The following is a 71,457-nucleotide window of genomic DNA, read 5'->3' as shown; positions in this document are numbered from 1 at the left end:
AATAAAGAAGATGAACAGGAAAACAATCGGTCAAATCCAACAATAGATTGATCACAGTGTCTTCCATCATGTTGCACAGGAGACAGACGCATACACCCTCTGGAAGAAGTTAGAGGACATGTATCAAGCCAAGAATGCTTGGAATAAAGCTTTTTTGATGAGACATTTGGTGAATTTGAAGTTGAAGAATGGAACTTTTATAGCCGAACACACCAGTATGTTTCAGAACTTGGTAGATCAATTGTCTGTGGTAGAGTTACAACTAGGGGATAAGGAACAGGCACTTTTACTTCTTAGCTCTCTTCTAGACGGCTGGGAGACACTAGTCATCTCTCTCAGCAATTTGGCTCCAAATGGCAAACTTACCATGGCTATGGTAACAGATGCCTTATTTAATGAGAAGGCCAGGAGAGAGGACATTGGCAATGATCAATCACATGCCCTTGTCATAGAGAAATGGGGGAGACAACAAGAAGATACTCGTGACAAAGGGGGATGTAGGAGCCATAGCAGAGGTAGATCTACAGATGGAAGGAGGCCAACATATAAGTGTCATTATTATAGCCGAGAAGGTCACTTGAAGAAGTATTGCAGGAAGATGTTGCGAGAGCAAGGACAAAAAAGCAATCAGCCGAAGAAGGATGGTGAAACTTTAGTCACTGTCAGAGGAGAAGTGGCATATTGTTCTACACATGAAGAATCATGCCTTCACACTTCAAGCAAAAAGGCCGAGTGAGTTGTTGATACTATAGCATTCTACCACGTTACTCCACACATAGAGTTTTTCAAAACATACAAAGCATGGGACTTTGGCACAGTGAAGATGGAAAATAATAGTTTTGCCAAGATTATTGGAACTGGAGATGTTCAGATAAAGACTAACATTGGACACATAATTACTTTGAAGGATATCCAACATGTTCCAGACCTTCGACTCAATTTGCTCTCAGGAGTAGCCTTTGACAAGGAACGCTTTGGCAACCACTTTTACAATGGCATATGAAAAATGGCAAAAGGTGATATGGTTATCGCTTGAGGAAACATTTGTTCAACACTTTACAAGACTCATGTGAAGATTTATGCAGACGGCCTCAACATTACAGAAGGAGAGGTATCTCAAAATCTATGGCATCAAAAACTCGGTCACATGAGTGAGAAAGGATTGTCTATTTTGATGAAAAAAGGGCTTATCATAATTTCCAAGGATGCTGTGCTAGATCATTGTAATCATTGTTTGTATGGTAAATAAAATAGAGTCTCATTTAAGTCCTTTTCAAAAAACAGATCGGAATTGCTTAGTCTAGCGCACTCTGATGTTTGTGGTCCTTTAAAGGAGGAATCACTACATGGTAATAAATATTTCCTAACCTTTATATATGATGCTTTTTGGAAGGTGTGGGTTTATTTCCTGAAGATGAAGAATCAAGTTTTAGATCACTTCAAAAAGTTCCATTCCATGATAGTGTGTGAGATAAGAAAGAAGCTAAGTCTTCGCTCAGACAATGGAGATTAGTATACTTTCCGAGAGTTTGATGCCTACTATAGAGGATAGGGCATTCAGCATAAGAAGACGGTCCCTCGCACCCCACAACATAATGGTGTAGCTGAGAGAATGAACCGGACAATTATGGATAAGGTCAGAAGTATGATCAGTATGGTTAAGCTGACAAAGTCATTTTGGGATGAAACTATTCGTGCCACCTACTATTTGATTAATGGATCGCCATCAGTACCATTAAATTTTAAAATTTCAAAGAAAGTGTGGTCTAGTAAGAATCCCTCATACTATCATTGAAGAGTATTTGGATGTTTAGCCTTTGCACATGTATCCAAGGAGCTTAGACAAAAACTTGATGCAAAGACTACTCCATGCATCTTTATCAGATATGGAGATGAAGAATTCAGATACAGATTATGGGATCCAAAAATAAAGAAGGTTATCAGAAGCAGGGATGTAGTATTCCATAAAAACCAGGCTATAAAAGACTTTGAGAAGCCCATGAAGTCTTCTATTACTAGTGCTTATGATTTCATTCCTAATCAAGCACCAACACAATCCGCCACAGATGACGATGAAGTGTATAGAGAGTTACCAGAAGCAGAACAGGAGAGAGAAGAGGATGTTGAACAGGGAGATACTCAAACACCAGAAGCTACAGGACCATCACAGCAGTCAAATGATGGTACATCTTTCCGAAGATATGAACGAGGCTGTATTACATCAAAGAGATATCTAGAATCTCAATATATTATGCTTACTAAAGAGGGGGAGTCAGAGAGTTTCCGGGAAGCTAATTCCCATCACGTTAGAGAAAAATGGCTGCATGCAATGCAAGATGAGATGGGATCTTTATAGAATAACCATTCTTATGAGTTGGTTGAACTTCCAAAAGGAAAGAAGGCACTGAAGAATAAATAGGTGTTTAAGCTCAAGAAAGATGGCAGTGGACGTATGGTGAAGCACAAAGCATGATTGGTTGTCAAAGGTTTCCTTCAAAAGAAAGGAATTGATTTTGATGAGATTTTCTCACCAGTGGTGAAGATAACTTTGATACGAGTTATTCTTGGTTTAATAGCCTATTTAAACCTAGAACTTGAGTTTATGGATGTGAAAAAAGCATTCTTTCATGGTGATCTACATAAGAAGGTTAGCAGCTAGAAAGTTTTAAGGTTTCATGGAAAGAAAACCTCATTTGTAAGTTAAAGAAAAGCTTATATGGCCTCAAGCAAGCACCTAGACAATGGTACAAGAAGTTTGACTCTTTTATGGTGAGTCAAGGATATAAGAAGATCGATGCAGACCAGTGTGTTTATATTCTGAGATTTCCAGATGGAAACTTCATTGCACTTTTGCTATATGTTGATGATATGTTAATTGTTGGACAAGATGCATTAAAAATTACTCGGCTGAAGAATGAACTTTCCAAGTCCTTTGATATGAAAGACTTGGGACCTGCTCAATAGATTTTAGGAATGCAAATAGCCCGAGATAGGAAGAATAACAAGTTATTACTATCTCAGGAAAAATATATCGAAAGAGTGATAAAGAGATTCGGCATGGATAAGGCCAAACCAATCAGCATTCCACTAGTAAACTATTTCAAGTTAAGCAAGAGATTGTGCCCTTCATCTAAAGTAAAAATAGAGGAGATGGCTTCAGAGCCTTATTCTTCAGTGGTGGGAAGTTTGATGTATGCAATGGTGTGTACTAGACAGGACATTGCTCATGCAGTTGGCATAGTAAGCAGATTTGAAAGTCTTTCAAATCCTAAAAAAAAACACTAGGAAGTAGTCAAGTGGATTCTCAGGTATCTTAAGGGTATATCCAAAGTTGTGTTACAGGGGAGATGATCCAATTCTACAAAGCTATACAGATGTAAATATGGCCGGCATGCTGGTAGGAAATCTACTAGGTTATCTTTACACTTTTTCTGGAGGAGCTTTGTTATGGCAGTCAAGATTGCAAAAGTGTGTAGCTTTATCCACGACAAAAGCAAAGTACATTGGTGCAGCGGAAGCTGATAAGGAGATGATATGGTTAAAGCATTTACTCCATAAACTGGGCATCAAGCAAAATGACTATAAGATAGATTATGACAACCAGAGTGCTATGGATTTGAGTAAGAATTCAATGTATCATTTCAGGACAAAGCATATTGATATTCGTTATCATAAGATATGTGACGTGATAGAGCATAAATTGCTTAAGTTGGTGAAGATTCACACAAAGGAGAATCCAGCAAATATGTTCACAAAGGTTATCACACCAAAGAAATTGAAGTTGTGTAGAGACATAGCTGGTCTAAATGGTAGGTGACCATTAAGTTTTTGAAATGCAGCTGGAGGGGGAGAATTGTTGGCGTCCAGCCTTTTTTTCTCCTAAAGCCGACCCATTAGGGTTTCAACCCTAGAGAGCATTATAAATAGATGCTTATATTCAGTTTTGTACAGTGGAACACACATTAGAGACAACATCGTTTTTTTTTTTTTTTTTTTTTTTGGTGATTACAAGAGAGAGTTTTAGAGAAGTTTTTTTTGCGTATAAATTTCAGAGTAAATAATATATCTTTTTTCTTCTCGATTTTCATATGTTTTGTCTCTCTTTGTTTTTGTGTTGGTTTTGTGTGTTTTTCGTGATCAAAGGATCACAACACTTTATTGGAGTTGGGGGTCAAGCAGTGGTAATTCCGCGAGAACTGTGGCAACGGCATAGGAAAGATGCCGACATAGTGGTGGAGGCATGGCGATGGCTGCTGCATAGTATATGAGAGAGAGAAAAAATGGAAGAAGAAAAAGAAAGACAAAGAAAAAGAAGGGAAGAGGAAGAACAACAAGAACAACAAGAACAAAATGCTGGTGAAGAAAGTGGGGCATTGGGGAAAAGATTAGTGCATGAGATTTTCGAGGAAAAGATGGGGAAAATAATGGTTTAAAAATAATTTGTTACTAAAAAGAGCCCAAAAATTGTGACCTTGCTCTAAAAGTTCAAATGATACCCAAAAAAAAAAAATGGTGGGAAAATTCCTGCTACCAAAATTCACTTTTAGCTATGAAGTTTGCCCTTTTATATCCAATACATATTCAAAATTACTTTTTTATTCAAAAAAATTATATTCAAAAATTATTTTCAGTACTTATGAATACATATTTTGTCAATGAAATCTAATGCTTATGATTCTATGAACTAACTCAACAAAATTACGAGATCATACAAAAAAATTATAAATATAAATATAAACTATAAAAATATTACAAAAATTATACATTTTTATATTACAAAAATTATGCATTTATGTTATAAAAAAATATATTAATCAATACTATAAATACACTATGGATTTTTGAAATGTCGTAGCCCAAAGACTACAATTTGGTTACAATTTTTGACATTTTCTAGCGGAAAGTTTACCATTAGGCTACAAATTTTCAGATTTCATAGCCAAAAGTCCCTCTTTAGCTATGGAAATTTATGTTTCATGGGAAAAATATTTTCTAATTTAAACTATATGAGTATTAATTTTCGTAGTGTTAAGGTTTTTTAACTATACTTTAATTTAGTGAAAGACCAAAGTAAAAAAAAATTATATATATATATATATATATGTATATCTATATATATATAACTGTTAATTAATCGCAAGATATAGCAAATAATTTTAAGTAATATATTGTGTCATAAACTCATATTAGACTTAAGCATAAAACATGCATGCACCATTTTAAAGTTATAAAACACTAACTCTTATAATTAAAAATTAGAGAAATCTAACAATCATAGAAAGAAATTATAAATATTTATATACACTATAAAAATTACAAGAATTGTACATTAATATATTAAAAAAATTGAATTAGTATAATTATCATACATTAGGCAATGCCCATTTGGCTACGACTTTTGGCATTTCATAGCTACAAAGTTACCATTTGTAGCCAAAATTATACCCTTCAACTACAAATTTCTGGAACTTTGTAGCCAAAAATTCCTTTTTGGATACGAAATATTAACTTTTGTAGCCAAATTATTTTTTAATTTTTATTTTTTTGTATTAATTTGTTAAATTTATTGTAACTGATTAAATTCAAGAGCCAATATATATTAATTAATTGCAAAATATAGTAATAAATATTACGTAATATATGACATAGTACTCATAATATTACTTAAGCATGCAACATGCAAGCAATATTGAAATTATTAGACATTTGAGTCTTAGAAATAAAATTTACAAGTGAAATCTATTAATCAACAAAAATGGTTTACAAGTATTTATATAAACAATATAAAAAAAATTACTAGAATTATACTTTAATCCTCAAAAAAATTGAATTTGTAGAATTATTCAATGTTATAAAATATATACCCTCGGCTGTGACTTTTTACATTTCATAGCAAAAAGGATATGATTTGGCTACAAGCTTTGATATTTCATCGCCAAAAGTATACTGTTTGGCTATGGATTTCCAAATTTTGTAGCCAAAGGCTCCTTTAGCTACAAATTAACATTTTCTTGGCCCAAATTAATTTTAAGTTTAAATTTTAGGATTAATTTTTAATTTTATTTTAATTAATTTAGTGAAAGACCAAGATATATATATATATATATGTATTAATTAAATATGAAATATAGTAATTAATATTAAGTAATATATTATATGATATTAAAGAATGTTTACTTATATTAGTACTAAAACATAAACATGTTTGCCATATCAAAGTTATAAAACGAAAAATCCAAGAAAAGGATTAACATAAAGAATACTTAATTGCTCAATTACAAAACTTCTACACTAAGCTTATAAAAAATTTTAATTATTAAAATTTCCTACATTATATATATAACATTTAGCTACAACTTTTTAACATTTCGCAGCTATTGGGGTATCATATGGCCACGATATTTGGAATTTTGTAGCCAAAAAAAGTACTTTTGGCGATAAAATTCTAGATTTCATAGCTAAAACTAATTTAGTTAAATGCCAAAACATATAGATTTTTAATTAATTTATTGCAAAAATCTAATAATTTAGAATTTATAGTATAATATATATACTTTTTTATTTAAAACATATGCTTGCATTAATTATGATATTATAAAAACATTATATCAGAGAAAAAAAATACAAAGTGAAATATAAATATCATAAAAAAATAATTTTAAATATTATTATTATTATTATTTAAATTGCAAAATTACAATTGCACTGATTTATATTGACGCTCTTTTCATTTTTTCAAACATTCATGAGTTGAAAAGCTATAGCTCAATTTTATCGAAATTGATTTTTTTTCTTTTTTTCTTTTTTTCTTTTTTTTAATTGTACCAGTTGCTAGCTAAGTTTGACTAAGAAAGAAGGGTCACAAATATTTTGTTCGTACTCTATTTTAGTTAGTTAGCCATGTCTACAATATTTAGCTTGAAGGAAATGGTGGACAGGCAGAAGAACAGATTTGTTTTTGTTGAATCGGATAAAGGTTTTGTTGAAACCCTTTGGTTTTGCATCTATGCTTGTTTATGTCAAGGACACCACTTGAGTGAAACCCTTTCGAAGCATAAGCCAGCACCTGTTGTCTGTCAAGGAAGTAGTGTTATATCTCAAATAGTAGTAAAGCAAGAAAGGGAGACTAATATAAATCAAGATCAAGGAAATATTATTGCAGTATGCTTGGTTTGTTTATGGAAAAAGGGATTGATGGTCATATGAGAAGCACTAATATTATCACAAAGAATCTAAGGAGGAGAAGAAAGAAAGATACCAATGCCACGACGTAAATATGAGAGCCATGTGAATTCAGCTGTAGTGAAGCCATGGCAGGATACTTAGCTTCTGTGCTTAAACGTGCCACTGTTGGCTGCATTTCAAAGGACCAAGAGATGCAATTTGCACCTGAGAAGACATAGAAACTTGTGGTGCTATGGCAAGTGGTGGGACATTCGACCCTATCAGCATCACAGAAGCTTGTAACGTTGAGTGAGCTTTGAGAAAGATAGTGGAGACCAAAGCCGTTATTGCCAGACAAATATCAAAGAATTTGCTTGACTTCGTAAAGATGTAATGCTATAGGAGAGTTGAAATGCTGAGACACATGATTGACTGCATGAGTGATGTATGGATAGGTGAAAGTTAAGTACTGAAGATTGCCCAATGAGACGCCGATATTCAATGCCATCTACTGGTTATGTATCACCAGCATTAGGAGTGGTTTTAACTACGATTGGTATAACCATATGTGTTGCTTCCAACATTTTGGATCGAGTAAAGAGATTACGAATGTATTTTCCTTGTGAGAGAAAGATGCTCCATAGAAAGTATAGTACTTCCTCACGAAGGAAGTAATACAAGAAGTCAAGATCTTTAATAGCAAACTTTGTACCCATGTGATGGATTAATTTGTGAATGGTGACATTATCATTGCCTGTAGGAATAAGATCATCAACATAAATGAGTAATAAGATGATAATGGAATGACTATTAAAAGCAAATAAGGAAGAATCAACTTTACTAAAGTAAAAACCAAAAGAAAGAAGAAAGTTAGAGAGACGATCAAACCATGCCTATGGTGCCTGTTTTAATCCAGAGATGGATTTTTTAAGTAGATACACATGATTGGAAAGAGGTTTGATCAACAAACCAGTGTGGTTGTTCTATGTAGATAGTCTCCTTTAGATGACCATGAAGAAAAGCATTTTTTATATTGAGTTGACAGATGGACCAGCGGCAAGTAATGGCAAGAGTAAGGATGACAAGGATTGTGGTGTGTCTAACAACTAGACTACATGTTTCATCAAATTCATGTTTGGGATCCTGTGTAAACCCTTTGGCCACCAACCGAGCCTCTTGTAAAGAAATAACCATGTAAAGCGAGTATGATCATCAACAAATAATACATAGTAACAAAATGATTGAGTAGAAATAATGGGATGATACGAACCTAGGACGACTTACTCTTAAACCCGTATTATATTAGCTCGGATTGAAAAAATAAGTTCAAGTTCTTATGGTCACCTCAACCCCTAATTAACATGTGACTAGAAATCTTGGTATATGATGAAGACACCACAATAGGTGATGGATGCCCTATTGATAAGTCAAGCTAAAACACTCACTCTTTAATGGTGTTTTAGGTGTTCAAAGAGAACTAAGAGAATTCTATCTCATAAATAAATTTCTAAATAATATCTAAGCTGATTTCTCATTAAAAATAAGCCTTAAAATAGGCTTTGAATGAACAAAATAAAATCCTAAAAGGATTAGGAAATTTCGGCCAACATAGAATCAAGATAGGAAATTGCCTAATTTCGCACCCTTTCCTAAACTAATTTATATTAATTAATTTCCTTATTTTGACTTAAAAATTAATTAATTTACAACTGAAATAATAAAATAATAACTTTCGTAAGTTAATTTTTCCAGCAAAATAATTAAATAAAAGCTAGTTTAAAGTTAAATTCAAATTAGGAAACTAGTTGACTAGTTTGACTATTAAGGTATCTTTGACCAATTTCCAACTTATAAAGGTCCAAATTAGCTCCTATATACCATGTACGATGCCAAATAGGATTATTTATGAGTCCTATACGTTGCCCTTGATTGGAACAAAGAGAAAATGCCAAAGCCAGCGGCAAAAATAGTAAAACCGGCCAAAAACTCCTCCTATGTGCAAATGCCTTCATTGATTGCTTTTACTTCTGCCTTGACTTGTTTCCATGAACTTTTAATGATATCAATTGAGTTCAACAAGTGTTGAACCCATTCCTTGCTGCCCGAAGTACAAAAATGCACTAATAAAACTACCCGGGTACATATTGGCCTTCGCCACTTGGATGCATAAAACGGGTCTTGTATCTTTGGATATAGTTAAACCCTTTTGAGAATTGATAACTCCCTATATGAATCCAGTCAGGTTATCTTTAAATCTCTTGGCTTATGCTCTAGTGATTGGCCCGGTCTTCATTTGTATTGGATCAGCACCCCAGTGGGTAGTCGGTTATGCGGCCTTGGGCGGGTTCTCATCATGGGAGCTAGTCCCCAAAGAGCATAATGAATCTTTATCAAAAGCACCTTTAAAATTTTATTTGAAATAGAAAAAGGAAGTTTACAACTTTTTCCCATTTGACAACTAGAACATATAGTATTTCTATAAGTCCAATGGGAAATATCAATAACATTTTTGAATGCAATAAATTTAAAACTCTAGAATTTGGATGCCCCATCCTTAACTGCCAAATATTTTATGGAGCCTTTAGCAAATTGAAAACTTTATATTCTCTTGCTTCTAGAGCATACAATTGACCTTGTTTATGCCTTGTTGCCAACACCTACTGATCCTAGTCCTTCATCACAAAGCCAGATGATGAGAATTCAAAAGTGGAAGCATAATCTTTAGTTATTTTTCCAACAGATAATAGATTTTTCTTTAAATTTGGGACAACAAGAGTATTTTTTAAAATTAAATTTCCATTATTCATTGGAATATGAGCATCTCCAATATGAGAAATTTTTAAATAGTTGCCATCATATATAAAAACACCATCAAATCCTTTGGCATTGGATTTTTAATGTTACCTGGACTATTTGTCATATGAGTGGTAGCACCAGAGTCTGTATAAAAGCTTAGATCAACTTCTTCATTCAAGGTGAGAGCTGCCAAAACCTTTGGGACTTCTTTTAATGTGTAGGCATGATCAAACCTATGCCAGCACTTTAATGCAGTGTGATTAGGTTTTGTACAAATTAACAATAAATTTTATCTTCTCTTACAACATTAGGAGATTTTGATGGTGGTTCTTGATTCTGGACAACAATATTTTTTGAAACTTGTTCTCTTGGTTCACTAGAAGGGATTTGCTCTTCCTGTCAGAACAAAACCACAGCCCTTTGAATTAAATCTTTCACTACCACATCCTCTTTGACTTAGAAAAACTTGATTATGATCAGTTTGTATTCTATCTATTTCAGGTTCAGAATCAAGCTAATCAGCATTATATGTAAAGCCATAATAAATTGATTAAAAGTTGGGTAAGGAGGCTTATTAGGCATGGGTAGTCTGAAGTGTTTGTATTTTGGTCCAAGACCCTTTGCGAATTGAAACACTTTGTCCAAATCTGAAACTGGCTCATTGGTGGCATCAAGATTATCTCTTATCAACTTAAATTATCTACAGTCATTGTGCCTCTCTTCAATGTGGCCAACATATCTTTGAGGATGTGTTCTTACTCTTTGGACGTGGGAAGTAGTTGATTTTCAGCTGATTTCCAAAGTTGATGAGCGTTGTCTATGCCAACATTCAAGCTGAGTACATCATCTGTCATTAAACTAAGGAGCCATGAAGTAAGCAATCCACCATTGTTGATTCAGATCTCATTTCTTGCTTGAATTTTTTCTTCATCATCTTGCACCATTGCAATGGCTGGATTTGCATTAGTAAGATGGTGAGAAATTCCAAGGCTTCACACAAGTGGAAGTACTTGCTATCACCATAAAAGAAAATTAGTAGGAGTTAATTTTACTGAAACAAGACTGGACAGTTGATGAAAGGATTGGACCATTAGCATGGTCTCAGGTTTGATGGCTTGATGAAATTTTGTTGGTGTGACAACATCAATGAGAAGCCATTGGATGAGTGAAGGAACTTACAGATCGAAGTTTTGATACCATGAAGAATTAAAATAAAATTGTATATATTTCACTATATGTTTTCAAGATATTTCACTGTGTTTACATTCTATCCAGCTACATATAAATATGTAGTAGAAGTTTGTTTACAAAGAAAGGACTAATATCACTCCTACAATATATCCTGAATATCCGTATAGTGAAAGTTGACCTTACACATATTTTATTCTTAAAAGAGTTCCTCTAATTTAGGTTTTTATTCCTCTTAATGGCTATTTCCTTCTTGATTGGTGTTGACCCATGCAATGTGGGATAGAGATACTATTTGTGATATTTGCAAGCTCATCAATTGGACCACGCATGCCTCTGTCCTTTCTTTCCTTTTCTAAATGGATTACCTTATCATTGACAGGATGCATAGATCATTTGTACAAGAATGAGTGGAACTTGATGATGAACAATGCTTGAAGTCGAAATGCCAAGAGAAAATGCTTGTCAGTCCCATGCTTGCACCAGGTTGTGGCTATCAAAATGGTCTTATAGGTATTGAGGAAGCCTCTCATATGCGACTTTGATTGGAGATGCTTGTCTTTCATTGTACAATGTGCTAAATGTCTCTGCTGAAAATTTGCATCCAAAGCTCTAGTACTCACTAGTGTCATGGATCCCAAATATAGCACTAGTAAGGATGGGTTTCTAAAAGGACATGCATTGTTCAAAGTGGCAGACAGTCTGATATCACAAGACCTGCCTTTATCATTTCCATCCTCAGTGAGTTAAAGGTACCTTTAACTGATATTGAGGTGAAAGTTGTTCATGTTGGCAAGCAAGAGGTACGCAAGCTATCATATTATAAGAATTAAAACTAGTTAATTTGAGTGTTTTGAATAATGAATAATATTTTCAATCATTTTTTGTTAGACAAGTGAGTTTATACTTTGATACTTCCATATATAAATGTGTAAAGCTTTAATCTCATTTACATTTTCACTTAACCAATTCTTTGCAAAATATAATTGTTCCATAATGAAGCTCATTCTGTGTTTCCTTCTTTCTGCTTTAATTATTACATTTGATTTGTTACTTATCCTGATGTCCTAATTCCTTCATCTCAACGTTCTGGCCACTAATTTGCATTCGATATCAGTTAATTATATTTCACTAGCACTTTTATTTGTTTGAATTTGATTTTGATTTGGTTAACTTTTTGTCCCAATTGCATTCAGGCTCTGTGTCTTCTAGTGGCTTCTTTTGTTCCGGATTCTGCTCATAATTTTAAAATGTGAAAACTGATGTGTTTTTGCTTAAGTCATAACTTATGTTAATGGTTCTTTGTTATGGTTCTCAGTGTCCCCAACTTTGTAATTATTTAATTTGTTGATCTAACTAAAGGGGCAGGCAGTGCAAACCTTGTTTATTCGTGCAAGGACATACGCCATGCATAATTTTCTCTGATGAGATATTTGGTAGTATTTAATTATTTTATCTAGCCAAATCTTTAAGCAATCTTTATGTAAATTCAATGACAAATTTTTGGATTGACTGTTTCAACTAAAGTGGAAGAAGAAAAAAAGACAGATGTCTGTTTACTTCATCGACCATGCGTGACCTCTTCATAATTTCATAACTAGCTTGTGCTTGATATATTTAGATATATATTTTTTATTTCCATAGAAGTAATAGATCTCAATTTGCCTCTAGGAATCCAACACAAACTTTTTTAACTAATCATCTTATATTAGCTATATTAATAATTAAAAAGTCCAATTTCCAGATTCGGTATAAACTTTTTTAAATATTTTATGAAATCTAAGCATTCATTTTTTATTGACTAAAAAAAGATAAAAGATTATGATGATTTGTCCCAAAAAAAAGCATTAAAATATGATAGAATAGGATTATATTTGTACAATTATGATAAATGCGATCTGTCATTTACATATGTTTAGAGTAAGTATTTTATATAACTACTGTAACAGGCAACAAATAAAAAATAATATTTTTTTTTTTTTTAGTGAACAAAAATAGGGAATATTTTAAAATAAAATGAAACTTTCTTTTCAATAAGAATAATAATTCTTTGTACAGAAAACGAGTGTATATGCTAACATAACAGCTTTGCCAACTTTTGTTGATTTATTTTTTTTTTTTTTTTATTTTGTGAAACCAATTTTTATGTCCGTTTTAGAAAACTCTTTCATAAGGCAACTATTTTTATTGGTAGCATAAAGATTATTGAAACAACGTAAATTCTTGTCTCTGATACGGATGGTAATTAATAAACTTGTGACATCTTTCAAATATTTGTTTTACCGCATTTTTATGGTTCCTCACAATATTTTATTTCAACATTTATTTTTTAGGTTAACTACTAAGCATGTCTATCTAAGTTTTATTTCAAACAAAATAAAAAAGTAATCTGAAATTACAGAGTATAGGGCCGAGTTTTTATTTCATTTTATTTTTTATTTTTATCATTTCTTGAGTGTGTTAGTCTTTGTACCCTTCCATTTTCTTTTTTGGAAAAATTACATAGTGCCGGCTGAGCTTTCACTCAAGTTTCAATTTGCTCTCTAAACAATTTTATTTTAGCATTGTCTCCTCTTAACTTTGACATAAAATCATTTTGCTCCATTTTTAAATTTTCTTGTTAGAATTTGACAAAATTGATTGGCTAGTTTTAAAATTGCTTGCTTATATTAATAAAAAATGTCTTCTACCAAACTTTTTTTAAAAAAAAGTTGCTAGAAAGGTAAACCAAAAAAAATATACTCTCCTTATTTATCTTTTATTTTTTATTAAATTTGATCAAAATAAGACACATTTTATTATATTAATGCTAGAGTTACGGAAATGGTACCAAATAATGTAATAATATTTAATTGACTTGTTTTTTATATTCACTCATCTTTATATAGGTTATATTGATATTTCACTAATAATAAATGAATGCATATCATTTGATAAATATTTTTGGTAAACAATCTGCTACATGTAGCACTATTCATTTTATTAATATAAACAAGCAATTTTATCATTATCTAATTAATTTTGCAAATTTCTAATTTTAAAAAAAAAAAAAAAAAAGAGTTTAAAAGGGAGCAAATTGATATTATGTCAAAGTTTAAGGAGGACGCTGCAATGAAAAAAGTTTTGGGGAGTAGAGTGCAACTTTATTGAAATTTTAGGATGGTTTTATGTATTTTTCCTTTATTTCTCTACATAGAATACATGATAATTTATATATATTAGAGGTGTAATGATTCGAACTAAGATAGTTGTTTGAGAAAATAATGATTTTATTGTTTTGGAGCATCTGTCTAATGGTTTTTTTTAAAAAGTAAAAATAAATAAAATCGATGTTCTTCATACTACAGGTAGGTTACCTACTAGCTACTGCAAACATTGCAACAAACTCTAAAAATTGTGGCCAATTCACCTTAAACAATCTTTAATGAACACTATCATATTTATAAAACAAAAAAATAAAAATAAAAAAAGAACACAATCATACAAAAAGTTATTATCATATTTTAATATTGACTACTATATATATATATATATAAATTTGTTAGGAAATGTAACATATTTAACAGTATCATTTCAAATGTTATATATAATATTGAAGATGATCAAGACATTACTATTTTGTAATATGGTATTTTTATTTTCTCTTACTACATGCATTTTAAGAGCTGGTGTCAATTTCACCATATAAGTTTAACATAGATATTAGTATATAAAGTCTGTCTATGGTACAGATATTTACATCTTTTTATCATGCGGACTTCAGTATTATTGACGATTTTTTATTGAATCATCATCAATACTATCACACAAAAATGAATATTGATGATAATTTATTCAAAAATCATTGGTAATACTGAAATCCATACCAAAACATTATGCGAACCGTCTGCACCGTAAAATTTCTTTTAGTGTGTGTATATATATATTGTAAATGTAGATATTAGTGTATGCATTTTGGTAGATGTTTTCATTTCAATTTCTTTTTTAATATAAAAAGAAATTTTTTTAATTATACAAAAAAAAAAAAAAAGAACAAGAGAAAAGCTTGACCAATATTGACTTGCACCTTTGCCTTTATGTTTTCTTCGCGGTTAAGTTCTTTCTTTTTCCAAAGTAGATGTTGACACTTGCACCTTTGCCTTTATGCAAAAAACCCAAATGGCCCTTACTTAATTTATGTTCAAAATATATATTCTTCTTTTTCTTATTTATATTCATAATCTGCGTCAGGCATTTGTTTACCAATCCCAGGTATGGGCTAGAGTGAATTTCGAAAATGGTCCTCTATTCGGTAGCACATTTTTTTTACTTACTCATTTTACTGAGGTTTTATGAAAAACAAGGTCCTCTCTTAAGTAGCTTAATTTAATATGCTTGATTTGTAAATTTATATATGGAGTTTTTTCTTCCTTGAATTGGCTATACCTGAAAGAGTTCACGGACATATATTGCTCCCTAGAATCTAGATCATCACCATATTTTTAGTTTTATTTTTTAGCTGAAGTTGTCATCATTATATTTATTAATTTCTTATGATTTATGTCCTTTATACTATGTAAATTTGTGCCCGTTTTCTGGAGGGACCCAAAAAAGAAATGCTGCTTCTTTTTTCTTTTTAATATTTTACAACATTTATTGAAGAAATAAATGAATTTCCTCTTGCTATTTTATGGATTATATATTTTTTATCTGAAGTTTGAAACTTCATTGGTATGTAGGTTGATTGACTTATCAATTGACAATAATAAAATAATTTATTTGGTTTTGATATGGTAAGAGACTTGAGAAAAAAGATTGTGAGAACAATCATCCATAATCATCAAATCATAAAAATGATTTGACAGCTATAGATGTTGTCACTGATAGTCCCTCTACATAATTCTTGATGATATCATTTCTGATAGTTTACTCTAAATGCTTTTTTTTTTTTTTCCTGTTTTTCCTTGTTACCTTAGACCTTATAATGGACTTTAACTTAGCAATCAGAATTGTTTTCCTCTATTGAGAATGTAATTATCTGTAACTATAACAAAAAATCATATCTAAAAAATCTTATGGAAATCCCTTGTTTTAATTAGACATAATCTCTGTTTTTGGCAGTGCCAGCTGCTCTCTGAAGCTGATCAAATCCAAAAGGAAAACAAATTGGTGTTTCAAACTTTCAAGCTTTCATATAATCCATGGCTAATAAACAAGTTGATGGTGAAATTAGCATGGAGGTTTTGGTGGACAAGGAGAAGAAAAGTCGAGTCTGATGAAGATTTGGTTGATATTCTCTTTAGTGTTTTGACAATTCCTATGGGAACAATTTGTAATAGTTTTTCCTTAATGGGCCTAGTGTGAATGATTTTCTTAAGGGGCTTGTTGGGTTTAAGTCTTAATTGGTGGGCCTAAGTTTTTCCCTTACGGTTTGATTTTGAGAAAAATATGTTTTTGAATAAAATAAGAATCTGGGTGTTGATGAGTTTCATGCATACACATTCTGGTCAGTTGAAAGTGTTTTACAGAGAGAAATAGTTTTTGAGGAACAACGTGAAAAAAGAGAGAAGGGAGCATATTTTTTAAAATAGAGAAAAAAGATTGAGTTTCATAGTGTGTGGTAAAGGAAAGGTATACAGAAGGTTCGCAAGGTTAGATCTTGGAGGTGCCAGGTCTGAGATCTGTGCTTCTGTTGTATCCTGGGAGATGAACATCGGAAAACATTTGCATTGGTGGTGGGCGGAAATCATCTTAAGGAGACTATGGTACCACATAGGCCTTAATCAAGTTTCCAAAAAGCAAATCACCGTTAACAAAGACATACAAGTTCTAATTTAGATTGTTTAATTTCCTGTATTTGTTTACATTAATTTTATTTTATCCACACGTATTTCCATATATATTCTTTCTTATATTTTCCTAACAATCTTAAGACGAATCCATTATGTATATATATGTGGATTTATTTATCTGTTTATATATATTTGTTGTTAAATTTTCGATATTGTATGTGAATTGTGTGTTTTGGAGAAAAAAAGAACAAAAGAATTATTTCCTTCATACTCGTGAATACGAATTTGTGATTGGGCATTTGCATAATTTTGTTTTATCAAATTTGTTTTTAACAAAAAATTACATGCCCATGATTTTATATATTTGTTTATTTCAGTTTTGGGGGAAAAAAAGAAAAAAATTATGTGGCTTTAAATTTTTGGGGCATATGTGTTTATTGTTATATCAAAAAAAAATTTCATAAATCAATTGGCCATGAGTATATGAATAGTTTGGTGGTTTTCTAATCGTTTTCCATGGCTGGAACAATGGAAAATAATTGAAAATTTACAACCTCGTCAGCTAACTCGTTTACCAAGAAAACGATTCAAAATCGATCCGGCTGGAGGTTGAAGATGTGTCGGAGGAGAGGAACGGGTAAACAGGTCAGAAAAACAAGTAAGGGTGGGACTCTGGGTTAGTAGGCTTGAAATTAAATTTTGTTAGTTCTGACCTAGTTTGAAAGCCCGGTCCGTGGTTAGAACAGACTATTGTTCAGCCCAAGACCCAAGCCCAATAGAAACTTGGCCCGTTAGAAACCACACCCAATTGTTTTATGGGCGCCACATGTCACGATACAAGTGGTACCATGCGGCGCACCTAGACAATGACAAGTGACGCACGTTGGCAAGGTGACATAGCACACAGTGGCAAGGCCATGTGTCATCCAATCATGATGCCATGTGTCGAGTTATGAAGGGGTGACATGAGTCTGCCTCTGGCATATGCCATGTGTCAGATTCTGCTAGGTGACAAGTGTCATCCTCTAGCCCGTGATGCATCGACAGCCACGTCAACATATGATGCCATGTGGCAGGCTCCATGCAAGCACTGCTGACATGTGGTAGGTGCCACGTCATCATGATGATGACATGTTGCATGCCATGTCAGCATGTGGGTGCCACATCGCAATGACACGTCAACTAACTACCACATCAGCACAATAACACATCAGCATGACATCAACGATGATGTCATTATTATGTAATTTTGGTGATGTTAGCTAGTGGGTGTATAAAGTAATTTTGTGAGTGTATACAGTAATTTTATGGGTATATACAGAAATTTTATAGTGTATATAGAACTATAAAATCACATTTTTTGTGTTTTCCTATTGAAATTGATTATAACTAGTTTGTTGAGATAAAAAATGACAACTAATTGATTTTTGGTTTTGTGATTTTTACAGAAATGGCAAGTGAAGACAATGTGACTATGCCCACCAAACTCCTGTGATTTAATTGTCTCCTCCTGCAAATCATGTAAAGAGACCAAAGAAGTTCAATGAAGCACACTTTAAGAGGTGGCAATAGAAGATTTTGTTCTACTTGACGACACTGAACCTTGCAAGGTTTTTTGCTTGAAGATGCACCATCAAGTAATGAGAAGAATGATAAAAAGACACTCATGGCAGTGGATGCATGGAAGCATTCCAATTATTTATGTCAGAGTTACGTAAAAAATGGCCTATCTAATGCTTTTTATATAGAGTACTGTGGTACAAAGTCAGCAAAAAGCTGTGGAAAACTTTGAACTGCAAATACAAAATTGAGAATGCGGGATCTGGAAAGTTTATTGTAGGTCGATTCTTGGACTACGTGATGGTGGATTCAAAGCTATTGATAAGTCAAGTACATGAGTTGCAAGTGCTTACTCAAGAACTTCTTACTGAAGTAATAATAATTAATGAAGCCTTTCAAGTACCTACTATGATTGAGAAGCTACCTCCTAGTTAAGGAGACTTTAGGAATTATCTCAAGCACAAGAGAAAGGAAATGGATACGGAGGCTCTTATTGGAAAGCTTCGTATCAAAGATGATAATAAGAGATCTAATTAATGATCTTTGAAAGCTATGGTGAAGGCTAATATTGTGGAGCACGGTTAAAGCTCCAAGAATAAGATGAAAATTAGAAGAGATTCCAAGTTGGGGCCTAAAGGAGGAATCTCCAAGAAGGCCAAGTTTCAAAGCAAATGCTTTAATTGTGATAAGATTGGTCACAAAGTGGTGGAATGTAGATTTTCGAAAAGAAAGAAGAATAAAGAAATGCAAATGATGGAGCACATCGCTCGAAAGGTTGATAAGATTGACCTTAGCGCTATTGTCTTTAAGGTGAACTTGGTGGGATCAAATCCTAAAGAATGGTGGATTGATACTGGCGCGACCCATCACATATGTTCTAATAAGAATTTATTCACCTCCTTCGAACCAATTAAAAATGGTGAGAAGTTGTTCAGTGGGAATTTCACCACATCCGAAATCCAAAAGGAGGGCTAAATAGTCCTGAAAATGACCTCTAGGAAGGAACTGACTCTGAACAATGTGTTGTATGTTCCAGACATTTGTAAGAATCTGGTATCTGGATTGTTGCTATGCAAACATGGTTTTCACTTAGTGTTTGAGTCAGATAAGGTTATTTTGTCCAAATGTGAAATGTTTGTGGGAAAAGGCTATGTAGTCAATGGTTTGTTTAAACTAAATGCAATTATTGTAAAACCAAGGGATATTAATAAAAGTAATACTTCTTCTATTTGCTTGCTTAAGTCTTCCATTTTGTGGCATGGTAGACTAGGTCATGTTAATTTTAATTCTCTATGGAGGTTAATTAACTTGAATCATATTCCCACGTTTGAAATTAATTCTAAACATAAGCATGAAATTTGTGTAGAGGCAAAATCAACGACGTTATCATATCAAACAATTGAAAGAAAGACTGAACCTTTGGATTTAATACATAGTGATGTATGTGATTTGAAATTTGAATCGACCGAAGGTGGTAATAAGTATTTTATCACATTTATTGATGATAGCATGAAATATTACTATGTCTACTTGCTTTAGAGCAAAGATGAGGCAATAGAGAAATTTATTCTCTATAAAATGGAAGTTGAAAACCAACTCAACAAAAAGATAAAAGTAATAAAAAGTGATCGAGGTGGCGAGTATGTAATACCATTTGGTGAGTATTGTGCTCAACATGGTGTTAGACATGAAGTTATTCCACCATATTCACCATAGGCAAATGGTGTGGCCGAAATCATACTTTGAAAGAAATGATGAATGCAATGCTGATAAGTTCTGGATTATCTCAGAACTTGTGGGGGGAAGCTATTTTGTCGGAAAATGAACTTTTAAATATGGTGTCTTAGAAGGATTAGGTGAAGACACCCTATGAGCTATGGAAAGGAAGATAACCTTCTTATCAATACTTACAAGTATGGGGGTGTCTAACCAAAGTAATGGTACCTATTCTAAAAAAAAAGTGAAGATAGGTCCCAAAAAAGTTGATTGCATCTTGATAAGATATGCATAAAATAGTAGTGCATATCGGTTTCTCATGTATAGGTCAGAAATTCCTGATATACACAAGAATATGATAATAAAATCGAGAAATGCATCATTTTTTGAATACATTTTTCCATATAAGTGTCAAAAAGGACTGAGTTCGTCTAAATGAACATACAATACTATCAGTGATGATAATCATGATAGTGATCAGGAACAGGAGAATGAAGTTGAGATTGAGGCTGATCTGAGACAGCAAAAGAGTAAGAACAGAAAAATCCTTTGGTCCGGATTTTCTTGCTTGTATGCTAGAACGTGAACCTCAAAGGTTCCAAGAAGCAGTAAACTCTCCTGAAGAAAATTTATGAAAAAAAAACCATAAAAAGTGAGATTGATTCCATCTTGCAGAATCACACCTAGGAGTTAGTAGATCTTCCTCTAGGTTGTAAACCTTTGGGTTACAAATGGATTTTTAAAAGGAAGATGAAGGCAAATGGATCAATAGATAAATACAAGGCAAGGGTTGTAATTAAATGATACACGCAACAAGAAGGCCGAGATTATTTTGATACTTATTATCCAGTAATGAGGACAAATTCCATAAGGATGGTACTGGCAATCGCTGTATTGTGGGATCTTGAAGTATATCAAATGGATGTTAAAATAGCCTTTCTTAATGGAGATCTAGATGAAGAGATCTACATGGAACAACCTGAGTATTTCTCCACACCAGGACAAGAGAAGAAAACCTGTAGACTGGTGAAGTCCTTGTATGGACTCAAACAAGGTCCAAAGTAATGGCATCAAAAATTTGATGGTATCATGCCAGATGATAGGTTTAAGATAAATGAGTGTGACAAGTGTATCTATGTAAAAGATACAGAAAATGGATATGTCATTCTTTATTTGTATGTAGATGACATACTCATTGTGGGTAGTGATGACAGTATGGTTCGAACTACAAAAGCCATATTAAAATTCAAATTTAACATGAAAGATATGGGGCTTACTGATGTGATTTTAGGAATAAAAATCACGATGACTTCTAATGAAATCATTATTAGTCAAACGCATTATGTAGGTAAAATACTGGTTAAATTAGTAAAGATGATACTAGTATAGCCAGACACCCATAGATATGAGTTTACACTTATCCAAAAAATAAAGGAGAGAGTGTATCTCAAGTGAAATATGCAAGGGTGATTAGAAGTCTGATGTACTTGATGAATTATACTAGACTAGACATAGCCTATGTTATAAGTAGACTGAGTAGATACATGAGTAATCTAAATGAAGAACATTGGAAATGAATCATTAGAGTACTAAGATACGTACGATATACTCATGATTATAGATTGCACTATACAAGATATCCTGCTGTATTAGAAGGATACAGTGATGCAAATTGGATATCAGATATCAAGGATTCAAAGTTCATTAGTGGCTATGTATTCACATTACGGGTGCAGCTGTGACATGGAAGTCATCCACGATGGAATCTGAGCTCATCGCATTAGGTAAACGTGGTGAAGAGGAAAAATGGCTACTCCAATTTTTAGAGGATATTCTGAGGTGGCCTAAATCTATACCAGCAATAAGTTTACATTGTGATAGTCAATCTGCGATTGGCAAGGCATAAGATATTACGTATAATGAAAATTCTAAACACATATGTCGGAGACACAAGTCCATTGGACAGTTATTCTCAACTGGAGTTATCTCAATAGACTATGTAAAGGCGAAAGATAATATTGTGGATCCGCTAACCAAAGGGTTAAATAGAGACTTAGTTGAGAAGTCATTGAGGAAAATGGAATTAAAACCCGTGAGTAAAGTCAATATGATAGAAATCCAACCTAGTTGACTGGAGATCCCAAGATTAGGTTCAATAGGAGAAAGCAATTGAAAAAACTAGTATGGATTACTGTGGGGGTTAATCCTCTGCCCATTCCTATAATGAAACAGTGATAGATGAAGGTTAAGCATAAAATATACTTTTAATGATTCCTATTGGTGTTTGTTTGGTAATCTATGCATAGTCATGCTGATTACTATGGTAATAGGAATCACCTATGTAAAAGAGAAGAGTAACCACTTCAGAGAAGAATTATTAAAGGCGTTACTCTTTAAAACTCTCACAGAATCAGAGAGGTGTTTAAGGCCAAAATGAGCACAACAGTGAGAACTGAAGTGTACCAGGAAGGAATCATGTGTGAGCTATGTTGTCATTTACAAAAACGATGAAATGGTTCAAAGATATCGCATCTACCATTAATTAGAAAACTAGAGATAGCCTCACAAAGGAAGGTTCAAAGAGTAACATCTACTATCCTATGCAGGTTCCAACTGCAGAGCTTTACCACCACAGTCATACATTATTCCTAGTAGTCAAATCATTGGTGTGGGGGATTGTAATAGTTTTTCCTTAATGAGCCTAGTGTGAATGATTTTCTTAACGGGCTTGTTGGGTTTAAGTCTTAATTGGTGGGCCCAAGTTTTTCCCTTATGGTTTGATTTTGGAAAAAATATGTTTTTGAATAAAATAAAAATCTGGGTGTTGAGAATTTCATGCATACACGTTCTTGTCAGTTGAAAGTGTTTTACAGAGAGAAATAGTTTTTGAGGAACAACGTGAAAAAAGAGAGAAGATAGCATATTTTTGAAAATAAAGAAAAAAGATTGAGTTTCATAATGTGTGGTAAAGCGAAGGTATACAAAAGTTTTGCAGGGTTAGATCTTGGAGGTGCCATGGCTGAGATCTGTGCTTCCATTATATCCTGGAAGACAACCGTCAGAAAACATCTGCACTAGTGGTGGGCAAAAATTATTTTAAGGAGACTGTGGTACTACACATGCCTTGGTTAAGTTTCCAAAAAGTAAATCACCATTAACAAGGACATACAGGTTCTAATTTACATTACTTAATTTCCTGTATTTTGTTTACACTAATTTTATTTTATCCACATGTATTTACATATATATTCTTTCATATATTTTTCTAACACAATTATCGGGCATTCCTCTAATAAATCAGCAGTGGAGATAGGTTGCATGAACAACTTATACAAAAGCATTGAGAATATTGATGATAAGCATTTCCATTCTAGAGCATTCAAGCAGATGTTGCTAAGTCCCTGTAATAATGCTGAATCTCATTGTAGTAAGCAGAAGCTTAAAATAGATCAACAAACTACTAAGTACTTTGGCTACTTCAAAAGCACATATTGTTTCGGGCAATTACATCATTACGAAGGTTGTCTTTATAGATGTGGAAGACTCATGGATGGAGATGTATCTATGACAAAAGGAGAGTCGAAACGCCTTCTTTTAGTGCTAAAGATGGAGGCGTATTTGTCAAAGGGATGAGCAGATTCATAATCAGTGATGATTTACAAATGATGTCCATGTCCACTGCAACAAGCTTACCTTTGTTTTCCAGGTTTGGAATTATGGATTGGAGTAGCATTGAGAAGAACATTTTTGGTGAGGTACATCAAAATTTTAATTCTTTAAATGTCAAAGATTGTGTTTTTCCATCTCTAAGTTAGTTTTTTCACTACCTAATCTTGTACCCTCTTTCAAGTTTTGAATTTGCTAGTGTGCTCATTAGTATCAAAAACACCATTGACAGAAACTCTTTTGAAGCATAAACCAGCGACCAAGTTAAATGTAAGAAATTTTGATCAAGGAAAACCTATTGAATACCAATGGAAGATGAGAAGAATGTTCAAGATGGAAAGATTACTATCAAGCTAATGGTGAGCAAATCTAAGAAGAAAGTTTGTTTTGCAGAAGCAAAGAAAGACTTTGTTAATTTGCTCTTCAGTTTCCTAACCATTCCACCTGGGCATTTTGTGAAACAAAAATGTAGCAATTCTTTGAACGGATGCATAGATCACTTGTACAGGAGTGTACAAGATCTTGATAAGCAATGCTTGAAGTCCAATTACCACAAGGAAATGCTAGTCAGTCCTAAGCTTGCCTCTAGTATTGGTTATGAGAATGATTTATTAGGAATTAAGGAAGCCACACATCCTCCATATTATTTTGCATATGTACACTCTAATTCATATTTTACTAGTGATAAACATCTTATTCCTTCTGATAATAATACAATGATAACCGAACTGAAAGTTGTGGATCCAAAATCTCATAACGAAGATGGTGGAGGATTTATAACAGGACAGGCAATTTTCACAATGACAAGTAGTCTGATAATAAGACCTATGTCACCCTTCTTAGGCCTCTCCATTCTCAATGACTTGAAGGTACCTTTTGATGACATTGAGGAGCAAATTGTGCTTGTGGGCAAGGAGGAGATAAGCTTAAAGCTTTTCATATACGTACTAATATTCTTAGCTCTTTTTGAAAAGGTAGCTACATCCTTCACCATACAACTGTTTGCACTTTGCCCACCAAACCATATAAAACCCCTTATATTGCCTTCCTGAACTATTATATTTTTGTCAATTTAATTATTCCAATCATGCAATTTTCTATAATAAATTTGGCAATATTAGTCTTACTTCAAAAGTAGAATAGAACATTTTCTAAACAGACTGAATGAGTTGTGTATGTTTGATTTTATCAAATTTGTCTATCAAAATGCATGATTGGATTTAACCAAAAATGATGTAATAGCTCACAGGGAAATGTAATAGATTTTGTAATATAGTGGGCAAAATGTAAAAGCAGTGTCATTGAGGGGGTAAAATATAGTTATCTCGATGTGTAATTTCCATTTTTCAAGTTAAAAACTTTACTACGAAATTATATAAAAGATATTAAGCCAAATCCATTTCCTACTTGTCATGATTGATGTTATTGTATCAACCCAGAAGCTAATTACCTTGTTAAGCAGCCTCTATTGCTACTTTTAATTGCCCCCTCAGTGTGTGTTTGATACACATTTTTTAAACCTTCAATTTACGCTTAATATAGTCTTTTAAAAGTGTTTTTCATTGCAGGCTTTGAGTCTTTTACAAACTTGTTTTGAGCCAGAATCTACTCTGACCAATACCTTCATTAGAGATTCAAACTGATCAAATGAGGAAACCAAGGATGTATCACAAGATAGAAAAGAAAGAGAATGCATTATGATCTCAACTATATATGCATATATATGTATAGATATCTATATAATAAAAGTGTTAAAGCATATATATATATATATATAAATTTTGTGTGTGTGTGTGTGTGTGTGTGTGTGTGTGTGTGTGTGTGTGTGTGTGTGTGTGAACATTTTCATATAATGTAATGATCTTGATGGAATTTATTGGAGGGTATTTTGATTTAGATAACAAAAGAAAATAGAAATGATTTGATTTATTTAAATAAAAAGTGGGATACTCTCGGTGGAGAAAGGAAAATAAATTATATCTATTTTTTTAATGTAATTGTTCTATATATTGTGGAAGCAATAGCTTCGTATTGTTCTATATACAAGTACAAAGTTGGGTCATTGACTGGCTAAAATTATTCATGAATATTTTAGAAAGTCAAGTTGCATAAATATCTTCATCAATTTCTATGATTTACTTGTTGCCTAAGTAGTTCTAGAAACAAATATTTATTTATTTTTAATTTCTCTTGAGAAATGTGCAGTATTAATTTCAACACTCCTCCTTGTTGCACATTTCTATTACTCCAATCTTGCTTCATAGTAATTTGAATTTGCCTTTGGTAGTGCTTGGTGAAGATGTTCGCTAATTGCTCTTCAGTCTTGTAGTACTTGATTGCAATTTCTTTGTTTGCCTCAACTTCACGGACGAGGTGATATTTTCTTTTAATGTGTTTGGTCCTATTATGGAACATTGGGTTCTTCACCATTGCGATTGCTAACTTGCTGTCGCAGTATATTTTTGTTACTTCATTTTGTGGTACTCCAAAGTCTTCAAATATATACTTGAGTCATAATGCTTGACTTGTGGCATAAGCAGCTACAATATATTCTACCTCTGCACATGATTGTGCAACTGTCACTTGCTTCTTTGATGCCCAAGAGAAAATGCCTGAGCCAAGAGTGAATGCATAGTCGGAAGTGCTTCTCATGTCATCCACTAATCCTGACCAGTCACTGTCTGTGAATCTAAGCAGTTGTGAATTAAAAGTGGGTCTATACCATATACCGTAATCTTTACTTCCTTGTAGATATCTGAGTATTCTTTTTGCAGCTCCATAATGCACTTGAGTTTGGATTCTGCATGAACCTTGATAGCAAACTTATTGCATACATGATTTCTGGTCTAGTAGTTGTTAAATATAGAAGACTTTCGATGAAACTTCGGAATGTTGAGCTATTAGCTAGTGATGATCCATTTTCTTTCTTCATTGTCAAATGGTGTTGCTACAATTTTGCAACCACTCATTATAATTTTTTTAATAATACCTTCAGTACATTTCTCTTGAGAAAAAAGTATTCCTTCATCACATTGGTTTGTCTCAATTTCGAGGAAGTAATGCATCAAGCCCAAGTCCATCATTTCAAATGTTTTCAGCATCTCTTTTTTAAATTCCTCAATCATTTTCTCAGTGTTTCCTATATAAATGAGATCAACATATAAAGAAACAATGAGAGTGGTGTTCATACCTTGGGTCTTGATGTATAGTGTTGGCTCACTATAGCTCCTCCTGAATCCTTGCTTGATGAAACAGCTATCAATTTGGTTGTACCAAGCTTGCGGGTCTTGTTTTAGTCCGTATAAGGACTTCTTTAATCTTAGCACTTTATTTTCTTATTCTTGTAACCCAAACACATGCAACTGTTCAATGTAAATTTCTCTCCAAATAGCCATTAAGGAATGCAAATTTCACATCTAGTTGATATATTTTCCTCCTCTTTTGAGCAGCTAATGCTGGGAGTGCCCTTATAGTGTCGGGACAAGCAACTGGAGCAAATGTTTCATTGTAGTCGATTCCGAATTGCTGTGAATATCCTTTTCCATTAGTTGAGCCTTAATTTTTTGCATCAATCCATCAGAGCTATGCTTTGTCTTATATACCCACTTTACTCCAATGACATCTTTGTTTGGAGGAAGACCCACCAACTCCCATATTTTGTTCCTTTCTATCATTCTTATTTCTTCTTCCATTGCTTTGACCTAGACTTCATGTTTTGAAGCTTCTTCAAAACTCCCAGGCTCTATTATGGCCAAGTTGCATGATTCATAAATCTCTGTTAATAATCGAGTTCTTCGAGGAGTTGATTCTGGCAATGAATCCTCCGGCTCGAGTTATTGCTGCATTTAATGAGTTGGAGATTCTTGATTTTGATTTGTCTCTTGAGATCCTTGAGTTTCATTTGGCTCCTCCTCTCTTTGTTGTTGTATTGCTAGTACATAAATTATCTTCCTTTCAACTGCTTTAGTTTCCCAATTATAGGATGCATCTTCATCAAGCTCAACGTCTCAGCTAATGATTAAATTGTTCATTTCTAGACTGTAGATTCGATAGCCTTTTGATTGCAAGCTATAGCCAAGAAAGATACCTTTTCCCATCTTGTCATCTAATTTGCTTCTCTTTTCCTTTGGAATGTGGGCATAACAAATGCACTTGAAAACCTTAAGATGCTTTGCGAATGGTTTTCTTCCACTCCAAGCTTCCATTGGTATCTTGTTTTGAACTGCTTTGGTTGGGCATCTGTTTAGTAGGTAGACTGCAGTAGAGACAGCTTCTGCCCAAAATCTATTTGGGAGACCTTAATCCTTCAGCATTGTTCTAGTCATCTCCATAATTATCCTAGTTTTCCTTTCAAATACACCATTTTGCTTTGGAGTTTATCCGACTGTAAGTTGGTGCACCATGCCTTTATCTTCACAGAAATCATTGAACTTCTTGGAGATGTATTCCTTTCCTCGATCACTTCAAATAGTTTTGATTTGGTAGCCACTTTGTTTTTCGACTAAATTTTTAAATTTTTTGAAAATCTCGAAGACCTATGATTTTTTTTTTTTTTTTTTTTGCAGAAAATATACCCAATTCATTCGAGTAAAGTCATCAATGAATAAGATGAAGTACCTATTTTGGTTTAGTGATGGGGTTTGCATTGGTCCACAAACATCGGTGTAAATCAACACCAGTGGCTTCTTAGCTCTCCATGTTGTGCTTGTTGGGAAAGGTTGTCAATGTTGCTTGCCTTGTAAACACGCTTCACAGGTACCATTGATATCTTCAATAGTTGGTAAGTCACACCTCATGTTCTTTTGTTGAAGAATCTTGAGGCCGTTGAAATGGAAGTGACTAAATCTCTTGTGCCAAATCCATAAGATGTTTACTTGTGCCTTCATGGCAGTTTCACTAGCATATTTCCATTCTATTGGAAAAGATATGTTTCCTTTCATCTTGATTTTTACAATCTCTATAGTCTTATTTTTCTTGTCATAGATTGTACATGAATCTCCTTCAAAGCGTAGAAAGTATCCTTTCTCTATCATTTGTTCGACACTGAGGAGATTTTTATTTATTGAAGGGACTAACAGTACATCGGTAATGTATCTTTTACCCTTTTTGTTTCTACAACTATAGTTCCTTTTCCTGTAGCCTCTATTAATTCCTCATTTCCAATTTTGACTTTTGTTTGTATTTTATTTAGCTAAAGAAAATACTTTCATCTTTTGTCATATGGTCACTACAACCTATATAAATACCACATGTCCTTTTTATCTTCACCTTGTGAGACATAGAATAGATGATTTTCTATGTCCTTATTTTCAATAAAGTTAGCCTGATGTGTGTTTTTAAAGGAAAATCTTTTTCTACATGTCCAAATTTTCTACAGACTCTACACTATGTTTTTCCTTTAAACCATCAGTCTTTTTCCGAATGACTTTTTCTTTTGTAAATATCACAAGGAGGATATTTGCTATTTCTATTTTGATTATTTCTAGAATTTTCTTGTGGTTTTTTCCATCCATCTTTAGTATTTTGAGACCGCATTTTTATTAGACTAAAAGGCATTTTCCAAAGAATTTTCATTTCGCCTACTCAGTCTTTTCTTATATGCCTCCAGAGAGCCCATTAATTTTTTTGCTGTTAAATTTTCAATATCCTTATATTCTTTTATAGCAGTAATAATTGCATCATATTTTTCTGTGCAACTAATTAAATTTTTTTTTTACTACTTTCTTTTCAGAAATATTCTCACCATAGGCTTTCATTTGATTAACTACTTCTTTTATTCTTGAGTAGTAATCTTTAGCGGTCTCATTATCCTTCATTTTTAAATTTTCAAAATCTCTTCTTAGAGTCTTTAGTCTTATAGCATGTATCTTAACATTGCCTTGAAACTCTTCCTGAAGCGTATCCCATGCCTCCTTTGCTATTGTAGCTCCCATAATCCTTGGAAAGAATTCAACTGCCACAGCTTGTTGCAAAATGAACAAAGCTTGGGAATCTTTTTGTTGATTCTCATCAAGCTCCTTCTTTTGATTATCATCTAGTATAATAATATCAGTAATAACTGGTCATTTTTATAGACCAAAAATCGTATTGTTCACCACTAAAGACTGGAACTGGAATTGTGGGGAAGGTGTTTTCAGCCATGGTGAATGAAAACAACTATGCCCAATTAATGAACAAACCAAGCTCTGATACCACTGATGGAATTTATTGGAGGGTATTTTCATTTAGATAACAAAAGAAAATAGAAATGATTTGATTTATTTGAATAAAAAGTGGGATACTTTCGGTGGAGAAAGGAAAATAAATCATATCTAACTTTTTTTTTCTTAATGTAATTGTTCTATATATTGTGGAAGCAATAGCTTTCTATTTATACAAGTATAAAGTTAGTTCATTGACCAATTAAAATTATTCATGAATGTTCTAGGAACTCAAGTTACATAAATATCTTCATCAATTTCTATGATTTACTTGCTGTTTGAAAAGTTCTAAAAACAAGTATTTATTTATTTTTAATTTCTCTTGAGAGATATGCAGCATTAATTTCAACAAATCTGCTCAAAGGGCGATGGACTAGAGCAGAGGAAGAAGTGAATATAAACAATTTTATTATGTTTTATTTTGTTTTTATGCAGTGAACATGATTAATTGACTGAATTCATTAGAGTAAATAGCATAATTGGACTAAAAAAGTGATACAAAAGCAATAGTAATTTGAAGGGCAATGTGTGAATTTATAAAAGTGATAAATATATCATAGTTTAGAAGGTAAATTGATATTAACACTTGACTTTATAATAGAAACAATAACATGCATCAACATTTTTACTCGATACTTTAAAAAAAATATATCGTTGAAGTCAGAATTATTCATTAAAAAATAAATATTGTAACTTACCTTAGAGTATCGTCTAATGATGGAGAAAATAATGATTCATATGGGTTATTATGAACCCAAAAAAAATAATAATAATAATACATGGTAAACAATGGTTCCAGCTAGCTAATATTTGCGAGGGTCACAATTTCGATGGCTTGCATATATAATGTTTTCCCTTTTCCAGTAACTTCATCAATCATAAACTAATTTGTTAATAAATATCAATCATAAACTAATTCCCAAGTACATTGAAGGCCTTGGTAAATGAAGAAACATCTTTCATTACATAAAAAAATATAAACGACCTTTCGCATACACGATGTATGCAAGAATCTAAATAATTTAATAGCCCTTTTTAACTCTACTTTTTATTTAAACCCCATTTGCTGACCCACTCTGTTATGTGGTATTATAACAAAATTCTTCAAAAGCGTCTATATTCATTCAGGTATGATGGTTTTGCAGTACTAGCTTATCGTTTTGCTCCTGGAGTGTTTGTATGTTGTTTTGTGAGAAATTTGCTTGATTAATTTATAAATTCATGATTTTTTTTATTTGCTACTGGTACTTCTCTGTCAGCGCTCTCTGTACGTACAAATTTTATAATAGTTGGTTAAAAATTGCTTGAATACTGGCAAAAACATGAGTAATTGAAGAGTTCAATTGCCAAAATACAAGACCGCTTGGATAAAAATTATGTTGTTATCTAGTCAAAACCATTTTATTTTGTTTTATTTATTTATTTCTGGTGGATTTCTTAGTTTTTCACTCTTGATAATTTTCCCATTCTCATATATTTATTTTTTGTTTTGTCTATCTGCAACTATAAGGTGTGTGATATTGTTGCTGATTCTGTAATAACTATTTACAATTCTCTCAAGGTTATTAATCTTCCTCTTAGAACTCTAAATAGCCGTTGCTGCAAGTTTCTATTGTAATAGTTTGTTTGATGCTCTTTTCATTTTTTCAAACGTCTGTGAGTTTAAAAGCTAGCGTAATTAATTGTATTGAAATTGTTTTTTTTTTTTTTTTTTTTTGGGAACGTTGTAAGTTGCTTGGTGAGTTTTATTAAGAGAAAAGGGACACCAATATTTTATTTATATTCTATTTAGTTCCTAGCCATGTCTATTAGCTTAAAAGCTATGGTGGACAAGAATAAGAACAAAGTTGATAGGAAATATCTGTACTCTTCGAGTCAGTGCCCAACTCCCTTCACAAAATTTTCTTCATTCAACAACATCCTTGGCAAAATACTGCCCTACAAATTATATAGTCCCCTCTTACAAAATTTGCTCTCAACAACAATAACAAAATAACCAAATTGGATAACAAAAAACAGTTATGAGCTATGGCTCTTCGAAAAAGTCTCAATGCTGCCCTGGCATAACTAAATCCTTGAACCAGTGTGGTCTCGCACGTTTCCTGGCTTCACGAAGCATGCCTAATTTCCCTGTAAGCTTCTTCCCATTTCCTATAGCTTCTTCTTTGTTTCTGGCCTCAAAATGATCCTTTCTTGCACTCATTTCATCTTTAGTGCTATCCTGGATCTTTTTCTCTTGGGTCTCACTTTTGGCCCACTTACCAATTTGGTCTTGGACCTGTTGCTGTCCAAAATCACCTCAGCTTGGTGACTAGCACTTCCCCCACCCTCAAACACGACCTTGTCCTTAAGGTCGAGCATATTGTACAGCTGACTGAAGGTATGGAGATCCTCCCAAATAGCATCGTCAAGAGAACTATGAGACCATTGCACGAGAACCTGCTTGTGAGGTTTATTGTGCACGAAAAGGATTCGACCAGCCAACATAGTGACAGGAGAAAGCAGTGGTTTGTTAGCAAAACTGAATTCGACAGGGGATAGAAATTAACAGGAATGTCACCCTTGAAGGCCTTCAGCAAGGATACATGGAAGGTTGGGTGGATCTTGCTTCCCGTTGGTAACGCCAACGTATAAGCCACCAGACCAACTTGTGCAATGATGGAAAAGGGACCAAAATAACGTCGAAAAAGTTTAGAGTTAAGTCGGTGTGCTACCATAGATTGGCGGTATGGTTGAAGCTTAACCAAAACCAAGTCCCCGACTATGTTTTATGTTGGCGAGTTGCTGCATTCGATTCCGAGCTTGCTCCAAGTTTTGTTTCAGCTGCTTCAAAATAGAGTCACGGGTCAGCAATCCTTCCTCCACTGCTTGCACCGAAGTAGCACCTCTCACATAGGCAAGAATGGTTGTTAGAGGTCTTCCGTAGACAGCTTGGAAAGGAGTCATTCCAATGGCTGAATGGTGACTAGTATTGTAATGATATTCAGCCTAACCAAGGTATTGGCTCTATTGTTTTGGATTGTCAGCTGTGAAAGCTCGTAGATACTGCTCTAAGTATCTATTGGTCACCTCTGTTTGGCCATCGGTTTGAGGGTGGTAGGAAGAACTCAACTTCAATTTGGTTCCCATTGACTCAAACAGTTTCTTCCAAAAATGGCTCGTGAAAACAGGATCATGGTCCGAAACCAGTGTGTGTGGCACTCCATGTAGCCTTATTACCATGTGAGTAAAAAGCTCAGCCACCTTTGAAGCTGTATAATGTGTCGGAAGGGGCCCAAGTGCATATTTCATGAGACGATCGATGACCACCAGAATTGTGGAATAGCCCCTCGAATTGCGCAGGCCAACTATGAAATCGAAAGCTAAGTCTTCCCACACTCGCTCAGGCATCTCGAGGGGTTGTAGTAAGCCATAAGGGGCTACTATGGAGTATTTAATAGTCTGACAAGTGAGACAATTTGCCATAAATTTCTTCACATCGTTCCTCATTCCTTCCCAAAAAAAACTTGCACTAAGTCCTAGAAAATTCCTCTCAATTTCGGCATGCCCACCTATAGGAGTTTCATGAAATTCCTGGAGCAATAGGGTTTTCAGTTTGGATTCCTTGCTAATTATAAACCTGTTCTTAAACATCAGCAGACCATTCCAATAACTGTAGTAGGCAGGATCCAAGGTTCCAGCAAGTATTTGTTTCTGCAAGGCCTTAAGATTCGAACATTCAATATTCTCTTTACATAATTCATCTAAAAATTCATACCTACCTGCTGATATGGCTACTAGGAGTGGGAGGCAATAAATGTCATGGCGGCGAGACAAAGCATCGGCTGCTGAGTTCGCTGATCCTGCCTTATATTCAGTCGTAAACTGGTACCCCAACAATTTTCGAAGGAAGCGTTGCTGCTCAGGAGTCTAAATAACTTGAGTGAGGAGCTCCCTTAGGCTTTTATGGACCGTGCGTATGACAAAGGGCCATCCTAATAGGTATTGTCGCCACTTGGAGACTACCTCGACCACCGCTCTCAACTCACGTAGGTATGCCGAAGTGCCCAGTAAACGCGGACCAAATTTCTTGCTAAAGAATGCCAGTGGGTGTCCCTCTTGCATCAACACTCCCCCTATGCCAACATTAGAAGCATCAGTTTCCACAACAAACTGCTTCGAAAAATCCAGTAGCCTGAGGACAGGAGCTCGGTCATAACTTGTTTTAATTTCTCAAATGCTGCAGCTGCTTCAGTGGTCCAAATGAAGTTGTCCTTTTTGAGTAGCTCAATGAGTGGGGCAGCAATCGCCGTATTATGCTCGACGAAGCGGCGATAGTACCTTGTGAGACCTAAGAAGTCGCGTAATTGCTTGAGGTTCATAGGCTGTGGCCAGCTAGTCATGGCCTCAATTTTTATTGGATCAGCTCGAACTCCATCTCGTGAGACTAGATGGCCCAAATACTTGATGGAAGGTTGAAAAAACTGACATTTACTTCCTTTGGCAAAAAATTGATTCTCCAGTAGACATTGCCGCACCAAACTCATATGGTGAGCATGGTCAGCCTGACTTCTACTGTAAATCAGTATATCATCAAAGAAAACGATGACAAACTGACAAAGGAAAAGCTTGAAAATCTGGGTCATGGCTGCTTGGAAGGTGGATGGTGCATTGGACAACCCAAAACGCGTTACAACGAATTCGTAGTGACCCTCATGGGTTCTAAATGCTGTCTTGTGCACATCCTATGATCCATTCAAATTTGGTGATACCCGGTGCGGAGATCTAGTTTGGAGAACACTTCTACCCTTCTTAATCCATCTAAGAGCTCATCAATGGTGGGGATCGAAAAGCAGTCTCTAATCGTGATCCCATTGAGTGCCCTATAATTGACGTAAAACCTCCAAGAGCCTTACTTCTTTTTCACCAATAGCACAGGGGAAGAATATGGACTGTTACTTTGTCGAATAAACCCACATTCGAGCATTTCAGTGACCATCTTTTACATGACATCTTTCTAAAAATATGGATATCGATATGGCTGGCCATTAACTGGAATAGAACTAGGTTGTACATGAATCCTGTGGTCAATGTTGTGGATAGGTGGTAAGCATATAAGTTCATCGAATACCTGTCGAAATTGCTGCAAAATGCCCTTGCCTGCTGGTGGTAATGCCTCCTCCATTTGTGACACCTCATCGGGCCTTGAGATACAACCCTCCACCGCCGAAGGTGGAACTATGTACAACCGATAAACCCCCTTCACATCACCTTCCAGAAGCATTATACTAAATTAAGCAAAAGTAACTTGCCAGGTTGAGAACTAAGATTTCTAAGCTAATTTCACCTGCTTGCCTTTCCATTGGAACTCTATAGTCAGTTCACCGTGATCATGCAAACAAAGACCAAGGGTTCGTAACCACTGCATGCCAAGCACCACATCCAAGCCCCATATGGGTAGTACATACAAATCCACCTCAAAATGGTGTCCCTGCATCTCAAAATGCCAAGCACCACATCCAAGCCCCACGTAAGGCCTAATTTTTCTACCAACGCTTCTTAAATGAAATTATTATTATTGCCTGTATTTATGGTGACTTCTAGAGTTTCGGTATCATGCTGAGCCAATATTTGAAAGATATGAGGGTTCACAAAGTTTGAGAGAGTATTAAGACTTACTTCGAGTTCATCGTCGTCGGTGATGCCTTCCCCTATCGGCTCGATCTCTTCTAGCGTATCAGCATCAGCATCCTCACCACATAGAAGCAACACTTTGTTCTTGAACTTATGGTAGCTGTGGTATTTTTCATCACAACTGAAACAAAGGCCCTTCTCTCGTTTGTCATGAAGTTTCGCTGATGTCAAACGTCTGATCAGAAATTTGGAGGTTCCAACTGTTGGTTGTCCAGTGCGAGAGATTGATATTACCTCTCTGTTATCTGGAAAAGTTGGTTTGTGGCCAAGGGAAGAACCAGCCACAGTACTACGCGGCGGTGTCTCCAAAGCTCAAAAACCTTCCCTCCGGTGGCTCCCAAACAGGTCCTCAATATGATCCTCAAACAACTGTGCTTTTGCCATGGCATCGAACAAATCGTAAGGTCAAGCCATCAAAATTTCCCTACGGATATCAAGTTTCAATCCCCAGACAAAGAAATTGAGGAACATCAATTCAGGCACCCATGTAATTTGAGTCATTAGGCTATCAAATTCTGCACGGTATTGAGATACCTTTCCAGTTTGGATGAGTTTAGAAATTCATCCCAACGGGTCATCATAGATGGAAACACCAAACCTCTTTCGTAGCTCATGGAGGAATATGTCCTAGCTAGACAGAACGCCACCCCTTTTCCATCCACTGATACCACATAGAAGGTATGAAAGGCCACAACTGCTAGGCGCATCGCGGGATTCACTTAGTGCAGGGAAAAAGAAATTTTGATCTTATAGATCCAGTTCTCCACATTCGTTCCGTCAAATCGTGGTACATCAACCTTCAAGGTCTTGAGCAGCAAATTCATGTCCACCTGAGGAATGCCGGTTGAGTTTCGAGAGCCCCCAACTTGGATATTATCAGCCCTAGCACTGGGCGGAGCTACTGTGAATTCCACTGTTGAGTCGAGATCTCGTCGCATCTGAGACAATTGAGTCAGGTGCTGGTCAGTAACAGCCATGCGTTGTTCAAGCAGTGCAGACAATTTGGCAAGTTGGTCGTAGGCGTGTTGTTTGAAACTCACCTCCATAGTCTTCAAGATGTCTCAAGCTCCTTGTTTCTCGTGGCTTCTCTCAATGAAAGCACTAGTGATAGGAAATATTTGCACTCTTGGAGTCAGTACCCAACTCCCTTCACAAGAATTTTCTTCATTCAACAACATCCTTGGCAAAATGCTGCCCTACAGATTATATAGTCCCCTCTTACAAAATTACTCTCAACAACAATAACAAAATAACAAAATTGGATAACAAAAAACAGTTATGAGCTATGGCTCTCCGAAAAAGTCTCAATGCCGCCTTGGCGTAACAAAATCCTTGAGCCAGTATGGTTTCGCATGTTTCTTGGCTCCATAAAGCATGCCCTCTGAGCTTATTCCCATTTCCTTCAGCTTCTTCTTTGTTTCCAGCCTCAAAATGACCCTTTCTTGCACTCATTTCATCTTTAGTGCTATCCTGGATCTCTTCCTATTGGGCCTCACTTTTAGCCCACTTACCCATTTGGTCTTGGACCTGGTTGCTGTCCAAATCACCTCAACCTGGTGACTATCAAAAGTTGTTTTTGTTGAATTAGATAATGATTTTGTCGAAGTCTTTTTTAGTTTCTTGACAATTCCCATGGGAACAATTACAAGGCTTTCTTGCTCTAAATCAAAAACAATGGGAACAAGTTGCTTGTACAATGTATGAAAGTGTTATGAACATTATGTCCAGCTTTTCTGGACCAAAGAATGTAAAGAAATATTTTTAAATAAAGAATATTTTAAAATAAAATGAAACTTTTTGGTAAACCCTTTTGAAACATAAGCCAGCACCTCTTGTTTATCAAGGAAGCAGTTTTATATCTCTAATAGTAGTAAAGCAAAAGAGGGAGACTAATATAAATCAAGACCAAGGAAATATTACTGTAAAGCTTATGGTAAGCAAATCCAACAAGATTTTTGTTACGCAGAAGCAAAGGAAGACTTTGTAAATTTACTCTTGAATTTTCTTGATGTTCCAACTGGTCATATATTGAAACAAAGATTGTTTGATTAAGTCTCTAAAAGGATGCATAGATCATTTGTACAAGAGTGCTGTGGAACCTGATGATGAACAATGCTTGAAGTCGAAATGCACCAAAAGAAAATGCTTGTCAGTCCCATGCTCTTGCACCAGGTTTTGGCTATCAAAATGGTCTTATAGGTATTGAGGAAGCCTCTCATCCACTACATTTATGCGAGTTCAGTTGGAGGTGGCCGTCTTTCATTATACAATGTGCTGAATGTCTCTGTTGAAAATTTGCATCCAAAGCTCCAATACTCACTAGTGTCATGAATCCCAAATATGCCACTAGCAGGGATAAGTTTCTAAAAGGACATGCAGTGTTCAAAGTGATAGACAGTCTGATATCATAAGACCTATATCGTCAGTCTTTGTCATTTCCATCCTCAATGAGTTGAAGGTACCTTTGAGTGATATTCAGGTGAAAATTGTGCATGTTGGCAAGCAACAGGTACGCAAGCAATCATATTATAAGTATTAAAAACTACTTCATTTGAGTCTCTTGAATAAGGAATAACATTTTCAATCATTTTTTGTTAGACAAGTGAGTTTATTATACTTTGATACTTCCACATATAAATGTTAAAAATTTTAATCTCATTTACATTTTCACTTGACCAATTCTTTGCACAATATAATTGTTCCATAGTGAAGCTCATTATGTGTTTTCTTCTTTCTGCTTGAATTATTACATTTAATCTGTTACTTATCCTGCAGTCCTAATTCTTTCATCTCAACGTTTTGGCCACCAATTAGCATTCGATTTTCAGTTAATTATATTGTACCAGCACTTTTATTCGTTTGAATTTGATTTTGATTTTGGTTAATTTTTTTCCTGATTGCATTCAGACTGCGTCTTCTAGTGGCTTCTTTTGTTTCGGATTCTGCTCTTAATTTTAAAATGTGAAAACGAATGTGTTTTTGCTTAAGTCATAACTTATATTATTGGTTCTCAGTGTCCCCAACTTTTTAGTAATTGTGTTGGACAAACTAAAGGGGCAGGAAGTGCATACCTTGTTTTCATGCAAGGACATACACGATGCATAATTCTCTCTGATGAGATCCTTGATAGTATTAAATTACTTTATCTAGCCAAATCGTTAAGTAAATTCAATGACTAATTTTTGGATTTACCGTTTCAACCAAAGTGGAAGAAGAAAAAAAGACAGATGCTTGTTTACTTCATCGACCATATGTGGTCTCTACATAATTTCATAACCATATTGTGCTTAATCTATTTAGACATATATTTTTTGTTTCCAAAGAATTAATAGATCTCAAATTGCCTCAGGAATCCAACACTAACTTTTTTTAACTAATCATCTTAGCTATTAAGAAATAAAAAGTCCAATTTCCAGATCCGATATAAACTTCTTTAACTAATCATCTTAGCCATTACATTGATCATCTAACAGTTTATAACTGTTTCGTTTTAAATGAATTATAACTTCTAAAAGTTGTTTAATTTTAATAACTATTTTATTGAATTTAAGCATTCATTTTTATTGGCAAAAAAAGATAAAAGGTTATGATGATTTGTTTAAAAAAAAGAAAAAATTAAGCATTAAAATATGATAGAATAGGGTTATATTTGTACAATTTTTATTTTTTGGTGATAGATATATTTGACAATTATGATGAATGTGATCAGTCATTTACATATGTTTAGAGTAAGCATTTTAAAATAATTACTGTGACGGGCTACAAATAAAAAATATATAATTTTTTTTTTTTTTTGGTGAACAAAAATAGAGAATATTTTAAAATAAAATGAAACTTTCTTTTCAATAACAATAATAATTCTTTGTGTAATAAACGAGTGTATGTGCTAACATAACACTTTTGCCAACTTTTTTTTTTTTTTTTTTTTTGTGAAACCAACTTCTATGTCTTTAAAAAAAAAAAAAAAAAAAAAAAAAAAAAAAAAAAAAAAAAAAAACTCTTTCACAAGGCAACTATTTTTATTGGTAGCATAAAGATTATTGAAACAATGTAATTCTAGTCTCTGTTTCGGATGGCAATTAATCAACGTTGTGAAATCTTTCAAATATTTGTTTTACCGCATTTCTATGGCTCCTCACAATATTTTATTTCAACATTTATTTTTTTGGTTAACCATTATGCATGTCTACCTAAGTTTTATTTCAACAAAATAAAAAAGTAATCTGAAATTACAGAGTATAGGGCTGAGTTTTTATTTTATTAGTCTTTGTACCCTTCCATTCTCTTTTTTTGGAAAAATTACACAATGCCAGTTGAGCTTTCACTCAAGTTTTAATTTGCTCTCCAAACATTTTTTTTTTTAGCAATGTCCCCTCTTGACTTTGACATAATACCATTCTGCTCCATTTTTTGAATTTTCTTGATAGAATTTGACAAAATTGATTGGCTAGTATAAAATTGCTTGCTTATATTATAAAATATGTCAAATTTTAAAACAAAGTTGCTAAAAAAAAGTAAACCAAAAACAATGTACTCTCCTTATTTATCTTTTATTTTTTATTAAATTTGATCAAAACAAGACATATTTTATTATAATAATGTTAGAGTTATGAAAATGCTACTAAATAATATGATAATATTGAATTGGTTTTTTTTTTTTTAATATTCACTCATCTATATGTAGGTTATATCGGTATTTCATCGATAATAAATGAACACATATCATTTGATAAATATTGTTAGTAAACAATTTGTTGCATGTAGCACTACTGATTTTATTAAAACAAAAAAGCACTTTCAATATTATCTAATCAATTTTGCAAAATTCTAATAAAGAAAAAGTTTAAAGGGAGAAAATTAATATTATGTCAACGTTTAGGGTGGAAATTGCAATGAAAAAATTTTTGGAAGCAAATTCAAACTTTATTGAAAGTTTAGGATGGTTTTATGTATTTTTCCCTTACTTCTCCATATAGAATACATGATAATTCATATATAGTAGAGGTGTAATGACTCAAATTGAGATAGTTGTTTGAGAAAACAGTGATTTTATTATTCTGGAGCATATGTGATGGTTTTTTTTTAAAATGGTAAAAATATATAAAATCGATGTTCTTCATACTGGTAGGTGGTAGCTACTAGCTACAGCAAACTTTGCAACAAACTCTAAAAATTATGGCTTACCAATTCGCCTTTAGCCCATCTTTAATGAACACTATATATATATATATATATATATATATATATATTTTAAAAAATTTTGAAAAAGAAAAAGAACACCATCATATGAAAAGTTATTATCATATTTTAGTATTGACAATTATATATTTCAATCTGTTCAAAAATGTAACATATTTAATAATATCATTTCAAATGTGTCATACATAATATTGAAGATGAAGACGTTACTTTTGTGCCATGGTATTTTTTTTTTCTCTTAGTACATGCATTTTAAGAGCTGACGTCAATTTCAGCTTATAAGTTTAACGTAGATATATATATATATATATATATTAGTATATACATTTCAGTACCAGTACATGTATTCATTTCAATTTCTTTTTTATCATTTTAAGATAAAAAGAAATTTTTCTTTTTCAATTAAAAGAAAAGAAAAGCTTGAGCAATATTGACTTGCACCTTGGCCTTTATGTTTTCTTCCCCGTCAAAGTTCTTTCTTTTTCAAAAGTAGATCTTGACACTGGCACCTTTGCCTTTATGCAAAAAACCCAAATGGCCCTTACTTAATTTATGCCCAAAACATATATTCTTCTTTTTCTTATATGCCCAAAACATATATTCTTCTTTTTCTTATTTATATTCATCATCCTTCGTACATTTTTTCTGCGTCAGGCATTTGTTTACCAATCCCAGGTATGTGCTAGAGTGAATTTCTGAAAATGGTCCTCTATTCAGTAGCACAATTTTTTTACTCTCTCATTTGAGGTTTTATGTAAAACAAGGTCCTCTTTAAAGTAGCTTAATTTTAGCATGCTTGATTTGTAAATTTATATATGGAGTGTGTTTCTTCCTTGAATTGACTATATTTGAAAGAGTTCACTGAAATCTTCCTGGAATCTAGATCATCACCATATTTTTAGTTTTATTTTTAGCTGAAGTTGTCATCTTTATATTTATTAATTTCTTATGATTTATGTGTCTTTACTACGAAAATTTGTGTCTTTTTTGTGGAGGGCCCCAAAAAGAAATGCTGGTTCTTATTTCTTTTTAATATTTTACAACATTTATTGAAGAAATAAGTGATTTTCCTCTGGCTACTATGTCGTAGTTTAGTTATTTTTGATCTGAAGTTGAAACTTCAGATCAATTGGCAACAACAAAATAGTTTACTCCAAGGGCTTTTTTTTTTTTTTTTTTTCATTTTTTCTCTGCTTTCATTTATTTATTAAATTTCTTAGACCTTATAATGGACTTTTAACTCAGAAATCAGCATTCTTTTCCTCTATTGAGAATGTAATTATCTATAACTATAACATTGAATCATATATAGCTAAAGCGTGGAAATCCCATGTTTTAATTAGACATAACCTTTATAAATTCATGATTTTTTTTATTTGCTACTGGTATTTCTCTGTCAGCTGTCTTTGTAGGTACACAATTCTGTAATAGTTGGTTAAAAATTGCTTGAATACTGGCAAAGACATGATTGATTGAAGAGTTCAATTGCCCTGACCTGGCCAAAATACAATACAACTTGAATAGAAATTATGTTGTTATCTAGTCAAAGCCACTTTATTTTATTTATTTATTTATTTCTGGTAGATTTCTTAGTTTTTTACGCTTGATAGTTTTCCCATTCTCATATATTTATTTTTTGTTTTGTCTATCTGCAACTAATGTGTGCAATTTTATTGCTGATTCGGTGATAACTATTTACAATTCTCTCACGCTTATTAATCTTCCTCTTCGATCTTTAAATAGCCGTTGCTGCAAATTTCTATTGTAATAGTTTGTTTGATGCTCTTTTCATTTTTACAAACATCTGTGAGTTTAGAAACTAGCTTAATTAAATATTATATTGAAATTGATTTTTTTTTTTTTTTTTTTTGAATGTTGCCAGTTGCTTGGTAAGTTTTCTTAAGAGAGAAGGACACCAATATTTGATTCATATTCTGTTTAGCTCCTAGCCATGTCTATTAGCTTAAAGGGTCTGGTGGACAAGCATAAGAACAAAGTTGTTTTTGTTGAATCAGATAATGATTTTGTTGAAGTACTGTTTAGTTTGTTGACAATTCCCATGGGAACAATTACAAGGCTTTCTTGTTCTAAATCAAAAACAGTAGGAACAAGTTGCATGTACAATCTGTATGAAAGTGTTAAGAACATTGATGTCCAGCTTTTCCGGGCCGAAGAATGTAAAGAAATGTTGCTATGTCCACGTAGAGCTACTGAAGTTTTGGGCCATTACCTTCAATGCAATTCTCATGGTGTAGCTAAACGGTACCTCTGCTGCAATGAGGTTTACGATTTTGGCTCTGGCCTTAAGTGTGATGTATGTAAGTGTGGAGCATACATCTATAGTAGAATAGAATTATCGAGTGAGCCTTCTTCTACTCCTGAAGATGGAGACATGTTTACCAAAGGAAACACCAGATTTGTAATTAGTGATGATTTACAAATCGTATCTTTGTCCAATGGAGCTAGCTTATCTTTGTTTTCCAATCTTGGTGTCACTGATTGGAGTAGCGTCGAGGAGAGGATTCTTGAAATACAACTTGTAGAGGTAATTCAAATGCATAATTCTTTTCCCCATCTCTCTATCTTTCTTTCTCTCTCTCTATCTACTAATTAATTATAATCTGTTAGTTGTTATCTATTTTTTCAGGTTTGGGATTTGCTACTATGCTCATTGTTTTCAAGGACACCATTGACTGAAACCCTTTTGAAGCATAAACCTGTACCAGGAATTACTGCTGGACTTCGCGATGTAGAAAAACAAGCGAGGAAGGGTAATATTAAGCAAGAAGGAAAATTTACTGTAAAGCTTATGGTAAGCAAATCTAAGAAGATAGTTTGTTATGCAGAAGCCAAGGAAGACTTTGTAAATTTACTCTTGAGTTTTCTTGCTGTTCCAGTTGGTCACATATTGAAACATAGATTGAATGGATTTCTGAATGGATGCGTAGATAATTTGTACAAGAGTGTTGTGGAACTTGATGAAAAGTGCTTTAAGTCGAAAAGCCATGAAAAAATGCTTGTTAGTCCCATGCTTGCACTAGGTTTTGGCTATGAAAATGATCTTATAAGTATTGAGCAAGCCTCTCGTCCACTATTTTATTCACAGTTAGACAATATCGGCGCTCTTTTATTGTACAATGATGAAGATCTCCATTCTAAAATTGCATCAAAAGCTCCAGGTTTCTCTACTGTCATGGATTTCAATACTGGCAGGGATGGGTTTCTAAAAAGACATACAATGTTCACACTGACAGACAGTCTGATCATAAGACCCATATCCCCGCTCTTTGTCATTTCCATTCTCAATGAGTTGAAGGTACCTTTTAGTGATATTGAGGTGAAAGTTGTGCGTGTTGGCAAGGAAGAGGTACGTAGGCTATCATACATAAACATTAAGACTGGTCAATTTGAGTTTTGAAGAACTTTTCCGATATTTTTTTTTTTTTTTTAGACAAGTGAGTTTATTTTTAGCACTTTTACATAGAAATATTAGAGTTTTAATCTAATTTATATTTTTACTTCAAATAATTTATTAAAATAATTATCTGCTAAACAATTGTTCCATCGATAATGAAGCTCATTATATCTTTTCCTTTTTTTTATTTTTTCTTTTTGCTTGAATTATTATTGATCTGTTACTTATCCTGCTGTACCCTTTTCACCTTAACTTTTTGGCTGCAAATATGCATAGGCTTCAATTGGTTACATTCAATCTTCGGTTAATTAATTCTTTCATACCAGCACTTTTATTCCTTCGATTCTGATTTTTTGCCACATGCATGTAGGCTCTGCGTCTTCTGGTGGCTTCTTTTCTTTCAGATTCTGCTCTTACACATGCGTTCCTTGGGAAGCCGAAGTGAAGACTCGGAGGACATCATAATGTATTTGTGAGGGAGAGAAAGAAAGAAAACTCATGTTTTTAAGATGAAAATGAAATCAAATTTTAATTTTGATGTTAAGAGTTTTAAGAGTTTTCTTTTAGACAGTTTATGAAGGTAGCTATAACTATAAGCTATCAATCTTGACCCTTGTTTATCTGAGCTGTGTTTGCTTTAGAATATTTTGTTTTGACTTGTTTACATTTTGATTAATTCTATTAAAAAATATATATATTTACATTTCATTTAAGGGCATCGTCTTAAAAAAGAATAATAATCTCTTCTAATCTAGCAGAAAAAATATGTGCAGTTCTTGTAGACTTGGCTTGTATTGGTAACCAGTTGAATTATGAATTCTCAATTGTTTTGGATTAACAACAATGTTTTTTGTAAATTTTGTCACAAAAAGTCAAACATGAATATGTAAATAGGTTACTTGCTAAAAACATGCCTTCCATGCTTAATACATTCTTAACGTTGGAAAGGACAACAATAATCAACTGGAAAACCAACTGGAGGTTTTCGTAAGAGTTTATAGCCAGTAATTCAATCTAGCACTTCCTAAAACTCTTTTGGAACAAAAGTTATATATAAGACTTTAGGTGAGTGTGAGATCATACCAAATGGGCCAACTTTACTTGTTCATTGTTACATGTTGATCTATTGATAATATATAGTTTCCATTTTGCATTAAAAATCTATCAATTTGACAAGCACTAGAGGTTTATTAGTTGTCAAATTATGTTTTAGTTTTAATCTTTAATTGGTCCTAGTGCTAAAAAAACCATTCCCAATTTATCAAAAAGAAAAAAAAAATGATGTGTCATTTGTAGCACTTAATGCCTCAGCATGATCCCATCTTAGGTTAAGTACATATTCCAACATATTATTGCTCTAAATATAAAAAGCATTATTTAGATTTTATTTTTTGTTTGCAAACTTATCATAATCAAATTGTTTGTACCAATATTTTCGACCTAATGTAATAAGAAAGTAAAAGGAGAAATATCCCATATGGATTAGAAGAAGAAAAGCCAATTGGGTTTTAAAAATAAAAAGTTTTTAAATATCCCACATCGAAAAGAAAAATATTTGTGGATGGCTTCTTTTACTACATATTGAAGCTTCATTTGATCATTGGAGAGACACCTCAACTTCTACTACATCTCTTTACATGAGAATAACTCTCTCATTTTTAATTCTAGTTTTTAACACAAAGCAGGCCTTATTTATTTTTAGCAATTTAATTTTGTGCCGCAATTTAATTTTGTGCCAGTCCTTGGACCGCCTATTTTATTGGTTGTAATTTTTATTATTAGTAGTATTGTTCTGATTTATTTTTCTTAGTTAATTAAAATCCTTTAATCATTAAAGCATTAGAACATTCTTAATTGTTTGTTCTCTGCAATTAAATACAGTCGTCTGATTTTATTTTATTCTTGCAGTTATTATTATTATTATTATTTCTATTTCCTTCAATCTAGAAGGTGGTATGCTGGCACAATCAAAGACGTTTAGTGTTGGATTTTTTTTCCAACATATTTTTTGACATGCCCGGTGGGACTCATCAACTAAGAAGCTGAGATGACTTCAAATGATGATAAAGTCATTCTAGATAATTGATGCCAAATGAGTCATGATTTAAAAGAGCATAACAAAAAGATGGCAGCATCGTTTGAATTCATGCTCCAACAGTTACAGGCCCTCCAAGCCACATTAAAATATATGTGGCCAATTTATGATCAAAATGAATATCAAGTGCAGGCCTCCAAGGCCGCCTCTATCTCGATGCTGACCAATCAGTCTGCATCCATCCCAATGTTAGCTCCACAGGCCACCTCAGCCCCGATGCTGACCCCCCAGGCTACATCTATCCAGTTGCAAGATCTGCAGGCCGCATCAACACCAACAAGAGTGATGGCTTCCAAAGTTGCCTCTGCCCCAATGCTGACTAATCAGGCCGCATCTATCCAGCTGTAGGATCTGCAAAACGCATCAACACCTACAGGAGTGCTGGCTTCTAAGGCCACCTCTGCCCCAATACTAGCCAATCAAGCCGCATCTATCCAATTGCATCAACTCCAAGTTGCACCGACACCTATAGGAGTGCTGACCTCCAAGACTGCCTCAGCCCCAATGTTGGCCCCCCAGACTTCATCTATCCAGTTGCAGGATCTGCAAGCTGCATCAACACCTACAAGAGTGCTGGCCTCCAAGGCTGCCTCTGCCTCGATGATGACTCTACAGGCCGTATCAACCCCGATATTGACCCCTCATGCCCCCCAGGCCACATTTACACCTACAAGAGTGCTGGCCTCCAAGGCAGCCTTTGCCTCAGTGCTACCTCCCTAAGCTAGATCCATTCGATGCAGGCCACTCACGCCATATCAACACCTATCAGAATACCGTCTTTTAAGGCCACATCCATCTCGGTAGCACCTTCAGTCACATCTACCACGGTCCTAGCCCCTCAAGCCGTATCCAGAACGATAGTGACTCCATGGACTGCATCTACTAGAGTGCAGACCTTTATGGTTACACCAATAATGATGAAACAAGTTGAAGACATGGGACAGAAGAGCCAACTGTATGTTTTTCCAACGGCCAGAAATCAAATTTAGGCCGGGAGGCAACCGCTTATGCATCAAGACCGTAACCAGAAGTATTGTCAATGTGGCATCCCTCAACCATATCAGGCCAGTCCAAACAACTATAGGTGGAAGAATGGACATTATAACCTCCAAACTAATCGAGACTTTGGACAGCTAAAGATCAAGAACAATATACATAAAGGTTTGCGCATGCATTTCGGAGATGCTTAAAAAGTCATTTTAAAGATGACTGGTTGTGAGACTATGAAGCATGGTCCGAAGGGATTCTGGTCTGGGCAAAAGACCAAATGCGTAGGCAAAGACATTCGAAGACCAATATGATCCTGCCAACGGCTATCATAGGGTACTAGTATGGAAAGCTGAGACCAAAAAATTGAAATTTTGCATGTTTCATCAAATTATTCTAATTTAATGAAACATGGGGGGCAATGTTTGTACTAATATTTTCGATCTAAGGTAATAAGGAAGCAAAAGGAAAAATATCACATATGGATTAGAATAAGAAAAACCAATTGGTTTTTAAAAATAAAAAGTTTTCAAATATCCCACATCGAAAAGAAAGATACTTGTGGGTGGCTTCTCTTACTATATATTGAAACCTCATTTGTTTATTGAAGAGACACCTCAATTTTTACTACATCTCTTTATATGAGAATAATTCTCTCATTTTTAATTTTAATTTTTAACATAAAGCAGGCCTTATGGCCGCTTAGTATTTATTTGTAGCAATTTAATTTTGTGATGTTCCTTGAACCGCCTATTTTATTGGTTGTACTTTTTATTATTATTAGTATTGTTCTGATTTATTTTTCTTAGTTGATTAAAATTCTTTAATCATTAAGGCATTAGAACCTTTTTAATTATTTATTCTCTGCAATTAAATACAGTCATCTGATTTTATTTTATTTTTGCAATTATTATTATTATTATTATTATTTTCTCTATTTCCTTCAATCTAGAAGGTGACACGCTTGTACAATCAAAGACACTTGGTATTGGATTTTTTTTCCAACACAAACAATAAAAACTAACATGTTTCATTTATTATGTACATTGCAATTTACAAGTATTAACCATAGTGAACCATGACTGTAACCATAGTGTTTTTCCAACACAAACAATAAAAACTAACATATTATTTACATTGCAATTTACAAGTATTAACCATAGTGAACCATGACTGTAACCATAGTGAACCTTGATATAATCACAATGATGTAATTTCATTATTATTTTTTTTTTACATAATTACCAAGGACGATGCGATATGATAGTAGTGATGATGCAAACAAATATATAGTGTGGTAGATATTTTGTTTACCAAAGAAAGAAAGATGAGTATTACAAGAAATCCAAAAGGGATGTAATTAAGCAACCAGAGATTTTGTGGACACCCCATTGCAGTTTCAACGATATTTCCTAATGAAAGCGCAGTTTTGGCGTGACTTTGGGCTTGCCTTCGCAATTTTGTTTATCCAATGTGAATGGCCGTTGCCTTAGGCGGTGCAATCGTCGGCTTCCTCACAAAACCTTAAACCAAATGAAATTACCAAAGTGGTATGGAAATTCCATGCTCTCTAACTCACCCATCGACACGTTATTATTGGGTATGCTTGTTTTAAATGGACCAAAAAATAATAAGGTGACCCAGCTTGTATTTATCGCGCCTTTCATAAATTTATTTTTATTTTTATTTTTGTGTTTATCAATTTTTTAAATATTATCTGCCATAATATTTTTATTAAGTTTCATATATATATATATATAGTGACATATACACAAATAAATCTGACAATCAATATCATTTTTGACAAAAGAATATTTGTATAAATATCTTTGTTATTCCACTCAAACATAATAAAAAGCTTGTCTTAATAAAAATTGCAAAACAATGTTATTCTCTCCCTCGGAAACTTTTTCAAACAAAATTGAATTAAATGATATTATGGAAATTTAATTAAAAAAGATTTGGCCAAAAAAATTTTATTTGAATTGAAAATACAAACATGTTAGACAAGGTGAAATATTGTTTTAATAATAATAATAATTAAAAAAAAAAAGCCTCGAGAACCACGGGAACAGATCCGAGCTCAGAGATCCAAAGTCCAACTGAAAAATTCTCAGTCCATGATCAAGAATCGGTTTTACCGAGTTTCCATGCATCCAATGAAAACCACCGCATGTCAATTTCAAAACAATAATAATAATAATAATAATCAAACAAAGACACATTATTGGAAAGCAAAAAGCACAGCCCACGCACGGGGAAGAAAACAAACCACATTTCCGTGGCTTCCCTTCCCCGCTACCAGTCTTTGTGTTTTTCCTTTCTTTTGACTCCATTTTGGAACCGTAGTTAATGCGCTCTATTTATAAATTTCTACACCAGCATGTCTCTGATCAGTGCCTCTGAAACTTCTATTAAACCAGCGGAAACTGACTGTGAAGAAGTCCCAGTTTTTCTATGTAGAGCAGCGGCAGTTCCAACTACGTTCAAGGTAAGAGAAAAACTCTCTTCGCAAATTTAATTTAATTTTTTATTTTTTCTGGTTGGATTAATCTCAGGTGCTTTATAGTATCTGAGGGTTTAAGCCGTTGTTTTTGAGTTTTTAATTTTATTTGCTAATCGTTTCTTGAAATTCGGCAATTCGCTTCACCGGGGATAATTATAGGTTTTACTGAAAAAAGTAGGAAATGGGTTTTTTTTTGTTTTTTATTTTTTATTTTTTATTTTTTCTAATTATAAGCATGGTCTTGGATTGAAGTTGTTTATTCGATGTAGGAAAAAAGTTTGGAGTGTATATGGAGAAAATGCGTCAGAGTTTATTGCAAGATTAATCAAGTTTTTATTTTTATTTATTTGTTTGGTAGAGGGTGGACTTTAGTCAGTGTTTAGTGAGATTGCAGCTTCCGTGGCTTTTTTAGGTGCTGATATATAGTTTTGAGCTGGAGATATATAGTTTTGAGCTGGATTCAATTTTAATTTTGTTTAATTTTGCAAAGAAGGGAAAATCTGAGAGTAGATGGATATAGAAGTACGTTACATACCTTGGACGTGAAAAGCGGAAAAAAAAAGGAATGCATCCCCAAAAAGGAAATTGGGAAAGAAATCGTGTAGAAATATTATAAATAATAATAATAGCGCTTAATACTCACATGTAAAATGAGAGAGCAATTCCTGCTGTTTGAAAAAGTTTGAGATGCCGATACCTGGGTTGGAATATAAATTTGGAATGCTTTTGAATTTGCAAAGAAAATTTTTTTTGATTCTTCAAAGAAATTTTGTTTCTGAATTCAATTGCTATAACCTTTGGCGTACAGCAGAGATACAGTTGCATGCCTTGCACCTGGAAAGACAGAAGAAAAGAAAGAGAGAAATGCAACCTATATTGACATGTATGCATGGAGAAAATTGGGAAAGGGATATGGAGGATCAGGAAATAAATCATGGCATTCGATAATTTGTTTCCCAAGCGCTTGTTAATTCTATAACTTTACTATTGAAAAGGAAAAAAAAAAAAAAAAGAAAATTGATTTTGTATGTTAATTTCGTCATTTTACTTCACCTTGTGGGGGAAGATTATTTAATGTTCGGTATGAAACCATCTATAAGATAGATCTTTTGCAAATCGTGATTACTGCTCTTTAGACTTACCGAAATTGTCTTCTCTTGATATTTTTTATGACAGAAAATAAGAGCTGATTAAGCAATAACTCCATCCTCTTTTTTGTTTGCTGAGGAGCTATGATGGAGATCTTTCATCTTGTTAATTTTAACATTTGGAGATCATTTCTTGGAAGCTGGTTTTGTATTGCACTTGTACTCTTGTTACATAGCAGTAAAGGAGTACTCTCAGATTCCAACTATTTGGTTGGGCTTGGAAGCTATGACATTACTGGTCCAGCAGCTGATGTTAATATGATGGGATATGCTAACGCAGAGCAGATTGCATCTGGGATTCACTTCAGGCTTCGAGCTCGTGCATTTATTGTAGCAGAGCCCAAGGGGAAGCGGGTGGTATTTGTAAATCTTGATGCTTGCATGGCCTCACAACTTGTAACAATCAAAGTATTGGAGAGGTTAAAAGCAAGGTACTTGACATAATTAGTCTTTAGCCATGACTTTTTTCTGAAGCTTGCTACAAATTTCTTGAATGACAATGTAATTTTAACCACTATCAATCCTATCATATAATATGTAAGCAAAACTTGTCATGTTGCATGTTCTTAACGTATACTAGAAAAAATAAAATTGTTCTTATGTTCCATTAATCCTGTAGAAATTTGGTTTTGAGGACTTCTTAAAATGAATTTACTTTAGCTATGAGTTTTTAGGAAAAACTTGTAGTTTTCTTTTAGGGATTACAGAATTTTAGTCTGTTTAATGGAAATTGTCCTGTCTTGCTACTTGGCAGGTATGGGGAACTTTATACAGAAAAGAATGTAGCTATTAGTGGAATTCATACCCATGCAGGCCCTGGGGGTTATCTCCAATATGTTGTGTATATTGTAACATCTCTTGGATTTGTGCGTCAGTCATTTGATGTTCTTGTTGATGGCATTGAGAAAAGCATTATACAAGCTCATGAAAATCTTCATCCAGGGTCAGTTTTTATAAACAAGGGTAAGGGGAGAGTATTCTTGTCCTTTTATTTCTTTTTCTCAAAAAGATAGTGGTGACTATATTCTTATCTAGCTTTTGATTTTGAACTTACAGGGGTGCTCTTAGATGCCAGTGTGAATCGCAGTCCAAGTGCTTATCTCAATAATCCGGCAACAGAGCGCAGTAAATATAAGTATGACGTTGATAAAGAAATGACTCTTTTAAAGTTTGTTGATGATCAGTGGGGTCCGGTTGGTACCTTCAATTGGTTCGCAACTCATGGAACTTCTATGAGTCGTACAAACTCATTAATAAGTGGAGATAACAAAGGTGCTGCTGCTCGATTTATGGAAGACTGGTTTGAGCAAAAGCGTGTTAGTAGTGTGGATTCTGATGAATTTTATTCTGAAGAAATTCCTCGAAGAGTCTCAAACATAATTCCTCGTCCTGATAATCGTGAGTTACATTTTTTTTCGCCTACTTAGATGCATTTGTTGAAGAGTGGTTTATATTCATTTTTCGGAGAAAGCTGCATTCAGTTTTATCATAGTGAAAATTCCTCATACCTGATACCATGTTGTTTGTCAAGGTTAAGGATTTGTCTTTTGCAGTTTGATCATTCTTTCTTGAATAAAATTATGTTATAGTAATTGAGTTTTTTTTTTTTTTTTTTTTGAAGAAATCAACAAGCAGGCAATATTATTATTTAGTAATTTCACTGCTTTTACCTTGGTATTTTTGCAGATCGCACTTGCTTGACATAATGATTACTTGATTCTCTTGTGCTTTAAATTGTCAATTAGCATAGTATATTGCTTGGTAATTTAGATTGTCCTTTATCATCAAGGACAAGGATAACTCTTAATAAAAACATAAAACAAAAGAAGAAAAAATGAAACAAAAAAAAAAAGATAAGGGCAAATAATGAGCTTGAAATTTTGTTTGTCAGAATAAGAGAACTCTTCATTGAAACTGTAATGGAAATGATATTAGAATTGTCCTACACTATTTACATAGGTATCAAGTGTTAATGGCCCCCAGCCTCTGCCAACTCTCTACCATGAACTGTACTTTGCTAGACATGTCAAAAACTTGTTTTGCATAGCTCAAAATGGTATTTCTGATACTGATACTAAGGGGGAAATCAATTATTTATATTATTGTTTGATGTCTTTCTGATGCAGACCGTGAATTACTGGAGCTTGCGGCATCCTTTCAGTCTTCTCCTGGTAAACCAGCAACCAGGACTTTGAGTGTCGCAAAACGTGTCAGGGGTGCTCTCCGGCAAGCTGACAAGCCTGGATTTGTATCTGCCTTTTGCCAGTCAAACTGTGGTGATGTTAGTCCAAATGTTCTTGGAACATTCTGCATAGACACTGGGCTACCTTGTGACTTCAATCACAGTACCTGCGGTGGAAAGAATGAATTGTGTTATGGTCGAGGACCCGGGTATTTATCTCATTGAGTGCTATGCTCTTTTGGTGTGATGCCTGTTTTAATATTAAATTATGTCTTATACTTAACATGGCAGTTATCCAGATGAATTTGAGAGTACACGCATCATTGCGGATAGGCAATTCAAAAAAGCTGTAGATCTCTTCAACAAAGCATCTGAACAGCTTAATGGCAACATTGACTATCGCCATACTTACATAGATTTCTCTCAACTTGAAGTAAATATTCCTAACAAGGGAGGAGCTTCTGATGTCATAAAAACATGTCCAGCTGCAATGGGGTTTGCATTTGCTGCAGGGACAACTGATGGACCTGGAGCTTTTGATTTTAAGCAAGGTGATAATGAGGTAATTGGTAATTGTGATACGCTATAGATTGCTGATTGTTTTGTGCTTTCAGACTGTAATTCTGGTTATTTTGCATTATCTTATTATTTATTATGTTGTCACATCAGGGTAATGCTTTCTGGAGGTTGGTGCGGAACTTACTGAAAGAACCAGACCAGGAACAAGTTGATTGCCAACATCCAAAGCCAATCTTGCTTGACACCGGTGAAATGGTTAAACCATATGATTGGGCGGTAGGTACCATATTTGATTTGACCTAATTTATTAGGAAAATGTTGTTACAAACCCCTACGTCTTGGTTGGAGAATCCTAAGTCCGCAATCATACACAAATTGATTTTAGTCTTGGTTGGAGAACCTTAATTCCAAATCATGTCATACACAAATTGATCCAACAGAATTATTTTCGATGTCCATCTCACAGGTCTGGCTTTTTATTCATGTTGGTTGTAAACAGAGTAGCTTTTTAATATGTGTTGATTTTTGAAACCATTTGATCTATAAACGTGGTTTTAGGAGACTTTACTGTTTAGCTATTTGAAGGAACGGTATACACTTAAAATCAGTATAATTTTTTAATCTACTATCCTTGCCTATGAGATCAATACTTCTGCTCAAATGAACAATTTTTCCATGGTTTTTTGCAGCCTTCAATACTTCCAATCCAGATCCTCCAAATAGGACAGCTAGCAATTCTCAGTGTACCTGGAGGTAGTAGCTTGCTTGGCTTTCCTTCTTCGCTTCTTTTGTAAAGTTGATTCTATTTTTGACTTATGGAAGCAGAATTTTGAGATGTATTATTTCCTTTGCCAAACCAAACTTAAAATGCATGAAGATTTCTTTATCAGTTTGTTTGACCTCTAGACTTTTCCGACATTTTGTTCCGAACAGAATTTACAACAATGGCTGGTAGGCGTCTTCGCGATGCTGTAAAGACAGTGCTCAGCAGCGGTGATAAAGGGAAAAACACTCATGTTGTAATAGCAGGATTGACTAATACTTATTCCCAATATGTAACTACTTTCGAGGAGTACCAGGTTCAAAGATATGAGGTAAGTTCTTGCTTATGCATGGCTGAAGGTACTTTTATAGATATCATAAAGTACTTGTTATAAATGCTAAACGAAGTAAACTCGTCACTAATATCATTTGATGTTGCAAGTCCAGAAAACATTATCTAGCTTGCATACTATATGCTCAGAAAATTTTTATAGAACCAGAATGGACTACTTTCTGTTCCTTTCATCTTGTGCACGTCCAAAAGAAAGTGGTTTTAATTAAACCTTGCTGGGATTCTAAAATTGCACATGCAATATAGATTTTATGTTTAAGTTCTTGAATGTTTTTCAGGGTGCCTCCACTTTGTATGGACCACACACTTTAAGCGCCTATATTCAGGAGTTCAAGAAGCTAGCAAATGCTATTGTAACCAGCCAAACTGTTGAACCAGGGCCACAACCCCCAGATCTTCTGGATGAGCAAATAAGCTTACTCGCACCGGTTGTGATGGATGGAACCCCTCTTGGTGTTAATTTTGGAGATGTTAGCTCTGATGTTCCCAAGAATTCAACCTTTAAGAGGGGTGACAATGTGACTGTCATATTCTGGTCAGCTTGCCCAAGGAATGACCTTATGACTGAAGGTACATTTGCACTCGTGGAAATGCTGAAAGGAAAGGACAATTGGGTTCCAGCATATGATGATGATGATTTCTCTCTTCGCTTCATTTGGTCAAGACCTTCAAAACTCAGTACTCGAAGCCATGCAACCATAAAATGGATTATCCCCAAGTCTGCGACACCCGGTGTGTACAGAATCAAACATTTCGGTGCCTCGAAGAGCCTTCTGGGTTCAATTCGACATTTCACAGGCTCATCTAGTGCTTTTGTAGTAGCATAAGATATAGCCTCCGATATTTTTGTACATGTGCGGCGGATTTAAGCTTATGTTTGATGCTTAATGTATTACTAAGTGGTCGTTATCATGGATTCTGGATTGCCTATTCCTGTATTTTATGGCATTTTAACACATTTCTCATAATCAGTTCAAAAGAAGTATAACCGCCTCCTACCTACCTCCTTATATTGGATTGATGGCCGGGCCTCAAATTTGGACTGTATTCTAGCTGTTTGAATCTGAGATCGAAGTACATGTTAGAGATTTTTTTTTTTTTTTTTAATTTTTTTGGGTATAATTTGTTAGAGATTATTATGGAATTAAAAGGGTAATCACTTCTACTTCTGGTCCTTAACCTGTAGATACTATTTCTACAAGTTGGATAGACAATGGAGTTTTTGTATACAGGTGTTCCAATCCACAAAACAAGAAAATGATAATGTTCCTAAAACTATATTAGTTTCCATTTGAATGCTAGATTACACTTATTACACAATAGAGGAAAAAAATTGCAAAACTGCATTGAATAAGTTATAAATCAATTTTAAAATAGTCTAGTTTTATTAAATATGCAAAATATATGTCACTGATTCTTTTTTTTTTTTTTTTTTTTTTGAGGGAACAAACAAAATTGTCCAAGTCATCTCATACATTTCCTACCCATCCTAAGAGCTGGGTTTTAACAGGAGGTTGAGTTTGTTTTTTTCTGTTTTTTTGAAAAATAGATGGTAGAAAACGACCGCGTTTTGTTGCATTACAAAACAAGCTCCCAAAAGTTTCCAGTAAAAGAGGGCGTGACGGGCTCAGTGCGCAAACTTCGACCTGAGCTGAGAAGGCTTGGAGGTGGAGGAGACGCAGAGAGCATTTGGAAGCCAATTATCCAAAACTTTTGGACTACAAAAAGAACCTGGTTAGGGCTCGGAAAAGAAGAAGGAAAAAGAGGAAGAAATGTCGGTCCAAGAGTATCTAGATAAGCACATGCTTTCTCGGAAAATCGAAGACGCCGTCAATGCTGCTGTTAGGGCCAAGACCCCAGATCCTGTCCTTTTCATTGTAATCTTTCTTTTCTTTCCTCTCTGTTTGGTTCCCGAGAACGTGCACGAAAATTAAAATAATAATAATAATAAGAATAATAAATTAAATAATCTGAAAAAGGAAGTTCAAAATTCTCAATCTCATTGGCTATCAACAACTTGAAATTCTCATTTTAATCTAGTTGTTTCGTCTTGATTTTTTTTTTTTTTTTTTTTGGTGGTTGGGGATATAATTTACAGTCGAATCATATGCGGAAAGCGGTTCCTTCTGTGATCACGAAAGTGAAAGCTAGGCAGATCCTCGATAGCAGAGGAATTCCGACCGTTGAAGTCGACCTCTACACCAACAAAGGAATGTTTCGTGCTTCAGCTCCTAGTGGCGATCCTACTGGAATGTATGTTTTTTTTTTTTTTTTTTTTTTTTTTTTTTTTTAGCTTTCTTTATTTTTTTTTCTTTTTCTTTTTCTCTCTTTTGTTTGGTTGCCGAGAATTCATCACCAAAGGAATAAAATGTCAATTTGATCTTTAGAAGCTTTCTCAATTGACCTTTCTTTCTGTCGTTTGAGTTGAATTATTCATTTTCTGCATTTTTGTTTGCAACCCTTATTTAGTAATTAAAAACTCAGAGACATAATTGGCTTATGAAGATTGCCTATCCTTGTATGTAAGCTTGTGAAAACAGAATGCTTAATTGAAGTTGATTTTATTATCCTATGTCAGTTCCATTTCATCCGCTTCAATAAGATTCTGAAACTTCATACTCTTACCATTGTGACAATGTTTACTGTGGAGTGCAGGTATGAAGCGGTAGAATTGCGTGATGGGGACAAAGGGACATATCTTGGAAATAGTGTGAGTAGAGCTGTTAAGAATATTAACGGCAAAATATCTGAAGCATTGTTTGGCATGGACCCAGTGCTTCAGTCCCAGATTGATCAGGCAATGATTGACCTTGATAAAACCGAAAAGAAGGTAGAGTTTAATTTTATTGTGAACTTATATTGCTAGTTCCTGTCTTTGGTTGCGATGCAGGATATCTTGAGTAAAATATCTCTAACAATAATGTTTTAGCTTAATATTCTGTTGACTTTCACTGCCACAGCTGGTCATCTAGATCTAGCTGATTCATGATTGTATGAATTCTGACGGTTTGTGTTTTTTATTTCGTCCTTCACTCTAGAAAAATGATTATTTAGCTTGTCTTGATAAATCATGTGACCCTAGATAGGCCATATGGAAGAAGTTTTGTTAACATGCATGATAAGCCTATTCCGTATTAATTTGGCTTGACCACTGGAGTATTCTTTTATTTTGGAGTTTTTCATTCAGACATTGTTTGATAGACTTCAAGCTGTTGCTTCTTGTATTATCAATTTCTTTTTATCATTCACGATGGATGAGTTGAAATTATTCTTTTTATAAATTTTTTAGGAGCTATATAGCATTCCTTTCAAAGTTTAATTTTCTTAATTGTCTTTATATTTAGGGTGAATTGGGTGCAAATGCCATCTTAGCTGTGTCAATTGCTGCATGCAAAGCTGGTGCTGCTGAAAAGGAGGCATGTCATTTTGTCTTTTTTTATGTCCTCGTATTGTTTATATACTGGGAATTGTCTGCTTTACATCAAAGTTACCAAGAAAAGATAAATTTCAGGTTCCACTTTATAAACATATTGCGGATCTCTCTGGAAAAACCAGCCTATCCCTTCCTGTCCCTGCTTTCACTGTTATAAGTGGAGGAAAACATGCTGGAAATAATTTGGCTGTTCAGGTAAGCTCTGTTATGCTCTGTTAGATGTGCCCTCCAAACTACTAAAGTACTATGGGGTGTGATTTGTGTTTGCTGGGAGCAATGTCTTTAATAGCACACCCTGGGTTTGCCTTGTGCAAAGCGTGATAGGAAAACTCTGTGGTGCAAATTATACCAGACTCTGAGTAGACAGACCCCTCCTTTTTGGCAGCATACTTTGAATACCTCATTCTCATTTGTATCACCAGATATCCAGGGTGAAGAAAAAGATTGTTTTGTTATACAAGGGACCAAGATTGTTGAATTTGATTTTGTTAGAAAAGTTATTTACTTAAAGTGTTATTCATCTTTCTTTTCTTTTCCTTTTTTTTTCCTTTCATATTTCTAAAGGAGGCAGTTGTTTCATCAATAACTGCCAAATGGTTCTCTTCTTTCTCCTTCCTAAGAATTTACATGTATGCCTGCTGGAGCTGCATAATCATCTTTCTTTCTTTCATTTTTTAAATTTATTTGAAAAATGTAACTTTGACTTTGTTAGACATGTTTTGTTATTTAAACTTAAACTATTGTCAGGAAATCATGATTCTTCCTATTAGAGCAAGTAGGTTTGAGGAGGCATTGCAAATGGGCTCTGAAACCTATCATCACTTGAAGGTATTATTTTCATCCAAAGTATTTGATTGTTGATATACCTTTGATGCTTTTGTACCTTGTGACATAAAAATTAATTGCTGTTTGACAAACATATTGACTTCTTTTCGACTTCCCAGTTTATTTTAATATTTGACACTCGGCAATTGTCAATGGAAACCTTGAGAACTGACAATGATTTGAGATCCTATGTGTTTAGCAACGTTTACAAGAACTAAAACAACTGTATTCTTCTTTTGTCAGATTATTTAAATTATCGGATAAAAAATTTCTGAAAATAATCATGCTCATTTTATAATTGTGTTTCATTTACTTTTAGTATTAACAAACCAAAAGCATTAATTCTTTAATCAAAAAATATCTTTTGATTGACTATGAAAGTGATCTATTTTTTGTTTTGATCTGTCTAGCAGTAAGTTTAAGTCTATGTTTATGCTTTTTGGAATGTTTAGTTTTCATTGTTGTAACATTTTTCTTTGGAATGTATATCTTCATACAACCATTATAATCTTAGAAAAGAAGGCCATGGGCTTGACAAATTACACCAAACCAACCAATTTTAGAGGTATATGTTGTATGCTGGTACTTTATTTTGAGTCAACATTCAGCTTTTAATCTTCAATCTTCCTTGTCTGCTTTCTTGATGGTATATTTATCTAATAATTGCCAATGGATTTCTATAGTAACTTCTATATATGAATAAGAAGATGCCACTTTCCAGTTAATCATTGGCTGTATTGTTAATAAAAAGAGCAGGCTGTTATTACAGAAAAATATGGTGCACATGAATGTAACGTTAGTGAAGACGGTGGCTTTGCTCCAAATATCTCCAGGCAAGTGCTTTCTTTAGATTTCTAAATGTGTTTGTTTCTTACATTATATCTTGTTTGAATCTCTACCTATGCTGAAGGGTCTTCAAATGAAACATTCTATAATTGCGTTTGACTATATTGCTCCGAAATTGTATGACTTGTCTTTATTCGATTTATTCTATATCTGTTGACAGTCTTAAAGAAGCCTTGGATCTTGTAAATGAGGCTATCGGTCGAACAGGGTATGGTGAGAGAATAAAGATAGCAATCGATGCTGCTGCCACTGACTTCTGCATAGGTGATGTTATTTTTGCTTTCGATCATTTTACCGAAATTTAAGCATATGTGGAAAATGAAAATGTGTTGCATTGTTAATTGAGAGCTAACTCCAATTATACTGCATGCTAATGACTAGATGTTATAAGAACATAATGCAGACCTCTTTATTTGCATAAGCAAAACGTGCTCATCTTTCCCTGTTGACATTTTCTGTCAATTGATCTTGCGTTGATAGGGGCCGTCTAGCATGTTGTCTGTTATATATATTACTTCATCTTGGATGTCTTCATGTGCAATGCCTCTGTTTGCTGACAAATAGCTGAAGTTTTGCATTTTTGTTTGTTCACAATGTAGGTACCAAGTATGACCTGGACTTCAAATCTCCTAATAAATCAGGACAAAATTTTAAGTCAGGAGAAGATATGGTTGACATGTACAGAGAACTTTGTTTAGGTAAATCATTATCTTTTCATATTTCATAATTTTTTTGTCATAATATGTTTAACTGAGACTTGTCTCTTTCTATTCGTTTTTCTCCGCTTTTGGTTTCTAGAGTACCCAATTGTATCAATTGAGGATCCATTTGACAAAGAGGATTGGGAACACATCAAAAATTTTTTTAGCCTCGGAATTTGTCAGGTTTGTTGTAATTAAACATTAATGATATTTAATTGGGGTCCTTTTCTTTCAATCCGTTTCTGTCCAAATTAACTTGTACCGGAGGAGGCATAAACCAGCCACCTCTTTTATAAAATCTGATATATAGATTCAGCATTTCCAACAAAAGTGATTAGATATGGATTGGTAGGCGAATTATATTTTTACCTTTGAAAATGCTGAACTACAAAGAGAACATTATATAAATTATTTACTTTGGTTTTTTTCATTGTGCTGACGCTGAGTAATTAAGAGAGGATGTCATCCATATAACTTATTTCATTTGTTGGAATATTCCTAACTTCCCATGAATCTGTCTAGTCTTTAGTCTTTACTTTCCACATGGTTAAATCTTAGACTGCGTGGTTTTTGCAGGTCGTAGGGGATGACTTGTTAATGTCAAATTCAAAACGTATTGAGAGAGCAATAAGTGAGTCCACTTGTAATGCTCTTCTTCTCAAGGTATCCTGCCAATCTTTTGATGAAAATATGAGAATATCTTGGTCCTGTGATGTATTTTTGATACTACCTTCATTTATTACACTACCATTCTATACTTCTCAAGAAATGTATTCTCTAAGTCAGGCCTACTAAGTAGACAGATGACTTTGTCTGCATTTTTGTGTGTGTGTTTGAAATTAAAGTTTCATAGTTTGTATCACCAAGTTTCGCTTTCCAATTAATATTCTACCATAATTTAGATAAATCAGATTGGGACAGTAACAGAGGCCATTGAAGTTGTGAAGCTGGCAAAGGATGCTCAATGGGGAGTTGTGGTATCTCATAGACGTGGTGAAACTGAAGATTCTTTTATAGCTGATTTATCTGTTGGTCTTGCTACTGGTCAGATCAAAGCAGGTGCTCCTTGCAGAGGAGAACGGCTGGCAAAGTACAACCAGGTCATCTTTTATACTCACTCATTTGTTATCTATTCTTCCACGTTTTTCCATTTTCACTAAAATTGATCTCTCAAGTCTCTAGTTGTCATCCCTATCATAAGAAAATTGTTGTTTCTGCTCTCACGATTTTCTGCTGATGATGGTCTTTATTACGCTGTCTTTCAATAAATATAAAAAGAGTCCATCATTTAGAACAATCTAGGGACAAGGTTAACTCAATACAACAACACCCTGATGACTGGTTGGCCTGCAAAAAAACCTAATATTTATCTTCTAATGGAATTTTACTACTCCACATGTAACTTTGACTCAAATATGCCTTTATTTTCCAAGGGTTTATATCACATGCCTTCATATCAAAGCTATATTTGATGGATACCTAGCTGCCTCCTTGTAGCTCACTCCTTGATGGGTACTCTTGGCACCCCTGTTGAGCAGCACCTCATCTAAGGATCATTCATTAAGATCAGGCTCTGTAAAGCCCTCTACGGCCCAATTCTGTGAGAAACCATTATATGGATGTTATAATTATTGCTATTCCCCTGCCACCTTGACTCAAATATGGAATAAAAGGTTGTGATCTTTTGTTATGAGTATCATGGTATAGAGCTTATGATCAATTTGCTACAAGTCTAATTATTTGAAGGGGTTTCCAACATCAGGTCTAGGGACAAGGTTTTTTTTTTTTTTTTTTGGCGCTTTGCCTTTTGGTAAAGTGCGAGACTGACGAGCCAAAGTTTTTTGCAGTTGGTACGCATTGAAGAAGAGCTTGGTAGTGAAGCAACTTATGCTGGTGAAGATTGGAGGCAATCATCCTAATCTGCTTTCTTAGGTTTTTGTATTCAGAATTCTTCTTTTATATCCTTCACTTATAGATTGGGGCGCCTAAAGATATCACCTCGCGGAATTTTCAGCAACGTGATATAGTGCTCTGTTTTTTTGCATATCTGTGTTTTAGTTATTAGGGTTCCCTCTTTTGTGTTGAGTAGGGAGCAGAGAGCATTGAAGAACGTGTAATTGGGTTTGCAAATATTTAGACATGATTAAGTAGTATTGTTGTTGTCATATACATAACAACGAGAAAAAAAAAAAAATTCGAACGTTTTGTTTATTTGGATTCATTTTGTATCCCAGGGTTGGCTATTTCATTTGAAACAAGAGTAACATGCTACTCCTTTTTTACATATAAATTAAAATAAAATATTTGTTACTTTTCGAAGAATAATTTTCACTTATTTAATTAAAAAATATCTGTTAACTTTGAAGACGAACTGTAAGTTGATTAAAGTATATTTAGAAAATACATAATAAATTTGTTAAAGCATGCAGATGCTGAATTATCATTACCCCGCAATAATACTTTTAAGTTCAGACCTTCGTTTCCATGACAGCTTCTTGAAGTTTCTTCTTTGAATAATTTACTTTGTGCTCTTAACTTCATAATTCTATGCCATAGGATCTTGTATCTTAGTTCGAACAAACAAAAAATACTTAACATCAAATCTACGTAATCTGCAGCACACACACAATCATTTTTCATTATTACTTTTGCTAATCCTTGTCCATTATTAGTTAAGCTAGTTATGAACTAAATTTTCACAATATAACTTTTCTGAAATTTTGTAAATGTCGCTACTAAAATCTAAATAATAAAATAATAATAATAATAAAAACGATTAAAATTATTATATTAATTGCAAAATACCTCACCTTTACAGTACATATTACCAGACTTCATTTATACAAGGATAAAAACAGAGAAACAAAGACTCCACAGGACCTTAGAAATTGCAACGATTACAAAAACCATCTTATTTGCACTCCTGAAACACACATAGACAAACCACTCTCAGCAAATCAAAGCCAAAAAGTTTTAACCAGAGATTTCAATGGCCTTGACGTCAGGCCGCTTGACCTCCTCTTTAGGAACAGTAACAGTCAGAACACCATTCTCCATAGCAGCCTTAATCTGATCCAATTTGGCATTCTCAGGAAGCCTAAACCTCCTCAAGAACTTACCACTGCTACGCTCAACCCGATGCCAAGTATCGTTCTTGTCCTCCTTCTCTACGTTCCTCTCACCGCTGATCTGGAGTACACGATCCTCTTCAACCTCCACCTTCACTTCTTCTTTCCTGAGCCCTGGAACATCAGCCTTGAACACATGGGCTTCTGGGGTCTCCTTCCAATCGATTCGGGTGCTGACGAAGGCAGAGTTTTCCTTTGAAAACTCTGGGATGAGCGAGGAGGAAGGAAAATCCTTGAAGGGGTCCCAAACGTCCAGGGAGAAGGGATCGAAGACGCTGCTTCGTCGGCCACCAAAGAAGCTTGGAATCAGCGACATCTTCTTCTTGTTGCTTTGGCTTGGTTTGTGATTGAACTTGAGCTTTCGATTAAGAGCGAGAATAATGAGAAAAGTAGTATTTGCTTTTACTTAATAGCTAATCAGACTCTTTTCCTGGGAAAGAAAGGAGGATGGGTGGGGTGTATTTATAGTTAGCAGTAAGGATGATCATGAATGTTCGAGTATCTTCCAGGACTCAGGCCGTTTTGTGGATAAGGTGATATATCCAGAATTAGCCAAAAATGGTTCTAGATTTGTTTCGAACCTTCGGTCGGGCTTTGGGTGTGTAACGGTCTTTGGGCCACAATTTTTTTACCCATAAAATGTAAAATTTTAATATAGAATCCGGTAATTAGTAGGATATAATTATGATGTGTTATTTGTTACCAAAAATTATGATCTATTATTTTTTTCCATTTACGGATTTGTTTGCTAACAGTGCCTGTTTTTTGTTTTTTCATTGGGTAAATAAGAAAAGGAAACGGCTTTGTGTTTTTTTTTTTTTTTTTTGAATAATTCATCTACTTCACATACTATCTAAAATTCCTTTGATTTGAACTAGTGTTCTATAAAAGTAATAGAAATGTTCCACATTGGAACTATCTGCTTTGTCACAGCTTTGAGCTTTAACGTTTTAAAATTAGATTCTTTAAATTATGGACTAGTCCTTGTGAAATATTCCCGAAATATACAGCACCTATTTAATTCTAGATGCGGCAATGTTCTGAATATCCATCTTTGACTTGAATTTGATTTTAGAGTTTAGACCATATTGTCACGTCCCGCACAAAAGGAGTAAAACCCTTGAGGTTTAACCGGAAGACTCTACACTCTCCATGAAGATACAAGAGGAACCCGGAAGATTCTAGAAGATTCAAGAGCAACCTAGACTTATGTAGATTGGAATCTCTCTAGAATACTCCATGTAAATATCTTGTACATAACCCTAGAATAATCTAGAACCCTAACTAGATAGGTGACATGTGTACATATCTAGAACTTTCCTACATGCCAAGCCCTCTATATAAAGGGGTTGGTCTCTCATTTGTAACACATCCAAGAATCAAGTATTCTAGCAATACAAGTATTCTCCACATTCTCTCAAACTCTCCTACTTCCTACTCTCTCTCTCTTAGCTTCCGCATTTTCATAGTTTGTGAGCAAGGCTTACTTAGCAAGGGAGGTGCTAAGTGCCGCACGGGAGTGTTGGAAAAGCTAGGCCCGTGACAGTTGGTATCAGAGCCAATTGCTGCTCAAGCATATCGTTGGTGCAACGTGGAAGTAGGCAAGATGGCTAGCTCGGATGTTACCATCAATGTGGAGGGAGCTACCGAAGTGCGAGGTCGTGAAGAGCAACGCAACCCCAATGCGGGGAAGCAGAGGCATAAGTCCAAGTCCAAGGATGTGATGATGGGCGTAGAGTTACGCTTAGAGGAGCATGCATCCCGAGTACAAGAACGGTTTGAGGCGCTGGAGGGTCGCCTAGATGGGCTAGAGTCGGAGGACATTGCCATCAATCAAGCCGTGAGGGGGTTACTCAATGGGCTGGATGATGCCTTAAGGAGGGAGCTCCGCGCGACACGCGACCAATGCATGGGGGAGGTAGCAGACCTTCGTGCAATGTTGGAGAGAGAATTGGATGCCATCCGCACCCAAATGGAGGATATGCGGGGTGATTGGGCTCTTTGCAAGAGGGCGGTGGCGTCGGGGACGACCACCATACGCGAGGGGCCACGAATCGATGTACCAAAGCCCAAGTTCTACTCTGGGGCAAGGAATGCGAGGGAGCTCGAGAATTTCCTTTGGGGCTTGGAGCAATACTTTGAAGCAATGGGCATTGTTGACAATGCTTCAAAGATAAGGACTGCCACTCTCTACCTTAGCGACACGGCAATGTTATGGTGGAGAAGGAGGCATAGCGATATCGAGCGAGGTACGTGCACTTTCCATACTTTTGATGACTTTAAAAGGGATCTCAAAAGGCAATTCTATCCGGAGAATGCCGAAGATGAGGCAAAGAGTCGCCTTCGACGACTCAAGCAAGTAGGCCATATCCGGGAATACATCAAGGAGTTCACCAACTTGGTGTTGGAGATCCCGGACCTATCAGATAAAGACTCCCTTTTCTACTTCATGGATGGACTACAACCTTGGGCCAAGACGGAGTTGAAGAGGCGTGGAGTACAAGATCTAGCTAGTGCCATTGCGTATGCCGAAGGCTTCATCGACTACTCCAACCAAAGAGACTCTCCAAAGCCAAAGGAATGGAAAGACAACCATGGAAAAGGTGGGGGAGAACCTAGTAGGTCCAAAGAGGATGAAAGGGAGGAAAGTGCACATAAGCCAAAAAGCTCAAGGTGGAAGCCGCCTAGGGAAGGTAAGGACGCTTCCAAACCTAAAAACTCTTGTTTCTTATGTGATGGACCGCATTGGGTTAGGGATTGTCCGAAGAGGAAGGCTTTGAATGCCATGACTACCCAATACGAGGAGAAGCAAGAGGAAGGAACCAGTATAGGTTCCTTACAATTGTTGAATGCTATCAAGGCTACTCCTAAGGAGACAAAGAAGAGTGGCCTAATGTTCGTGGAGGCGAAACTCAATGGAGTGCCCACCAAGGCGTTGGTGGACACGGGTGCCTCACATAACTTCCTATCGGTGGAGGAGGCACAAAGGCTTGGGATTAAGGCAACACAAGGAAGGGGCTTCGTCAAGGCGGTAAATTCTGACGCGAAGCCGCTCCAAGGAGTTGCTCGAGGTGTGAAAACCACCATCGGCGATTGGGAGGGCCAATTGAATCTAACGGTTGTGTCCATGGATGACTACAAGGTTGTCCTTGGCATGGACTTCTTCAACCAAGTAAAGGCTTTCCCACTCCCATTTGCAAACAAGTTATGCATCATGGATGGGGGAACGACGTGCATGGTGCCTACGGAACAAGCTAGCAAGCGGGAGGCCAAGGTTTTGTCGGCATTGCAAGTTGAGAGGGAGGAGCAAATCAACTTGGTTGCTGCACAAAAGCCTAGTGAGGATGTCCCAAGCCATGCCAAGACACCTCCTAAGGTACAAGATGTGCCAAAGGAGTTGCACCAAGGGAGCTTGCGTGCATTGGCCTCAAGTTGTGGAGACAACGAGAGGAAACGTGTGGAGGCTAAGGGAGGGACCTTAGTCAAACCACTGTCTCAACCGCACAAGGTGCATGAGGGGGTGATAGAACCCCATCGGAGGTCGCTTCCCATTGTAGGGAAAAGGGGCAAGGAAGCCCCAAATGAAGGTAAGTCAAGAAAGGCACCCGTGGTGACAACGGCTGCACCCGACAAGAATGTGGAGGTCACTCCTGCGGATCGAGTCGTTCATCGTAGAGGCGTGCCTAATTACACCAAATACTTGGTGAAGGAGAAGAACCTGCTGAATGGTGAAATAAGTGAGGAGCACGAAGATACGCAACGGCAACTCAAAGATCACATTCGGCGGGCAAGGAAGAAGGCGCGACGAGGGCGTCGCGAGTTTAGGTGGGGGAGAGTGTCACGTCCCGCACAAAAGGAGTAAAACCCTTGAGGTTTAACCGGAAGACTCTACACTCTCCATGAAGATACAAGAGGAACCCGGAAGATTCTAGAAGATTCAAGAGCAACCTAGACTTATGTAGATTGGAATCTCTCTAGAATACTCCATGTAAATATCTTGTACATAACCCTAGAATAATCTAGAACCCTAACTAGATAGGTGACATGTGTACATATCTAGAACTTTCCTACATGCCAAGCCCTCTATATAAAGGGGTTGGTCTCTCATTTGTAACACATCCAAGAATCAAGTATTCTAGCAATACAAGTATTCTCCACATTCTCTCAAACTCTCCTACTTCCTACTCTCTCTCTCTTAGCTTCCGCATTTTCATAGTTTGTGAGCAAGGCTTACTTAGCAAGGGAGGTGCTAAGTGCCGCACGGGAGTGTTGGAAAAGCTAGGCCCGTGACAATATGCTCAAAACTTTTCAAGCTAATTTTCTTCGCAAACAAAAGAAGGAAATCAGATTTCCATCTTAGGTAACCTCCCTCGTGATTGAGCCACATAAACCATTTTCGACGGTATAATCTATTCATTAACAAGGGTGAAAATGACAACCAATGATGAATCCATAAAGTGACGACCGAAACATACAGATGTTATTCTCTTTTACATCCCTATTGATCGCTTTACTGTAATGAATATCATGTCAAAATTACATAATTAGATATAATGTGCAACAATTAAAGAAAGCTCTATCTAGTAAGAACTAGCAGTCCTCAATACGGTCCGGAAATGCAAATTGGCATCGCCACCTGATATGTGATCTAATCAGCAAACTAAGAAACTTACTAGCAAGGCTTCTTTCAGAATCTCAACCTGCCAATCTCATAAATGAAAACACTAAAAACCGCAGATATTAATTATTTATAAAATGCATTTCGTATTTTGCCTTGGCTAATTGTATCTAAACCACAGGTATGAAGTATCATCATCATCATCATCTAGAGCTATACCCTTTCTTTAGTTTAATTCTCCTAACTATTAGAACTGAATGAATCGATGGACATGTAAAAAGCTTAACATTGCTTAAACCGAGTAACAAGCAAGTACAGTACTTAATCTTCAACCTACTGGTTTGCATGCTTACATGACTACGAAAAAAACACCTTGGTTGGAGACGTATAAAAACATCCCAAAGCAAGAATACAGTGCAATTCAAGTGCTCAAGCAAATATGCCATTAACATGGCCTAAATTAACCTCATTGAGGCTTTGCATCATCTTCATCCTCTTCTATCTTAGGAGCCAAGTAGAACCTGACATAACCCATTTCTGCAATCTTGTACTCAACCACAACAGGCAGTTCAGAAGACAAGCTGATTGTAACTGTATTTGATAATGGAGTTGCCTTGGTAAACGAGTTCATGTACCTCAGAGCAAATGTCAATGAAACTGGTTCATTCATGTCAATAACTGTTGCTTCTTCTGGCTGCAATTCCCACAAATCAGCAAACAAGTTAAATATTGCATTGCACTAGAAACATTATGCAGTAAACGTGCAAGAATCTTTGAATGCAACAGCTCTGCAGAAGTTATATGACAATACAATTGAAAAATACATAGCCAATACCTTATCCACTGTAGTATTCTGCCTGCAAACTATATTAGCAGTCCCAATATCACCTCTTGTAGAGAACTTTACACCCTCCTTGGTCACAGAAATTACAACTGCCAGCAAAAGATTTATACATCCACAAAATATCCATGAATAAATCACAAGCGAAACTCAGACAACAAGGATTCTGATATGGGATAAATTTTGCAGTACCAGTATCGCCAATACTGCTGAGATCTTTACATATCCTAGCAAACTCAGATGAAGGCATTCTAACAATGGCATGGTATTCAGCCTCTGGAATTCCAAGATGCTCGCTATCAATGTCCATCAATTTCATCTCAAAATCCGCAATTTTATCTTGTGCTATAATCCACGATCAAGATGAAGGATGAACAACAAACACAAAGGAAGCACATGTACATCAGTGAAAATACTGATTTTCACACAAACAAGAAGTTAAAAACAATAAATATATATATACAAACATTCAAGCATGATCAGAGGACCAGAAACTTCAAATCAACAAGAACAGCAACAAAGAAAAAGTAGATTAACAAGAAAACTAGATCAATTAAACCTAAAAAATCATCATGGAAAAATCCAGAGAAAGACAGGGACAAACATAGACAGCCAAACAATATCGTAAAGAAAATATGAAGCTCCACTGATTCAGTTCGTTCGCACACAAACTGCAAATTAAGAAAGGGAAATAAAGAAAGAAAGAACATACTGGGACTCTCAAACATGAAGGTGACAGTGTCACTGCCATCGTCGGCCTTGATGGTGATGATGTCATCATTTCCGGCGCACTTTAGCATCTTGGACATGTTATTGAGGTTCATGCCCATCGAGAGGTTCCGATCACAGCGGTAATGCTCGAAACCCTCCGATCTGAGCAGAAGAGCCACCAGAGCCACGTGGCTGGAGTCCATGGCCTGAAGAGAGAACCCGGTAGCGGAGCAATCGAAGTTGGCGTCATTGACCAGGTCCTTGATGGCCTCCAGGACCTTCTTCAGAAGCGAACCTTGAACGAGACGGAGCTCCAACATTTTCCGGCGACTGTGGAATTTTCTCTCCGATTGCGGAAGCTCTAGGGTTAGGGTTTTGAAATTTGGGAAAATGGGTGGGAAAAAAAGCGCGAAGGTTTTCGGAGGTTGGGTTTGGGTTTTATACAAGTGGGCTGTGGATGTGGAAACGTCTTTGAAAAGCTTTTGTTCAATTGGCGGGATTTTGTGCATTTCAGTTCCCGCCACGGGTTTTTAGTTATTGGGTAAACATTCTCTGCTTTCGTTATGATCTTTCCTTCTTGCACCTTCGCTGTGATGTGAACTTTCCATGTTTTTTACACCGTTGGATAGTGGAAAACAAAGCCGAGTTTGATATGAGATCCGTGTGTACAAATAATTTGACAATGTTTGATTATTAGAATGTCAAGGCATAAGAGGTCATGTTTGGTTCGTTTATGTTTTTTGGGGTATGTCTGGGATTCTATAGAAAACTTCATTTTTGGTTGTTTGAGTAATATACTTTTTTTTTACTGAAAAAAATGTGGATATCAACATAAAAGTAATTCTCTGAAGAGTTTCATTGGAGCCCTGGAGTTATCAAACATTAGTCATTAAATTTTAGTTATTAAAAAAAAAAAAGTAGTTGATAAATCAATATAATTTAGAGATATTATCAACAAAAATTCCTAAACTATATAATTTATGGCAGTTTAATCTTTAAATTAATTTTTTAAACAATAAGGTCCCTAAACTCTTTATGATGTTGTACAGTTGGTTCAAAATCCAATTCCCATCTAAATATTTAACAAAAAATACATATAGTTTTTTCATGTCATTTTATAAGGGCATTATATGTCATTTTGATTCAATGACTCTCTCATATCTTTTTAAATCCCCTGTATTGAAAAATTCTATATTGAGAATTAAATTGTCACAAATTATATGATTTAGAGACTTCCCTTAATATTATCCATATAATTTAAATATATAAACAAGTGGAACCTAAGGTGTGGTTTAATAACCCATCAGTTTCCTGCTTTTCACTTAATTTTGTGTAATTTTGCTCACTTCACATGTGCTTATTAGTATTAGTTAGTGTTATAAGAATTTGCAAAACATTTTGATTAACTATAAGCTTTGAAAAAGGAAAACTAAAAAAGCTAATTGAAAACTTGGC

At 34.8% G+C, this 71,457-nt stretch overlaps 6 protein-coding genes across 7 annotated transcripts; 4 read left to right on the top strand and 2 right to left on the bottom strand.

The window, feature by feature from the left end:
- Positions 1 to 24,169: 24,169 nt before the first annotated feature.
- LOC107413220 (uncharacterized) lies at positions 24,170 to 25,504 on the top strand. Its single transcript, XM_048468655.2, has 2 exons — positions 24,170 to 24,835; positions 25,430 to 25,504. The coding sequence occupies exons 1-2, from the start codon at positions 24,170 to 24,172 to the stop codon at positions 25,502 to 25,504; spliced, it is 741 nt and encodes a 246-aa protein (XP_048324612.2).
- A 15,950-nt stretch (positions 25,505 to 41,454) lies between these two features.
- On the top strand, positions 41,455 to 45,061 carry LOC107410937 (uncharacterized). Its single transcript, XM_016018424.4, has 4 exons — positions 41,455 to 41,608; positions 42,816 to 43,478; positions 43,581 to 44,300; positions 44,719 to 45,061. The coding sequence occupies exons 2-4, from the start codon at positions 42,885 to 42,887 to the stop codon at positions 44,791 to 44,793; spliced, it is 1,389 nt and encodes a 462-aa protein (XP_015873910.3). The 5' UTR covers positions 41,455 to 41,608; positions 42,816 to 42,884; the 3' UTR covers positions 44,794 to 45,061.
- A 4,595-nt stretch (positions 45,062 to 49,656) lies between these two features.
- On the top strand, positions 49,657 to 55,881 carry LOC107410948 (neutral ceramidase 1). Its single transcript, XM_016018440.4, has 10 exons — positions 49,657 to 49,921; positions 51,113 to 51,515; positions 51,839 to 52,047; positions 52,141 to 52,482; positions 53,211 to 53,475; positions 53,558 to 53,828; positions 53,936 to 54,061; positions 54,475 to 54,538; positions 54,719 to 54,879; positions 55,178 to 55,881. The coding sequence occupies exons 2-10, from the start codon at positions 51,169 to 51,171 to the stop codon at positions 55,724 to 55,726; spliced, it is 2,334 nt and encodes a 777-aa protein (XP_015873926.3). The 5' UTR covers positions 49,657 to 49,921; positions 51,113 to 51,168; the 3' UTR covers positions 55,727 to 55,881.
- Positions 55,882 to 56,429: 548 nt separating this feature from the next.
- LOC107410935 (cytosolic enolase 3) lies at positions 56,430 to 62,925 on the top strand. Of its 2 annotated transcripts, none has more exons than XM_025071170.3 (13): positions 56,430 to 56,776; positions 56,998 to 57,152; positions 57,555 to 57,729; positions 58,244 to 58,315; positions 58,411 to 58,527; positions 59,080 to 59,160; positions 59,914 to 59,990; positions 60,164 to 60,267; positions 60,603 to 60,701; positions 60,802 to 60,887; positions 61,281 to 61,367; positions 61,616 to 61,804; positions 62,552 to 62,925. In XM_025071170.3, exons 1-13 carry the CDS (start codon positions 56,672 to 56,674, stop codon positions 62,621 to 62,623), a joined length of 1,419 nt encoding a protein of 472 aa, XP_024926938.3. In that variant the 5' UTR covers positions 56,430 to 56,671; the 3' UTR covers positions 62,624 to 62,925. The 2 variants fall into 2 exon arrangements, with proteins under 2 accessions (XP_024926938.3, XP_015873907.3); XM_016018421.4 differs by having other exon boundaries at positions 56,436 to 56,776; positions 61,607 to 61,804.
- Positions 62,926 to 63,465: 540 nt separating this feature from the next.
- On the bottom strand, positions 63,466 to 64,288 carry LOC107410936 (18.5 kDa class I heat shock protein). The gene has a single exon (XM_016018423.4). The coding sequence runs from the start codon at positions 64,146 to 64,148 to the stop codon at positions 63,678 to 63,680; it is 471 nt and encodes a 156-aa protein (XP_015873909.1). The 5' UTR covers positions 64,149 to 64,288; the 3' UTR covers positions 63,466 to 63,677.
- Positions 64,289 to 68,718: 4,430 nt separating this feature from the next.
- LOC107410938 (proliferating cell nuclear antigen) lies at positions 68,719 to 70,462 on the bottom strand. Its single transcript, XM_016018426.4, has 4 exons — positions 70,004 to 70,462; positions 69,484 to 69,636; positions 69,286 to 69,383; positions 68,719 to 69,144 (listed from the first exon to the last, which is right to left on the bottom strand). The coding sequence occupies exons 1-4, from the start codon at positions 70,320 to 70,322 to the stop codon at positions 68,917 to 68,919; spliced, it is 798 nt and encodes a 265-aa protein (XP_015873912.1). The 5' UTR covers positions 70,323 to 70,462; the 3' UTR covers positions 68,719 to 68,916.
- Positions 70,463 to 71,457: the final 995 nt, after the last annotated feature.

This window comes from Ziziphus jujuba, chromosome 10 (assembly GCF_031755915.1).
Source record: "Ziziphus jujuba cultivar Dongzao chromosome 10, ASM3175591v1".
Taxonomy (NCBI): Eukaryota; Viridiplantae; Streptophyta; class Magnoliopsida; order Rosales; family Rhamnaceae; genus Ziziphus; species Ziziphus jujuba.
This window is presented reverse-complemented; position numbering and strand designations above follow the sequence as displayed.

Coding starts and splice junctions, on each gene's coding strand:
- LOC107410937 (XM_016018424.4), top strand. CDS start 42,885: ATGTCTATTAGCTTAAAGGGTCTGGTGGACAAGCATAAGAACAAAGTT. Junction 43,479..43,580: donor TTGAAATACAACTTGTAGAG/GTAATTCAAATG, acceptor CTATTTTTTCAG/GTTTGGGATTTGCTACTATG. Junction 44,301..44,718: donor TGCGTGTTGGCAAGGAAGAG/GTACGTAGGCTA, acceptor ACATGCATGTAG/GCTCTGCGTCTTCTGGTGGC.
- LOC107413220 (XM_048468655.2), top strand. CDS start 24,170: ATGGAAGATGAGAAGAATGTTCAAGATGGAAAGATTACTATCAAGCTA. Junction 24,836..25,429: donor TCTTAGCTCTTTTTGAAAAG/GTAGCTACATCC, acceptor TTTTCATTGCAG/GCTTTGAGTCTTTTACAAAC.
- LOC107410936 (XM_016018423.4), bottom strand. CDS start 64,148: ATGTCGCTGATTCCAAGCTTCTTTGGTGGCCGACGAAGCAGCGTCTTC.
- LOC107410935 (XM_016018421.4), top strand. CDS start 56,672: ATGTCGGTCCAAGAGTATCTAGATAAGCACATGCTTTCTCGGAAAATC. Junction 59,161..59,913: donor AAACCTATCATCACTTGAAG/GTATTATTTTCA, acceptor TAAAAAGAGCAG/GCTGTTATTACAGAAAAATA. Junction 60,888..61,280: donor TTAGCCTCGGAATTTGTCAG/GTTTGTTGTAAT, acceptor TGGTTTTTGCAG/GTCGTAGGGGATGACTTGTT.
- LOC107410948 (XM_016018440.4), top strand. CDS start 51,169: ATGATGGAGATCTTTCATCTTGTTAATTTTAACATTTGGAGATCATTT. Junction 53,829..53,935: donor TTAAGCAAGGTGATAATGAG/GTAATTGGTAAT, acceptor TTGTCACATCAG/GGTAATGCTTTCTGGAGGTT. Junction 54,062..54,474: donor TTAAACCATATGATTGGGCG/GTAGGTACCATA, acceptor GGTTTTTTGCAG/CCTTCAATACTTCCAATCCA.
- LOC107410938 (XM_016018426.4), bottom strand. CDS start 70,322: ATGTTGGAGCTCCGTCTCGTTCAAGGTTCGCTTCTGAAGAAGGTCCTG. Junction 69,384..69,483: donor CAGCAGTATTGGCGATACTG/GTACTGCAAAAT, acceptor TTTTGCTGGCAG/TTGTAATTTCTGTGACCAAG. Junction 69,145..69,285: donor AGAATACTACAGTGGATAAG/GTATTGGCTATG, acceptor TGGGAATTGCAG/CCAGAAGAAGCAACAGTTAT.